This window comes from Dendropsophus ebraccatus, chromosome 8 (genome assembly GCF_027789765.1).
Source record: "Dendropsophus ebraccatus isolate aDenEbr1 chromosome 8, aDenEbr1.pat, whole genome shotgun sequence".
Lineage (NCBI taxonomy): Eukaryota > Metazoa > Chordata > Amphibia > Anura > Hylidae > Dendropsophus > Dendropsophus ebraccatus.
The window spans coordinates 16,784,983-16,857,071 of record NC_091461.1 but is presented as its reverse complement, the minus strand read 5'-3'; the positions used below and the strand labels follow the sequence as shown (position 1 = coordinate 16,857,071).

At 45.1% G+C, this 72,089-nt stretch overlaps 1 protein-coding gene across 2 annotated transcripts; it reads right to left on the bottom strand.

The window, feature by feature from the left end:
* Positions 1-33,723: 33,723 nt before the first annotated feature.
* LOC138799125 (C-type lectin domain family 2 member B-like) lies at positions 33,724-67,707 on the bottom strand. 2 transcript variants are annotated; one of them, XM_069979936.1, is made up of 8 exons: positions 67,530-67,707; positions 61,168-61,224; positions 55,338-55,394; positions 41,458-41,532; positions 40,272-40,334; positions 36,295-36,476; positions 35,303-35,412; positions 33,724-34,007 (listed from the first exon to the last, which is right to left on the bottom strand). In XM_069979936.1, exons 1-8 carry the CDS (start codon positions 67,588-67,590, stop codon positions 33,887-33,889), a joined length of 726 nt encoding a protein of 241 aa, XP_069836037.1. In that variant the 5' UTR covers positions 67,591-67,707; the 3' UTR covers positions 33,724-33,886. The 2 variants fall into 2 exon arrangements, with proteins under 2 accessions (XP_069836037.1, XP_069836038.1); XM_069979937.1 differs by having other exon boundaries at positions 36,295-36,377.
* Positions 67,708-72,089: the final 4,382 nt, after the last annotated feature.

The following is a 72,089-nucleotide window of genomic DNA, read 5'->3' as shown; positions in this document are numbered from 1 at the left end:
GTGCCGCTGCTCATGCCACCCAAGCTGCTAGAGAAGGATGTGGAGGCAGGGCTGCTGGTGTAGCCCTGGTGGGAATGGCGTGAATGAGAGCATCGTGTTCCAAAGGCTGCCACTAACTGTGCACCCAGCTCCTCTCTATAATAATTAATTTTTTTCTCCCGTTGGGAAGGGTGAATGAATTCACACAGCTTGTTGAGATACCTTGGGTCCAGTAGTGTGGCCAGCCAGAACTCATCCCGTTGACAAATCCTTTGATATGCTTTCGGGCCGACCCACGCTTGCAACATGCGCTTAGCCATTTCCACCAGGGAGTGGGAAGGAGTCCCCGCCTCCGTCTCCACAGCATACTGCCAATGGGTACTGCCTCCATCCTCCTCATAGCCCTGCATATCCTCCTCTGGCCCCCCTCTGGTCTGTCAGGAAGGCTCATCTCCTTCTCCTCCACCCGTCTCCCCTAAGAGTTCCTGTGCGTTCAGGTCCTCCTCCTCCTCAACTTCCTCTCCCTCCTCTTCCGCCAAGCCTTCCTCCAGCGACCCAGGCTGTGACAGTGGCAAGACCTCTTCCCCCTCCCCACTGAGTCACATCAGCATCAGCTCCAGTACATGAAGCATGGGTATGATGGCGCTCAGTCATGTGTCTTGCCCACTGACCAGAAAGGTGGCGTGAGCTGCCACTGCCCAAGCTCCAGGTTACACAGGAGAGTTGCCATGTCCGCCTGCATCAAGTTCCACCGCGTGGCTACATCGCAAATGAGACTATGGTTGGGAAGACCATTCCTCCGCTGCAGGTCGAGGAGGATGTGGGGAGAGCGACTTGAATGGCTGAAATGGTTACACAGCTTTCGAGCCATTGACAGCACAGTCTGTAAATGGGATGAAGAGTTTAGAAAGTGTGTAACTATTGGGTTTTAAACATGTGCCATACACGGGGCGTGCCTCATACCTCCTCGACGCAGCGCGGAGAGAATGTTGCTCCCATTGTCACTCACCACAGTCCCAACTTTAAGATGGCGTGTAGTCAGCCACGAGAGGATTTCTGTCTCGAGCAGGTGGTGCAGCTCTTCCCCTGTGTGTCCTTTAACCCAGGCAGGCTAGATGCAGCACAGCATGACACCTCTGTGCTACACCCAAGTGGTACAATGGAGGAACACTGGCAGTTGAGGAGGTTTAGGACCTACTGGAGGAGGTGGAGGAGGGCCGTGACACAGGAACCCTGCTGTGACAATGGGGTGGTGTCATCGCCCTTCCCTGGCCAAGTTGCTGAAGGTCCGCCGGCCATATTACATTTACCCACTGATCAGTAATGGACATATACTGCCCTTGCCTGTAATTACAGCTCCAGATGTCTGTGGTTAAATGTACATGTCTGCTCACTGAATGGCTCAGCGAGTCAGCAACCTTTTCGCGAACATAGCTATACATGGCCGGGATATCTGTGTTGGAAAAGTAGTGTCGACTCGGTACCTTCCACCGTGGTTCCACAAACGACATCAGTTCACGGAAAGGTGCCGAGTCGACAACTTTAAACGGAAGAGCCTGGAGCACCAGCAACTTGGCCAGGTGGGCGTTCAGCTTGACTGCTGCGGGATTGCTGGATGCATATGTCTTCCTACGGTATAGGGACTCCATGATGCCAGGCTGCCTACTGCTAGCAACACAGGGGCCACCAGCCGAAGAAGGGAGTGAAGCCACACTCCCTTCCACAGAGGAGGTCTGACTCTGTGAAAGGCCCCCCTGACTACTGCTTCTTCCTGCTGCTGTTGACCGCAGCTCTGCCTGGGCCTGCTGTGACCCAATATCACCCTTTTTCTCAGGCGGAAAGGTGGTGGTGCTCCATATGGGCAGCCATGGTGCTGGTGCCAAGATGGCAACTCTTGCCTCTTTTAATGCGCCTGTCGCACAGGCGACAGATGACCACATAGGTATCCTCTGGGCACTTTTTAAAAAACTGCCACACAGGCGAGGTGTAGAGTCTTGTACCGACAGGCTGCAAGGATGGGCGGGCGCTGCCGATACTAGGACCTGCAGTGGAGAAGGTTTCCCCAGTGGTCATCTGCTTGTCCCGGCTACGCTTCCGGCTTGTTAGTTGACTACTGCTGCCTGTCTGCTTTTTAGTGGTGGCGGGCCTGCTGGCGGATGGATTCCCTGTTGACGAATCTGTCGAATAAGCCAAATCCTGCCATGGATCCCATGTAACATCCGATGTAGCATAATCCGGTTCCAGAATGATGCTATCATCCTCATCAGGCTCCTGCCCAGCCCTTTCTCGTCTACTGCCTATTGCTCTCCTGCCAGGCCTAACATGGGCCTGCTCTGATATGGCCTCCGAAACAGCTATGCCCTGCACTTGATTGTCCCCTGTCTCTTCCCCCACGTGCTCATTATCATCAAAGAGCAGTTCACTGCTCATAGACGCCAACTGTTCCCTTGCAGGCGGCGGGTCAAAAGTTAGCGGGATGTTGCTGAGGATGTCAGATGGAGGAGGTGGGGGAATTGCTGCGTGCCCGTGCCAAGTCAGGGTCGTGTCCGAGGTACCCACAGATACCTGGCTGTCTGTCTCACTACTCATCCTTGTGGACGTTGAAGTTGGAGCCAGCCACTCCAGGACAAAGGAAGCTCAGGCCTGTCATTGGACCCTCTTCCTGCGCTACTTCCTCTTCTGCCCCTTGAGCAAGACTCTCTGCCCTGCCCTCTGCCTGAAACGCTTTGTGAGGTTTCCTGCTCCCGCTGTACCATGACTTTATATTGAAATTAGGATTTCTACACTTGGTAGATGAGAACAGTATTTTCTGTAATATATAGGATATATATATATATATATATATATATATATATATATATATATATATATATATAGGACTTGTAATATATAGGACAACTATAGAAATTGTGTATATATATATATATATATATATATATATATATATATATATATATATAGCAATTTTGTAAGATATAATGCTATACACCTGAACCAGGTATTTTAGTCTCTCAGGATAAGACGGATGTGATATACACACTATCAATCAGAAGGGTCCAAGTATAGAAATTGGGTATATAGCACTTTTTTTTTAAGATACAATGCTATACACCTGGACCAGGTATTTAAGTCTCTCAGGATAAGACAGATGTGATATACACACTATCAGAAGTATAGGACTTGTATATCTGTACTGCATGTTTTGGTTTCGTGCACCCTTTGCTGTCCTATGCCTAATCAATCTTTCGCCCTCTCTATATTTCTCTCTCAATCTGTCACGTCCGTAGGGGAACAGTGAGCCCTAACTGAACCCAGCCCACTGTCTCTACCTACTTGGACGTACTGCCCTAGGTAGCAGACCCCAACTGGACGGCAGTCCCTACGCTACTAAGTGCAGGGCCAGACAAGGAGAAAAGTCAGCAGTCCGAGTCAAACCAGCCAGGTACATATAAACCACAAATCAGAACCAAAATCACAGTCAGAAAACAAGCCAGAGGTCAAATCCAAGATAGCAAAACAGTACAAAATCACAATACAAAGGGAATACCGTATAAACAGGCCAAGGTCAGAAACACTGTCAGGAGCGAGGTACAAAATCAGATAACAAGCCAAAGTCAGGTAACAAATGCAGAGGTCAGGAATACAGGGAGTCAGAACACAGAGTAATGCTGGTGTAGTAAGCAAGGCAAAACTATCACTGGCAGCTATTGAGCCTCAGCTGCTTGTTTAAATACACCGCCCCTGATTTGCATGAAGCGCCTGGCAGCTCGCGATTGGCTCTGTGCTCCTGCACAGCTTCGCTCCTGCCCCCTACCTCTGATAGGCTGCTTATCTGCAGCATCAGCCGGCTGGGCGTGTATGGGAATGTCAGCCGGCCTCTGCCTCTGCAGCACTGCAGAGCAACCAGGTAAATACATGACACTGGGATGGGAATCATGGAATTCCTTGACTAACAAGTCAGCATGGATGAAACGAGCAGGAACCCATGATCTCTCCTCCGGACCATAACCTTTCCAATGGACCAAATACTGAACAGATCTTTGGACTCTGCGACTATCAACAATCCGGGCCACTTCGTATTCCACTTCACCCTTGACAACTACAGGAGGAGGGGGTTTTACAGAAGATGTGAGGGCTGGTATGTACTTTTTCAGCAAGGACCTATGAAATACATTGTGGACCCGGAGACATCTGGGAAGTTTTAACCGGTAAGCCACAGGATTTATTATTTCAGACACAGCATAAGGACCAATGAACCGTGGTGCCAACTTCCCAGAGGGAACTTTTAGACGAAGGTTTCTGGTGGATAGCCACACCCTATCACCAATAGCAAATCCACCAACACAAAGACGTTTCTTGTCACTTTTACCTTTTTGAATGCTCTGGGCTTTAACCAAGTTCTTCTGAACTTGGGCCCAGACTGTGCACAGGTCTTTTATGACAGCATCCACATCAGGCAGCCCAGACTGCATACCAGAAAACGACGCATGACGCGGGTGAAAACCATAATTGCAAAAAAAAGGCGAAGTACCTGAAGAGCTACTATCATGGTTGTTGAGTGCAAATTCTATGAGGGACAGATAGTTCACCCAGTTGGTTTGTTGATCAGAAACATAACATCGTAACCTTTGAATTACGGCCTGGTTCATTCTCTCAGTCTGTCCATTAGTCTCTGGATGGAAGGCAGAAGAAAATGACAGAGTGATGTCCAAGGCCTTACAGAGAGCCCTCCAGAAACGTGACACAAACTGTACCCCTCTATCGGACACTATATTCTCTGGGATACCATGCAGTCTGACAATATGTCTGATAAACAACTCAGCTAGCAACTTTGACGAAGGCAGCTTTTTCAGAGGTATTAAATGGCACATTTTACTAAAACGATCCACCACCACCCAAAGGACTGTGTTGCCATGCGAGACAGGAAGATCAGTCATGAAGTCCATTGAAATGTGGGTCCAAGGATGTTTAGGTATTGGTAACGGACAAAGTTCTCCTACAGGACGAGTTCTGGGAGCTTTGGCACGTGCACAAGTCGCACAGGCTGCAACATAGGAACCCACATCTCTGGACAGGGCTGGCCACCAATAGTTTCGAGCCACCAATCTCTTTGTGCCAGTGACTCCAGGATGCCCAGACAATACTGAATCATGCAGTTCTTTCAATAAAAGTAACCGTAACTGGGGAGGCACAAACAGCTTGGATACAGGGGTCTTTACTGGGGCCAGATCTTGATGTGCTTTAATTTGGGTAGCAAGATCAGGAGTAATTACTGAGACAACCGTCTCCTTGGGTAAGATGGGCTCTGGATTATCCTGTTGGGGGTGACTGGCACAAAAACTCCTGGACAAGGCATCAGCTTTAACATTTTTTGATCCTGGTCTATATGTGACAATGAAGTTAAACCGTGTAAAGAACAATGCCCAACGTGCCTGCCGTGGGTTTAACCTTTTAGCATTTTCAAGGAAGGTAAGGTTTTTATGATCCGTAAGGACCGTGACACAATCCCGTGCACCCTCGAGAAAGTGGCGCCATTCCTCGAAAGCCCACTTGATTGCCAATAGTTCACGGTTCCCCACGTCATAGTTCCTTTCAGCAGAGGAGAATTTTCTAGAAAAATAGGCACAAGGGCGAAGATTGGTCAAAGTGGCAGAACCTTGTGATAGTACAGCTCCTGCCCCGTATTCGGAAGCATCAACCTCCACTACAAAAGGCTTAGAATGGTCGGGTTGCACCAGCACAGGTGCGCTAACAAAACACTTCTTTAGTTTTTCAAAGGCCTCAAGTGCCTCCGGCTGCCAATTGTTGAGGTCCGCTCCTTTCTTAGTCATGTCAGTTAATGGCCGAACAATGACTGAGAAGTTCCTGATAAATTTGCGATAGTAGTTCGCAAATCCTAGAAAGCGTTGCAAGGCTTTCAAGGAGGTGGGGCGGACCCAATCAACAATGGCCTGGACTTTAGCTGGATCCATATGAAATGACTGTGGCGTCAAGATGTACCCCAAGAATTACACCTCTTGCCCCCAAAAAACACACTTCTCCAATTTTACAAACAGATGATTTTCCCGTAACACTTGTAAAATTTGACGGACATGCTGGACATGAACGGACCAATTTTCAGAATAAATCAAGATATCGTCAAGATAAACTACCATGAATCTACCTATATAGTTACGGAAAATATCATTTACCATGTTCTGGAAAACCGCAGGAGCATTACACAACCCGAAAGGCATAACTAGATATTCGAAATGTCCTTCCGGGGTGTTAAATGCAGTTTTCCACTCATCACCTTTACGAATCCGAATGAGATTATATGCCCCCCTGAGATCCAGTTTAGAAAACCATTTTGCTCCCTGAATTTGATTAAACAGATCTGGTATCAAAGGCAATGGATATTGGTTTTTTATAGTAATTTTGTTTAACTCTCTGTAATCAATACAGGGTCGGAGACCACCATCTTTTTTCCCTACAAAGAAAAAGCCTGCTCCGATAGGAGAAACAGAGGGTTGGATATGTCCTTTCTGAAGACTTTCTGCTATATACTCTTTCATAGCTGTCCTCTCAGGACCAGACAAATTATAAATCCTCCCCTTAGGGTATCTGACCCCAGGCAACAGGTCAATGGCACAGTCATATGACCTATGGGGGGGCAAGACCTCTGACTGAGATTTAGAAAAAACATCAGAGAAGTCACGAATGAAGGCAGGGATTTGTTCCACCTCCTGACAACCTAGAGTTACTGGAATACATTTACCAAAACATTTCTGACTCCATTTTGTTAATTCCCCTGAGTCCCAATCAAGCATAGGATTATGACATTGTAGCCATGGTAACCCCAACAACACATCAGAAGATAAGCCCTCCATAACCAACAGGGTACATCTTTCTGAATGCACACAGCCCACCAACATCTCAATCTCAGGGGTGCAGTACTGGATTGCTCCTTTAACCAATGGCGTGGAGTCTACAGCAACTACACGTAATGGATCAGGGAGAAGCAAACAAGGAAGACCCACACGCCTGGCAAAGGATGCATCCACAAAATTGCATGCTGACCCTGAATCAACAAATGCTGTCCCTGATACAGACTTAGATAAATAAGAAATCTTTACAGGGAGCAAAAACTTTTTTGACACAACAGAAAATACCTGACGGCCTAGGTGACCTTCCTGCAAGTCACCTAGACCCTGGAGTCCCTCTGGCTTGACCTTTTTCTTTGTGCATTCAGCAATGAGATGGTCAGCCCCTCCGCAGTAGTAACAGCGACCTTGGATACGACGGGAGGTTCTGCGTTCACTTGAAGGATCTGTAGCAGAAGCCCCCAGTTGCACGACCTGCTCAGCTGTAAAACCAGGAGTAACAGGAACTGGAGTAGCAGTGGTGCATGGGAGTGGAGTCTCAGACCTCTCACAATGTCTCTCCCTAAAACGTCGGTCCAATCTAACAGCCAAAGTCATAGCTTCATCAAGGGTGTCAGGGGTAGGGTAAGCAACCAGCAAGTCTTTCAGGTGATCAGCTAAACCCAACCTAAACTGGCATCTAAGTGCCGGGTCATTCCACCCAGACGGAACACACCACCGGCGAAACTCAGAACAATACTCCTCAACCGGCCTTTTACCCTGTCTCAGAGTAGTCAAGTGTGTCTCCGCTACAGCTGCCCTGTCAGGGTCATCATACAAAAGGCCCAAAGCTGCAAAAAAGGCATCAACCGAGACCAACTCAGGAGCACCTGGAGACAACGAAAAGGCCCACTCTTGAGGTGGCCCGTGCAGGAGTGAAACAACAATACCGACTCTCTGGACCTCATCACCAGATGACTGGGGACGGAGACGGAAATACAATCTACAGCCCTCCTGAAAGGTCAAAAAACTTTTTCTATCCCCACTAAACCTACCGGGCAGCTGAACTGGGGGTTCTTCGGGGATAGCGTGAGTTACAGCAACATAATGTGTCTGGGAAACCTCTTGCTGCTGCACTCTTTGTGCAAGATCCTGCACTGTATAAGTGAGACGTTGCATTTGCTCAGCTACTGCAGTCATTGCATCCATTGGGAAGGTAGTGAGCAACTCAGTAAATGTTGGCCAGTGATAATGTCACGTCCGTAGGGGAACAGTGAGCCCTAACTGAACCCAGCCCACTGTCTCTACCTACTTGGACGTACTGCCCTAGGTAGCAGACCCCAACTGGACGGCAGTCCCTACGCTACTAAGTGCAGGGCCAGACAAGGAGAAAAGTCAGCAGTCCGAGTCAAACCAGCCAGGTACGTATAAACTACAAATCAGAACCAAAATCACAGTCAGAAAACAAGCCAGAGGTCAAATCCAAGATAGCAAAACAGTACAAAATCACAATACAAAGGGAATACCGTATAAACAGGCCAAGGTCAGAAACACTGTCAGGAGCGAGGTACAAAATCAGATAACAAGCCAAAGTCAGGTAACAAATGCAGAGGTCAGGAATACAGGGAGTCAGAACACAGAGTAATGCTGGTGTAGTAAGCAAGGCAAAACTATCACTGGCAGCTATTGAGCCTCAGCTGCTTGTTTAAATACACCGCCCCTGATTTGCATGAAGCGCCTGGCAGCTCGCGATTGGCTCTGTGCTCCTGCACAGCTTCGCTCCTGCCCCCTACCTCTGATAGGCTGCTTATCTGCAGCATCAGCCGGCTGGGCGTGTATGGGAATGTCAGCCGGCCTCTGCCTCTGCAGCACTGCAGAGCAACCAGGTAAATACATGACACAATCACTAGATGTTTCTCCTCTCCGCTTTCCTAATCTTTCCTTTCCTTTCCCACAATATCTTCTCACTAGTCTGTAGTACACAACAGCAGCAGCTAGCTTCCTCTCTCTCTGTCTCCCTCTACACACTGTGTGGTGCGGTCATGTGACATCTCCTTTTAAAGCAATACCAACGTCATACAGGGGGTGGGCTAGTACAAGATCCCTGCTGATTGCATGTGTTCCGGGCATCATGGGAAAGCGCTTTTTCCGCCCGGAACACTTCCTGCTTTCTAGAATGGTGGCTGCCATTTTAGAAAGCAAGAAGAAAAAAAATCGGAGCGGATTTCCAAAAATCTGAATCCGATCGGACTCGGATTTTTGGGAAAATCCTAACCGGATCCCATACCAGGCGAACCGGTTCGCTCATCTCTATTCTCTACCTGTAACACCACGCAGCACTGTATTCTCTACCTGTAACACCTCACACCACACTGTATTCTCTACCTGTAACACCACACAGCACACTGTATTCTCTACCTGTAACACCACACAGCACCCTGTATTCTCTACCTGTAACACCACACAGCACACTGTATTCTCTACCTGTAACACCACACAGCACGCTGTATTCTCTACCTGTAACCCCACACAGCACACTGTATTCTCTACCTGTAACACCACACAGCACGCTGTATTCTCTACCTGTAACACCACACAGCACTCTGTATTCTCTACCTGTAACACCACACTGTATTCTCTACCTGTAACATTACATAGCACACTGTATTCTCTACCTGTAACACCACACAGCATGCTGTATTCTCTACCTGTAACACCACACAGCACGCTGTATTCTCTACCTGTAACACCACACAGCACGCTGTATTCTCTACCTGTAACACCACACAGCACGCTGTATTCTCTACCTGTAACACCACACAGCACTCTGTATTCTCTACCTGTAACACCACACAGCACTCTGTATTCTCTACCTGTAACACCACACTGTATTCTCTACCTGTAACATTACATAGCACGCTGTATTCTCTACCTGTAACCCCACACAGCACGCTGTATTCTCTACTTGTAACACCACACAGCACTCTGTATTCTCTACCTGTAACACCACACAGCACACTGTATGCACTACCTCTAACACCACACAACACACTGTATTCTCTACCTGTAACACCACACAGCACACTGTATTCTCTACCTGTAACACCACACAGCACACTGTATTCTCTACCTGTAAGACCACGCAGCACTGTATTCTCTACCTGTAACACCACACACCACACTTTATTCTCTACCTGTAACACCACACAGCACGCTGTATTCTCTACCTGTAACACCACACAGCACTCTGTATTCTCTACCTGTAACACCACACAGCACGCTGGATTCTCTACCTGTAACACCACACAGCACGCTGTATTCTCTACCTGTAACACCACACAGCACGCTGTATTCTCTACCTGTAACACCACACAGCACATTGTATTCTCTACCTGTAACACCACACAGCACTCTGTATTCTCTACCTGTAACACCACACTGTATTCTCTACCTGTAACATTACATAGCACGCTGTATTCTCTACCTGTAACCTCACACAGCACGCTGTATTCTCTACCTGTAACACCACACAGCACACTGTATTCTCTACCTGTAACACCACAGCACACGCTGTATTCTCTACCTGTAACACCATACAGCACACTGTATTCTCTACCTGTAACACCACACAGAACACTGTATTCTCTACCTGTAACACCACACAGCACGCTGTATTCTCTACCTGTACCACCACACAGCACTCTGTATTCTCTACCTGTAACACCACACAGCACGCTGTATTCTCTACCTGTAACACCACACAGCACACTGTATTCTCTACCTGTAACACCACACAGCACGCTGTATTCTCTACCTGTAACACCACACAGCACACTGTATTCTCTCCCTGTAACACCACACAGCACGCTGTATTCTCTACCTGTAACACCACACAGCACACTGTATTCTCTACCTGTAAAACCACACAGCACACTGTATTCTCTACCTGTAACACCACACAGCACGCTGTATTCTCTACCTGTAACACCACACAGCATGCTGTATTCTCTACCTGTAACAGGGGAGATAAAAGAAAGAGAGAGCGGGGGCGCCTCCTGGTGCGATAAAAGGTGACAAGGATATGTGCGGGAGGGGGGGGGATGAGTAGCACTCACCTATTAGAGTTGTGCTAGGTAATAGGCACAACTCTATGTAGAACATAAACAGTAGAAAAACACTGCAGCTCCTGCCGGGGTACGTCAAGGGAGTCGTACAATGGACAAAGTAGTATGTCAGCCTCAGCCGGCTGATGGACCGTGGGGATCCCGGCTTGTAGAGGGCGCTGGTGTAGAGTGAACCACAGATTGACGTGGTTAATCCATAAAATAGGTTTATTTTATAAAACACAACGCGTTTCGGCCGCCATGTGCAAGGGGGCTTTTCTCAAGTTTCTCTACCTGTAACACCACAGAGCACACTGTATTCTCTACCTGTAACGCTGATATTGAAATAAAGTAAATAACTTTTTCTACGCACATATTATGATCAAGCATCTTTTATCTTTGAAGTTGAGCCCCACAATAAGGACTTTATCTGATATTATCTTACATGGGACATACTGTTTATGCCTGTTTTTTCTGCAGGTGGGATTGGCAGTACCGGCTCTTATCCTTTCTGCTGTTTAGCATCATTTACTTGTGTTACTGCATCATTTTTGTTAACACGCTGTAGTACTGCAATGACACTCCAACATGTGTGAACACAGCCCTAATTTCACTGCACACTTCTGCACAATCAGAGAAATCAATGCAGCAACTGCTTCTGGACGGTCAGAGATGGTGAATCACTCAGGGGATTGGATGATCCAGCCAAGCCTCCTGTGACATCACGCCCTGCCCCCTGTCTGCATCATCAGCCTGTGCTCAGCAAACACACACAATGTGAGACAGAGGCATGGAATATTTGTCTCCTAAGGTGGGAGAGCAGAAGGAGCAGGAGACAATGTTAATTGGCACAAAGGACAATTTTCTTCACTTCCTGGATTTCTATCAGCTACCAGTGTGGCAGAACCGCACAGATACGGTAATACATTGTATAGACACATCTATAAAACTTTTAACCCATAGCTGCACCAGGACGTTACTGAACGTCCTGGTGCCGCTATGGGAGTTCAGAGGGGGGTCGCGCAGCGCCCCCCCTCTGAACTGCCGCGATCCCGGGTGTCTCATGTAGCCCGGGATCACGGCTATTAGCGGGCACGGTCCGATTGCCGTGCCCGCTAATTAAGTACTTAGAAGCAGCTGTCAAAGTTGACAGCTGCTTCTAAATACTAGCTAATCGCCATACCTGGTGGTCTAGTGGGGGGATCGCTCCGCCGCGGCGCGATTGCGGGGGGTGATCCCCGCATCCATCCCGGGCCGGGGTCTGCGCCGTAATGGCGCTGATCCTGACTCGTCATTCTATTGCTTTCTGGCTGCAGCAGCCGAAAGCAATAGAACACGGATCTCATGGATTCATGCAGTATAACTATACTGCATGGATCTCTATGAGAGATCAGAGTGCATATACTAGAAGTCCCCCAGGGGGAATAACCCTAACCCCAGGGGGAATAACCCTAACCTCAGGGGGAATAACCCTAACCCCAGGGGGAATAATCCTAACTCCAGGGGGAATAATCCTAACCCCAGGGGGAATAACCCTAACCCCAGGGGGGCTTCTAGTATATGTGTAAAGTAAAAGAAAAATGTATTTTTAATAACACAAAACCCCCTCCCCAAATAAAAGTCTGAATCACCCCCCTTTCCCCATTTTATTAATAAAAGTAAATAAATAAATAAATAAACATATTTGCTATCGCCGCGTGCGTAATCGCCAGAACTATTAATCATATTCCAGATCTCGTATGGTAAACAGCGTAAGCGTAAAAAAAATTCCAGAGTGCAAAATTGCGCATTTTTGGTCGCATTAAATTCAGAATAATTGTAATAAAAAGCGATCAAAAAGTCGTATATGCGCAATCAAGGTACCAATAGAAAGATCACATCATGACGCAAAAAATTAATAAAGGAAATGAATAAAGGAATGAAAAAGGATAAAAGCGCTATAAGCCTGTGAATGGAGCGTTTTTAAGGAACATATATTTTCTTTAAAAGGTTTAAATTTTTTACAGGCCATCAAATCAGATAAAAGTTATACATGTTACATATCGTTGTAATCGTAACAACTTGAGGAACATATATAACAAGTCAGTTTTACCCTAGGGCGAACAGAGTAAACCCCCCCCCCCCCAAACAGAAAAAAATCATTTATTTTTTTCAATTTCACCACACATAATTTTTTTCTGGTTTCCTAGCACATTTTAGGCAAAAATGACATCTGCCATAGAAAAGTACAATTAGTTGTGCAAAAAATAAGGGCTCATTTGGGTCTCTAGGTGGAAAAATGCAGGCGCTATGGCCTTATATACACGAGGAGGAAAAAAGGAAAGCGCACAAATGAAAACTGTCTGTGTCCCCTGAGGGTTAATGTACTTTTAATAAAAACCAAGTTTTCCTTATCCGGAGTCCCCCCCAGTGATGTCTCTGGTAGGTCTAGTTAACCCCCCCCCCCCCCCAAACATGTCCCTGGTAGCCTAGTTGCCACCCCCAGACCCCCCCCCCCCCCCCCCCCCCCCCCCCCCCCCCCCCCCCCCCCCCCCCCCCCCCCCCCCCCCCCCCCCCCCCCCCCCCCCCCCCCCCCGGTAATTTCCCTGTTAACCTTGTTAACCCCCACAGTCATGTCACTGGTAGCCTAGTTAACCCCCCCCCCCCCCCCAAGTCATATCCCCAGTAGCCTAGTTGCCTCCCCACCCCAGTGATTTCCTTGGTAGCTTAGTTAACCCCCCACCCCCAGTCATGTCACTGGTAGCCTAGTTAACCCCCCCCCCCCACCAGTCATGTCCCTGGTAGCCTAGTTAGCCCCCCCAGTCATGTAACTAGTAGCCAAGTTAACCGCCCCCCCAGTCATGTCACTGGTGGCTAAGTTACCCCCCCAATCATGTCACTGGTAGCCTAGTTAACCCCCCCAGTCATGTCCCTGCTAGCCTAGTTAACCCCCCCCCCCCCCAGTCATGTCCTTGGTAGCCTAGTTAACCCCCAGGTCCTGTCCCAAATAAAAAAATAAACATCCCACTCAGCTTTCCTCCTCTACAAAGCTGCCCAGGTCCTCTTCTCTCCTCCTCTAGCCTGTGTCGGTCTCCTCCTGCAGGCGGTGCGCAATGAAATTACGTAATTGCGCACGGCCCGCAGGAGAAGGAAGACGTGTGCCGCTCTGGTGGGGAAGGAGCCGGCACAGACAGCATCCTCCTGTGTATGCCGGATCCTGCCCCACCAGAGCGGCGCACATCACAGGGGAGCCGCTGGCCGCATCGGGAGGTCTCAAGGATGGATGCGGCCCACCATTCTCTCATGAGTCTTCAGTTACCAGAATCCTTCGCCATGATCCTTGCTCCAGCCACCCAAGTTCTGGAAGGCACAAGCAGATTCCTTAAAGTGTCACTGTCGTTTAAGGTTTCCAGGAAGTGACATCACCATGTTATCCAGGAAGTGACATCACCATGTTATCCAGGAAGTGACATCACCATGTTATCCAGGAAGTGAAGCCTTGATGCAGTAGTAAGTTCAGGGAAAAAAACACTTTATGTGCATTTCCCGTAATAAGTGTATATTGGGAATTTTTATAACTTTTGAGGGGCAATACAATACTTTCATAAAGATTTTCACTGGACTTCTCCTATAATTTTCCTCAAACTCTCCTGTATGTTGTTCCCAGGCAAGGATTTGTAAATTAAAATGCACCTGTCATTAAGTGTGTTAAAAAAAAATACATGCAGGCTTGCTTTGGCAGTGTCTGTGATTCCTCCTAGACCCTTTATTATTTTTTACTCTTTTGCTTTGTCAGCAATTATCCCCATTCCTCTGCTTACTTTATCTGCAGTGCTCCTAAATGATCCAGGCATGTGTAGTAGTGATGAGCGAATAATGAAATATTCAATATTCATTCGAATATCTCCCTTATATTTGAGTATTTGATCGAATATTTGATCCCATTAAAGTCTATGGGAACAAGTATTCGACTATTGATAAACATCTATTCAACCACTTGGAGGTTCACCAAGTCCACAATGACACCTCAGGAAATCATGCCAACACCACTGGAATGCAACTGGGACAGCAGGGGAAGAATCTAACACCCGAAAATCACAGTATAAACCGGTTCTTTACATTGGCTTACGCATGCGTATAAATGTACGTTATGTGTTCGAGTTATGTACGTCTAAAATGTAGCGTACGAAGTTCGTGCAACGCTTTCATGACATCATTCATGTGACCATGGCAGTGTGCGCAGCACAAGATTGAGAAAAAATAGCATGTATCAGCAGCGCAAAGCACTTGGTGAGTAGAGTGCCTTATAGTAGCACAGCAGGCTGCTTTTGTATTTATGGATGACGTAGCAGCACGTAGCACTGGATGAACACACGTACTACTCTTTTTTTTTAGATCTAGCAGTCTAGCACGTATCAGCATCACAAAGCACTTGGTGAGCAGAATGCCTTACAGTAGCACAGCAGCCTGCTTGCACTACCCTTTGTATTTATGTATGACGTAGCAGCACGTAACACTGGATGAACACACATACTACTCTCTTTTTTTTAGCTCTAGCAAATATCAGCAGCACAAAGCACTTGGTGTACAGAGTGCCTTACAGTAGCACAGCCGCCTGCATACATTACTCTTCGACAAAGAGTCTTTGTATTAAATCTAATATTAATCATTTAGCCCTCAGCAGCCTGCTGAACTGACCTGTTTGATGAGCCCTGAAAAGGAATGTTGTGGGTTAATTAACTCCTGCCTAACCAAAAGCTAAATCGCTATCTCTCCAAGTTCTCTTCCTCACTACCAAATCGCATCTGGGTGCAGAACAGCAGGGGCTGTGTATATATGTTAGTGGGTCATGTGACTATGCCATCCAATCATTTTTATTCTCGATTCTCGCGATGCTACGTACACCAAGGGGCTGTGGCAGCCTCCCTGCATGTTGATTGGCTAAAAAAACTGGAATTTGAACACTCATCGAATATTTATTGAATATTCGGCGTACCTTACTATTCGATCAAACAGTATTCGCTCATCACTAGTGTTTTGGAAGTAATGTCGTCTGCCTTTACAGCATGCCTAGTATAGGCAGATTGCAGTAAGGAAAGCTCCATAGTGACTGCAGCACACATGGTACAGGTTATGTATCACTCCCATATCATTTTATAAGCATATAACTGTATATATTAGGAGCCTAACACAATAAAAATCATCCTTCATGATGTCATTCTGCCTCAGTAAAGCAAATTACCATATAAAATAATAAGCCAGCAGCCGTATCCTATTATCTCCCATAATGACAAACATATCAGAGCATTATAGGAGTTGTAGTTGAAATAAGTGAGTAGTACTTGATCAAGTAGGTATTCGATTGAATACTACACTATTCAAAATACTCTTTTCAATCGAGCATATGACTGAAATACGCAGTAAAAATTTGTTTCTCCTTCCATCCTCCCTGGCGCCTTTTTCTAGCCAATAACTATCTGGGGGGCTGAGAGGCCCTCGGAGCACGCTGACATCGCAAGAGCAGCATCTACATTCATTGGTTTGCTTATTCATGTGACATCCAAAGTATAAGAACTTGGCTTTACCTGCTCGTCATCAGATACCATCTTGAAGGTGTTAAGAGTGAAGGTGTTAAGGGTGATCGCTAGATCATCCGAGCAGCCCATAGCATATAGCAGCGTCTGATGCCGACGCTCCTATTCCATGGAGCGACGGCAGCAGATCGCTGCTATATGAGTCGTTTGTTTTTAAACATGTTAAAAAACAAACGACTGCAACGATCAGTCGACATGAACGGTATCGGCTGATTGTTGCCTCCTATTCCACAGGACGATTATTAGCCATAATGGATGATATCTGCCGAATACAGCTGGTAATTGTTCCGTGGAATAGGGCCTTAATTGCCACAGTAGTTGATTGCCCTCTGCACCACATTGAAAGCAGTACAACACCTGTCTCCTGTCGGCAAACGTAAAAGTTGAGATATAGTATATAACCTGTGTAGGCACAATTGATTTTTTTTTTTAAAATATAGACCCCTGGGTTGAGCCTTCTAAAAATTCAATGAGTCCCCCTAGGTGAACTCTCCAAAAATTGCAATTGAGACCCGGTGGTTGACGAGGAGGAGGAGGAAATAAGCTAACTTTGTTGGGTTAATAGGGGCGCATAGGAACTGTCTGTCAGAGCATGAGAAGACACATGGCACTTTATGTTTTGCTGCTTTCCACCATTGCAGATGCAAAGTGGCAGGGCAGGCCAGCATCTCCTAGGCATAGAGGGACAGTTCAAGCCACGTGTCCAGCTTGAATAACTGTAGGGAGCAGAGGGCTCTGAGAGGACAGGGTTACGGTTGGCCAGGTACTCCCTCGACATCCGCCGATACTTGTCCCTCCTGCTCACAATAGGCCCCACAGTGGTGGAAGTTTCCATAGGGGGTGCCATGGAAGGGTCCCATACCTTGGAGAATGTTCCCCTGATGGCTTTGGATGTTCCCAAACTATGTCCTGAACTCTCCTCTCTGCCACGAGCGGTGTCAGGTGTTAGGTGGGAAGATTTTCACCATGTTCTGAAGCTGTTTCTTTTGGTATTGCATCAACCAATTGCTCCTCTCCTCTACCGAAATAAGAGAGGATACGTTATCCTTATACCAAGGGTCGAGGATTGCGAACATCCAGTATTTTTTTATCTCCATAATGTTGAAAACACGTTTGTCACAGGAAAAGTTTGTCTTTGCATTCCATTTAATAAGGTTTTATAGTATATCATGAGTTATTGTTGAGGTTCTGTTAATTGTTTTTCAGCTTTTTTGTTGTTTCTGTTGATGTCATTTTCAGGTTATTAGAGCTTGCACTCCCTTAGAAATTTTGCATGTTGCCAGCCCAGGTATTTCACAAGATCACAATGGCGTCATCACAGCTCATCCTCTGTATTAATTTTGTATTGCGCAACAACTCATATATCTCAGACATCCATTGCCACTCATGGGTAGCGAACTGCGGAAGCTGAGTGGGATGCCTTGTCCTAGCTGCAGCTCCGAGAGCCACAGTTCGGTCTACTGCATTATGGTGTGCAACAGCTCTGAGGCTCTGTGCTTCTTCTTGCTCAAGCTGATGAGATTCAGCTAAGCCTCGACACCTCCCCATGCCAGTGCTTCAGCACTTCCAGTTAGTGGCTGAGGGCCACGTTATGGCACATAGAGAGGAGGAGGGGTTCTCCGAACTGTTTAAATGGGTTGCGTAAACTCTGACAGAATCAGGGCCCGCAAACTTAGATGGGGGGTAGCAGGTAGGCCGTCCAGGGGTGCAACCTGGTCCCCGTCTCCACAAAGTTCACCCAGTGTAGAGATGTAGTATTCCTTGGCCACAAGCGCTTGTCAACGTGTCGGGGGTCAAGTGGACCTTTGCATTAATTGCCTCACTCAGGGCCTGTCTGATGTTACTGGACACTTGCTGGTACAAGGCGGGATGGCACAGCAGGAAAAGAAGTAAGGGCTAGGGACAGAATAGCGAGGTACGGCGGCCGCCATCAGATAGCAGTAGGCTTCAGTTTTAACAAGCCTAAGGCTACGTTCCCACATGTTCATTCTTCAGTGCGGACAGAGCTGGAGCGCGCGCCTCCAATAGACGCCCATTATGAGAGGGAGGCTAACGGCATTCTGCGGCGGACAATTCTGCCGCGGAATTCCGCTAGTTTTGCTCAGTGGGAACGAAGCCTAAATGGCAACATCTTCAGGGCCAGCTGTTTGGAAGTGTGGTCATTTAATGCATGTGCATGCAGTTGAGTGAACGCGTACTTCCAACTCTAATCAAATGATTTGGATATGGACAACAGAAGGGACGTGGCAAGTGATGGTGCAGGAAAAAGGAGAAGCAGAAGGCGATGGAGCAGATAAAAACAAAGGAGCAGATGCAGCATGTTTGCATGTGTCTCGGCTGGTGGACTGGACTGCAGTGCCAACTCCCAAAACAGGGAAAGAGGCAGTGGGGGCACCCACTCTGGCGACCGTTGTCTGTTAGATCTACTATTTTCAAAGCTATTTTCAAAGCCTCTACTCAACTTGGAAAGGCACAGTGCGCAAACCGGGCTAAATTTGCCGTCTGCGTCCACTTTAAAATATCTCCACAGCAAGGAAGAACAAGACTTTGATGGGGGAGAGTTTTGCACGGGGGCCTGCTATGGGGAAGAACTGCAGCCCTGCTGGCTCTAGTCCTTCTCTGTATGGACTGTGCTCTGCCTCTGGCCACCCCACTGCCTCTTCCTGCTTTGTGTGGTGCTACGCATGCCTCCACATCCCCACTGCTTTCCATGCTAGGCATGACATCGGGCTAGATTAGGTCCCTCACTTCTTCCTACACTTCCTCACTCAAGTTTCTGTTCTACCATCAGCCGGAGATGGAGGATGCTCTAATTTTTTGACATCAGTACAAGCAAAATCCCCAGGTAGCTCCTGCGATTCTTGCAGTACTTGCGAGTACTCAAATTCAGAAAAGGAACCTGAAAAGAGCTCTAAGGAGTGGGCAAGGGTGAGATCAATCAGTTGGTAACATTGGGCAGGGGGAAGGAAGGAGGGTTAGAGTGAGGCTCCTACAGTCCAGACTGTTGGCTATCAACAAGACTGGAATGTGTGGATTACTGGTTGGTGGACAAATAAAACAAAAATCGAGGAGGAGGAGGGGTTCTCAGAGCTGTCAAAAAGGGTAATGGAAACCATCATAGAAAAAAGGCCAGCAGTTTGCCCGTCCCTGGGTACAATCCGGTCCCCGCCTCCACAACATTGACCCAGTGTGCCGTCAGGGAGATTTAGCATCTCTGGCCACAAGAGCTTGTCCACGTGTCGGTGGTCAAGTGGACCTTTGTGGTAACTGCATTACTCAGGGTGTGTCTGATGTTATGGGACACATGCCAGTGCAAGGTGATGATGGTATAGCGGGAAAAATAGTGACGGCTAGGGATCGAATACCGAGGGACGGTGGCCACCATTAGGTTGCAGAAAGCTTGCGTTTCCACAAGCCTAAACGGCAACCTCCTGGGCCAGCTGTTTAGAGATGTGGCAGTTTAAGACTGGCCCATGTGGGTGCAGTTAGCGGTGGGTGCAGTTTGATTTCCCCCTTGCCTATGCCATCTGTGATTGTCACAGACAACGTGATTTAAAGGGGTGAAGGAAATTTTTTATTTGGCTTTGGCTTTATTTGGCTTTCTGTCCATGCCAATGTAGAGGAAAGATTTTCTTCTATTTTTTTCACTTAAGAGTATATGCACACGGAGTAATTCTGTCGGAAAACTCAGTGCGGAATCCGGCGCTCGTCTTCGCACGCTCCCGCTTCCCTCTCCGCTGGCTCCATAGAGTCCATTATATGCTCAGGCAGATTCCGCTGTCTGCCCAAAGAATTGACATGACTATTTTTTGGGAGAACAGCTGAATCCCCTGGAACTTATAATGGACTCTATGGAGACAGCGGAAATGGAAGTGTGAGCGTGCGGGGGTGAGCGCCGGATTCCGCACTGAGTTTTTGGCGGCATTTACTCTGTTTGCATATACCCATACATATTGTGTTTGGAGTGTATTGTTCATAGGCTGTGATAGTGGCGTAATACTGGGACTTTGGCATGTTAGATGCACCCAGGCATGCTTCCCCTGCTGTCCCAATTGCTTTCCAGAGGTGTTTGCATCAATTTCTGAGATGCCATGGTGGACTTAGAAACCTAAATTTAACAACTTGGAGATCACCAAGAAACAAACATTTTCTCCCATTGATTTGATGGGGTTCGATATTCGATCGAATAGTCGAACATCGCTGTCAGTTCCAATTGAATTTAGAGTTTCCAATATTTCACTACTCGCTCATTTCTATTCAATAGCTTTAGCTTGCCATACACTAATTTATATATAAATATTTCTCAGTTGTGCATTATGTTGCTTTTCCTAACTACTACACTACAGTTGTTGGCATCATAGGAATTATACAGTATATCTACTGCATAAAAATAAAATGCCCACTCATCACTTAAGAAAATACAAACTTTGCCAAATTGTCTCTGTCAAAACTGGAAAACCTAGGAGGTAAACCTAGGACAAAGCACTGCAAGGCAACAGTGCTAACCACTGAGCCACCATGCAGTTGATAGGAGCATGTATGCCACACAGATACTCTTCCCATTTTTATGCACTGGACTTTTTAAAGAAGAAAAATGGGAACATTGACATCAGATTGAGAAAAAAGGAGGCACCTGGCGGTCACATGTTTGAAGTTGGTTTTAATATTGAAAACGGAAAAAAAAATAAACATGTGTATTACAAAGTTATTTGCAATTACAACAACTATAAAAAAAATAGCCCTAAACATAAATGACATTAAACAATAAATATTATTTAAGAAACTAAAATTAAATTGACTTTAAATTTGAGAGAGTAAAAATTAAGCCAGAAAGCCTAAGCATTTAAAAAAAAAAAAAAACTTTATATAACATTTGCAATTTTTCAAAATTAAAATAAGACTTCTCACAGACCTAAGCATTTTTATTTATTTATTTATTATTTATTTATTATTATTTTTTTGTTGTTGTTATTATAACATATCATAAGAGATTCCCAGTGCGATCAGTCACCAGCAATACACCACATATCACTTGCCATCACCTGCTTGGTTTTGACTGCATGCATTCATTGCTACGTGGGAATTTGGCGTAAAAGCATCACTGCTTGAGAAAAGCTTATTCAGCTGAAACGTTGTGCACTGGTGTGTACTTAAACACTATTCATCTTCATCCTTAGGACGTGCTATCTCTTCCTTCATTGCTGGATCTTTTACTGCCCTGAGCCAGGGTGGAGAGACGGGCACCCACCTCTTGGGTTTGTGCTGCTGTAAAACTTTTTTTTTTTTCAATGTGGCGTAAAAAGTATAAGAAAAAAAAAGTCTCCTCCAGGTAAAAGCATAACTACTGCTAATCTGCAACATTTTTTTTAACCCTATAAACTCACTAAACAAATCACTGGTAAATGTTGGTTGTTTTATTTTTTTTCTGATTACTTTTTCATTAAATTGATACATAATGAAATACATAGTAAGTAAGCGTGAAATGGCCAATTGATGAGAGATTTCATTTTTTTTTAATTCTTAATTATTAATTAAGAATTTTATTTCTTAATTAAATTCTTTAAAGGGGTTGGCCACTTTATAGTAAAATAGGTCAGTACAAAGTATTAGTAAGTGTACTCACTGTATATACTGACAGCAGCTCCCTGTGTACCTCATAGAGCTAATATCAGACTCCCCTTCACCAGGCTGGGCTGTCCTGCTTTGTGGTGAGTCTGTCTATAAGATGGCCGACATGGAGGAGCATGTGACCAAGCCCTGTCCACTGTGTCCTCCATAGACATATACAGGCTCAGTGGTGGACACTGGGGGGTGGGGCATGGTCACATGCTCCTCCATGTCAGCAATCTTATGGACCAAAACACCACAGAGCAGGGCAGCACAGCCTGGAGGAGGAGAGTCTGATATCCGCTCTATGAGGTACCCAGGGAGCTGCTGTCGGTATATACAGTGAGTACACTTACTAATACTGTACACTGAGCAATTTTACTATAAAGTGGCCAACCCCTTTAATTTAATTCTTAATTTTTTTTCTTTTACATATAAAATATGCATACACAAATACACAATACGCATACAGCGAATCGTCCAGTCTTCATAATAAAACAAATTTATGCATAAGCTAAACAGAATAAACAATATTCCCTCCCCAACCACCCCAATCCCCTCCCCAACCACCCCAATCCCCTACCCGTACCCCTCCCACCCTCAACCCATAGCGAGCAGAGGAGAAGGGGAGAAAAGGAAAAGAAAAAAAAGAAGGGACTGCAACATTTTTAAACAGTCCTTCCCGACAATGATGTCACAGTCTAGCTCAGGTTTCCACAACCCAGCTTCTGTTATCACAAACCAGGATAACACAGTTTGAGGACTTGTCCACCAGTCACATGCTCACAGTTGCTCACATTTCATATTACATTTTATTATTGTGAAAGCAATTATACTTTTCCCATGTGATGTTAAAGTGTACCTGTCTTTATATCTTTCAAAATCTAAATTAGCAGTAGATGTGATATAAAGCAAGTTTGTAATTTACATTCATTATTTTTGTTGTTGTTATCCTGCTGTAAAACAAAGCTGAACTTACCAGAAATCCAGGTCCAGTCTCCTGACAGCAGATTTTCTGACTTGTGCTGGTTGAAGAAAAACACGGGAATTCCGGCCAGTACAGAGAGTCACGGCTTAATGTGTCCATCAGTCACATGACTGCCTTCTCTCTGTGAGCGCTTAGATGGCCTGGGATACACAGCACTTCCTGTTTTTTGACTCTTTGAGCAAAAAGAGTCAGAAAAGGAAAAGGAAGTGCCGTGTTCTCCATGATAACAAAAAAAAAAAAAAAAAAAATGAATGTAAATTGCAAACTTGCTTCATATCACATCTAATTTTGGTCTAGATTTTGAAAGTTATAAGACTGTGACACTTTAACCCCTTAAGGAGAGAGCCAATTTCGATTTTAGCGTTTTAGTTTTTTCCTCCTTGTGCTTAAAAGGTCATAGCACTTGCATTTTTCCACCTAGAGACCCACATGAGCCCTTATTTTTTGCGTCACTAATTGTACTTTGCAATGACAGGCTGAATTTTTGCATAAAGTACACAGCAAAACCAGAAAAAAAATCAAAGTGTGGTGAAATTGAAAAAAAAAGCATTTTGTTTATTTGGGGGAAATGTGTTTTTACGCCATTCGCCCTGGGGTAAAACTGACTTGTTATATATGTTCCTCAAGTCGTTACGATTAAAACGATATGTAACATGTATAACTTATATTGTATCTGATGGCCTGTAAAAAATTTAAACCATTGTCAACAAATATACGTCACTTAAAATTGCTCCATTCCCAGGCGGGTAGCGCTTTTATCCTTTGGTCTATGGGGCTGTGTGAGGTGTCATTCTTTGCGCCATGATGTGTTCTTTCTATCGGTACCTTGATTGCGCATATACGAATTTTTGATCGCTTTTTATTACAATTTTTCTAGATTTGATGTGACCAAAAATGCGCAATTTTGCACTTTGGGATTTTTTTGCGCTGACGCCGTTTACCGTGCGAGATCAGGAATGTGATTAATTAATAGTTCGGGCGATTACGCACGCGGCGATAGCAAACATGTTTGTTTATTTATTTATTTATTTACTTTTATTTATAACCTGGGAAAAGGGGGGTGATTCAGACTTTTATTAGGGGAGGGGGCTTTTTACTATTAACAACATTTTTTTTTTTACTTAAACGCCGCGCGGCCTCGCTCTGAACGTCCTTACCGGCATCAGGGCGTAAATATACGCCCAATGTCGTTAAGGGGTTAAAGCGTAACTGTCATGTTTTTTTTTATTGCAGAAATCAGTATTATAAGCGGTTTTAGGAAACTCTGTAATAGGTTTCATCAGCCAAAAAAGCCTCCTTCTGTACTCAAGAAGCAATCTCCCAGCCTCCCCCCCTGACTTCTTATCTGTGCATTATCAGGCAAAGCCGTCTTCATTACAGAGAAGCCAGTGAAGACCGGTTCTGCTCTCTCCATTGTAAGCCTATGGAGGGGGGAGGGGCTGAGGGAGATGAGGGAGCAGGAAGAGGTGACATGAAGGTCAGCTGTTTGTAGACTCTCTGGGCACCTAAAATGCTGGATTCAGGGGTCAGAAAGGTCAGTGCTTATCTATGAACTCACTGAGAGAAGATTGCCGGGTGTTGTGCTGTGCAGGACTGCTCCGTGCTCACTCACTCCTAACAGCCCCTCCCCTCTCCATAGCCACATAATGGACACAGAAATCCTGCTTCTTCTGCAGTGAGGGTGGGGGCTGGGAGATTGCTTTTTTAGTCCAGAAGTTAACTCTTTTAGTACATAAAACCTATTACAGAGTTTCTTAAAATCGCTTGAACTGTTGATATTTAATGTTTTCAAAAAAATTACCCTGAAATGACGGTTACGCTTTAAGGCAATATAGACTCCACTACAGTGAGGCCTAAGGGCCCTATTACACGGGACAATTATTGTGCAGAAAACCGTTATATTGTTTGAATTTAAACGATAATCGTTCAATGTATTTGCAGGCAATGATGGAAAATTCTTTAACTGTTGATTTAACTCTGACCCTAAAATCATCGATAATTGTTTGCTTATCATTCACTGTAATTCCACAATCGTTTGCTAAGGGTCCTGTTAGAGCGATTTCTAACAATGATAAACTATGACAAATGACATTCTTTAACGTTAAATTGAAATAATTCACTTTATTACACAGAACGATGGTCGTTAGTTATGATCGAACGATTGTTTACTCCATCAGTTCCCAGCAAAAGAAGGAACCATGTGCAATTAGGGTACAAACCCACTTGACGTATTTGCTGCGTGAATCAGTCTTAAAAATAAGCAGGCAAAACGCAGGTTGGCTTTATACGATTGTTCTGCGTTAAAATACGCAATTGCGTATTTTTGAAGCGTGAAGCTACATGCGTTTTTCGCACAGGTTGTTAACAACTGATGCTTTGCTAACAACAAGCTTCACGCTTCAAAAATACGCAATTGCGTATTTTAATGCAGAACATTTGTATAAAGCCAACCTGCGTTTTGCCTGCTTATTTTTAATACTGATTCACACAGCAAATACGTCAAGTGGGTTTGTACCCTTACACTGAATGGTTAGTAAACGAATGTGGAATTACAGCAAACGATTAACGATGATTTTTTTGGCTCAGATCTAAATCATTGATCAACGACATACAAACGATTTTTTGATCATTGCCTGCAATTACACAGCACGATTCTTGTTAAAATTTGAACGATATAACGATTTTCCGCATGATAATCGTCCCATGTAATGGGGCCCTAATTGATTCTCTGAAGCTAGGTTTGAAGTGGACTCTGTATTGGCATTGTATAGGCAAACTAGTGTACTATTGCATAAACACTGTACAGTATATCTGTGTCAATAATCCTAGGTAAAGGAGATCATAGAAGAAGTACTTTACATATATGATAGTAACCTTAGTGTCAATAGGTGTGCACATCTTTGCTGAAAGGTAATGAACCTATAATTTTTATGATATATATAAATATATACATAGTTAATATGGTTGAAAAAAGACACATGTCCATCACGTTCAACCAAGGAGGGGATGGGTGCAGGGAAGGGGATATACAAGGAGGGGATGGATGCGGGGAAGGGGGATATACAAGGAGGGGATGGATACAGGGAAGAAAGGGGGATATACAAGGAGGGGATGTATACAGGGAAGGGAATATACAAGGAGGGGATGGATGCAGGGAAGGGGGATATACAAGGAGGGGATGGATACAGGGAAGAGGGATATACAAGGAGGGGATGGATGCAGGGAAGGAAGGGGGATATACAAGGAGGGGATGTATACAGGGAAGAAAGGGGGATATACAAGGAGGGGATGTATACAGGGAAGGAAGGGGGATATACAAGGAGGGGATGTATACAGGGAAGGAAGGGGGATATACAAGGAGGGGATGGATTCCAGGAAGGGGGGTATACAAGGAGGGGATGTATACAGGGAAGAAAGGGGGATATACAAGGAGGGGATGGATACAGGGAGGGAAGGGGGATATACAAGGAGGGGATGGATATAGGGAAGGGGGTATAGAAGGAGGGGATGGATACAAGGAGGGGATGGATACAGGGAAGGTAGGGGGGTATACAAGGGGGGATGGATACAGGGAAGGAAGGGGATATACAAGGAGGGGATGTATACAGGGAAGGAAGGGGGATATACAAGGAGGGGATGGATTCCGGGAAGGGGGGTATACAAGGAGGGGATGTATACAGGGAAGGAAGGGGGATATACAAGGAGGGGATGGATTCAGGGAGGGAAGGGGGATATACAAGGAGGGGATGGATACAAGGAGGGGATGGATACAGGGAAGGTAGGGGGGTATACAAGGGGGGATGGATACAGGGAAGGAAGGGGATATACAAGGAGGGGATGGATACAGGGAAGGTAGGGGGGTATACAAGGGGGGATGGATACAGGGAAGGAAGGGGATATACAAGGAGGGGATGGATACAGGGAAGGGGGATATACAAGGAGGGGATGGATACAGGGAAGGTAGGGGGGTATACAAGGGGGGATGGATACAGGGAAGGAAGGGGGATATACAAGGAGGGGATGGATACAGGGAAGGGAAGGGGGATATACAAGGAGGGGATGGATACAGGGAAGGGGGGTATAGAAGGAGGGGATGGATACAGGGAAGGGGGATATACAAGGAGGGGATGGATACAGGGAAGGGGGATATACAAGGAGGGGATGGATACAGGGAAGGGGGATATACAAGGAGGGGATGGATACAGGGAAGGGGGATATACAAGGAGTGGATGGATACAGGGAAGGGGGTTATACAAGGAGGGGATGGATACAGGGAAGGGGGATATACAAGGAGGGGATGGATACAGGGAAGGGGGATATACAAGGAGTGGATGGATACAGGGAAGGGGGTTATACAAGGAGGGGATGGATACAGGGAAGGGGGTTATACAAGGAGGGGATGGATACAGGGGAGGGGGATATACAAGGAGTGGATGGATACAGGGAAGGGGGTTATACAAGGAGGGGATGGATACAGGGAAGGGGGTTATACAAGGAGGGGATGGATACAGGGAAGGGGGATATACAAGGAGGGGATGGATACAGGGAAGGGGGTTATACAAGGAGGGGATGGATACAGGGAAGGGGGATATACAAGGAGGGGATGGATACAGGGAAGGGGGATATACAAGGAGGGGATGGATACAGGGAAGGGGGTTATACAAGGAGGGGGTGGATACAGGGAAGGGGGATATACAAGGAGGGGATGGATACAGGGAAGGGGGATATACAAAGAGTGGATGGATACAGGGAAGGGGGTTATACAAGGAGGGGATGGATACAGGGAAGGGGGATATACAAGGAGGGGATGGATACAGGGAAGGGGGATATACAAGGAGGGGATGGATACAGGGAAGGAAGGGGGATATACAAGGAGGGGATGGATACAGGGAAGGGGGATATACAAGGAGGGGATGGATACAGGGAAGGAAGGGGGATATACAAGGAGGGGATGGATACAGGGAAGGAAGGGGGATATACAAGGAGGGGATGGATACAGGGAAGGAGGACAGATGATGATGGGTTCTCAGAGAAGAATAGGAAAATAAATCCCCCAGCTGGACATGTTCAGATGAAAATAGAATTTTTCATACGTAAAATGACCTATGAGTACCCACTGACCCTTAACCCTCTTGCAGAAGCTGTCAGATAAAAATAATTATAAGTGTTATTACAAGTCAGCAAAATCACTGGTAGGAACGGGTAGAGCTGAAAACTCTTTAATCAGCAACCTCAGGCTGTGTTAACTCTCATTGTATGTTTACAGTCTACACAAAATCATTATTTCTATTTTTTCTAAGCTATACTAACATTTAATTTAAATGGTTGAATGTGAATTGACACTTAAAGAATATGATTGGTCCCTAAAGTCTGTACTGCAAGGCAATATTTCTAATAAATAAACTAGCTTTTCTCAGTCTGTGCTCAATATAGAGGCTCTATATACGCAACCTGTGTGTATGTGTGTCACTCCCCAGCAGATGGTGGTTTCTAAGTCTGAAAATGGGCTCTAAAAGGGCTTTAAATGTGTCACCTGGTGGTCTAGTGGTGTGCAGTGGGGTCCTGGTGCCCAATCCTCTTCTTATCTGCAGGCCACAAAGCTCATACGTGTGTGAGCTTTGTGGAATGATTGACTAATAGAGGCTTCTCCTGCAGACTCTATCAGTTGATCCCCAAGAACACTGATATTATAAGAAAGCTAAGATCAGTATAAATGATCAAAGTATTCTTTATAATAGTCTTTTATGGAGACTAAAAATATGCATTAAAAAAATGAACAATAAAGTTTTGTATGAAAAAAATTGAAGAGCATTGCTTTGGTTTAAGAGCTCCCTGTGCTGGGTGGGAGGGCAAGTGGAGGAGGGGCATGGTCTGCATAGCGGGGTCTACAGCCCTGTACTCTGATCCAGGAAGTCTCCCTCACCTTCCAAATCATATCAGATCCACTTCAGGCTGGGGCTTGCATCAGGGGACAGGACTGTGGAGGTAATCTCTTCATAGCTGTAACCCCTCTCTTTCCGGACAGAGAGCGCTGCATGTATGTGCCCACATCTGCCCTGCTCATTCCTTCCTGCTCCCCGCAGTCTCTGTCAGCCCTTGTGTTTCCCATCCTCTCCATTCCTGCTATTCTGTGCCTGCACTTACACTCAGCTATACACACTGCTGCTATAATGTGCCTGCACTCACACTCAGCTATACGCACTGCTGCTATAATGTACCTGCACTTACACTCAGCTATACACACTCCTGCTATAATGTGCCTGCACTTACACTTAGCTATACACACTCCTGCTATAATGTGCCTGGACTTACACTCAGCACACTGCTGTATAGAAAGGCTTCTGTCACTGTCCTCCTGCAGAGCTCTGTGATTCTCACTTCCTGATTGGTCCATGCTGAGCACACACCCCTTCCCCATTTCTGTCATTTGACCACACAGACCTCTGACAGCAGCCCTGCTTCTCTATTCTAGCCTGTTGTACTACGCTACTGCATTATGGGGATCTGCATCTCCATCCTGTATCTTCAAACTCCTGCTGTGTTATCAGGTTTATGCAGTTACTATACATTATACTCCACATGCTGATTGCTATACTGTACAGTAACTTATATATCACATATCCAGCTGCTGTGTTATCAGGGTTATACAGTTACTATACATTATACACCACATGCTGCTATACTGTACAGTAACTTATATATCACATATCCAGCTGCTGTGTTATCAGGGTTATACAGTTACTATACATTATACACCACATGCTGATTGCTATACTGTACAGTAACTTATATATCACATATTCAGCTGTTTCTAAATGTTTGTTTCATTTGTCTTTCAGAATAAAAAATCATTATTTTGGGGTGTGGAACCAATTGTCTGCATTTCACTGATTTCTTATGGGAAAATTTGGTTTGGTTTAAGAGTGGATTTGGATTACAAGCACGATCCTGGAACGAATTATACTCTTAATCCAAGGCACCACTGTATGTGCGTAATTGCCCGAACTATTAAAATATAACATTAAAGATCTCATATGGTGAATGGCAAAACTGTGAGTTTTTGCTTAAAAAAATAGAAAAAAAATTATAAAAAGTGATCAAAAAGTCCAATCCAAACCAAAGTGGTGCTGTTGTAAAGTACAGACCATGGGGCAAAAAAACAAGCCCTCATATAGCTTCATAGGTGGAAAAATAAAAGAGACAAAAAGATCTGAATAGGACACTTTTAGGGCCTATTAACTTTTTGGAAAATGTTTTTACATTTCTTAAGGTTGAAAAAAAAATAGTAAGAAAATTATTTAATAATATAATATAATAATTAGTGACTTTTCGCCAGGTAATCCTGAGCCTGACTCTTTGCGTTGCGTAAAGAAAAGCTTAGATATAGCTTTATCCATTAATATCCATTTTAACCCCTTAGTGACCGCCGATACGGCTTTTTACAGCGGTCACTAATGGACCTTATTCTGCTGCCATCAGCTTTTTATGGCAATGGCAGAGAATAAGATAGTGGGGCCGGGAAGGCCCCCACCCCATCCCCCCCCCCCAGCTACCGGAGGTAGCTGAGGGGTTGGGGCAGTGTGTGGGGTCCGTCCCGGCCTCCCCCCATGCCGGCGATTGCCGCTATTAACGTTAGGTAACGGGTATTGCCGGCGCCGTATCCACCCCAGATTACCCGTAACCACCCCAGGTTGCCCGTAACCACCTCCAGATTACCCGTAACCACCCCACATTGCCAGATTACCCGTAACCACCCCACAGCAGGTTGCCTGTACCCACCCCAGGTTGCCGTAACCACAGCAGGTTGCCCATGACCACCCCAGATTGCCCGTAACCACCTCCAGACTGTCCATATCCACCCCAGATTACCTGTAACCACCAGAGGTTGTTCGTATCCACCCCAGATTACCCGTAACCACCCCAGGTTGCCTATAACCACCTCCAGATTACCCGAAACCACCCCAGGTTGCCCGTAACCACCCCAGGTTACCTGTGATCTCATTTTTTTTATTTTATTTTAGTGACTGCGCTATTCTAATAACTATTACTAGCTGCGGTTTTGCTCCAGTAATTTGACACTCCCTTCCTTCTGAGGCCTGCTGTGTGCCTATACAGTGGTTTATGCCCACATATGAGGCACCGTTTTACTCAGAAGAACCTGCGTTACAGATTTTAGGGTACGTTTTCTCTCCTGTTCCTCGTGAAATTTTGAAATTTCAAACTATACTAAAATTAGAGTTTTTCATTTTTACTGGCCAATTTTGAATACTTTCCTCTAATACCTTTGGGGTCAAAATGGTCACCACACCCCAAGATTAATTCTTTGATGGGTGTACTTTCCAAAAGGGGGTGTCTTTTAGGGGGAATCTATTCTGCTGACACTACAGGGGCACTGCAAACGCACCTGGTGCTCAGAAACTTCTTCAGAAAGATCTGCACTAAAAATGCTAATTGGCGCTCCTTCCCTTCTGAGCCCGGCTGTGTGCCCATACAGCAGTTTATGCCCACATATGGGGTACCGTTCTACTCAGGAGAACCTGCGTTACAGATTTTGGGGTGAATTTTCTCTCCTGTTCCTCGTGAAATTGAGAGATTTCAAACTAAAGGAACATATTATTGGAAAAATTCGAGTTTTTCATTTTTACTGTCTACTTTTGAATACTTTCCTCTAATACCTGTGGGGTCAAAATGCTCACCACACCCCAAAATGAATTTTCTGAGGGGTGTACTTTCCAAAATGGAGTGACTTATGTGGAGATTTTACTCCGCTGACACTACAGGGGCACTGAAAATGCACCTGGCGCTCAGAAACTTTGTTAGCAAAATCTGCATTGAAAAAGCTAATTGGCGCTCCTTCCCTTCTGAGCCCTCCTGTGTGCCCATATAGTGGTTTATACCGACATATGAGGTACCTTTTTACTCAGGAGAACCTGTGTTACAAATTTTGGGGCACTTTTTTTCTCTTGTTCCTCGTGAAATTGAGAAATTTCAAACTCAAAGAACATAATATTGGAAAAATTTTTGTTTTTCAATTTTACTGTCTAATTTTGAATACTTTCCTCTAATACCTGTGGGGTCAAAATGCTCACCACACACCAAGATGACTTCTTTGAGGGGTGCACTTTCCAAAATGGAGTGACTTATGGCGAGATTTTACTCCGCTGACACTACAGGGGCGCTGCAAACGCACCTGGCGCTCAGAAACGTCTTCAGCAAAAGCTGCATTGAAAAAGCTAATTGGCACTCCTTCCCTTCTGAGCCCTGCTGTGTGCCCATACAGTGGTTTATGCTCACATATGAGGTACCATTGTACTCAGGAGAACCTGCATTACAAATTTTGTGGTACTATTTTTCTCTTTTTCCTCGTGAAATTGAGAAATTTCAAACTAAACGAACATATTATTGGAAAAATTTTAAATTTTCATTTTTACTGTCTAATTTTGAATACTTTCCTGTAATACCTGTGGGGTCAAAATGGTCACCACACACCAAGATGAATTCTTTGAGGGGTGCACTTTCCAAAATGGGGTGACTTATGGGGGGTTTTCTCTCTGCTGACACTACAGGGGCGCTGCAAACGCACCTGGTGCTCAGAAACTTCTTCAGCAAAATCTGCAATGGAAAAGCTAATTGGCGCTCCCTTCCTTCTGAGCCCCGCTGTGTGCCCATACAGTGGTTTACGCCCACATATGGGGTATCGTTTTACTCAAGAGAACCTGCGTTACAAATTGTGGGGTGCTTTTTCTCTCATGTTCCTTTTGAAAATGAGAAAATTTAATCTAAACGTATATATTATTGGAAAATTTAAATTTTCCTTTTTTTTTTTACGGCCTAATTGTGAATACTTTCCTCCAGCCCCTGTAGGGTTAAAATGCTCATTGTACCCCTAGAATAATTCTTTAAGGTGTGTAGTTTCCAAAATGGGGCCACTTATGGGGGTTTTCAGGATAAAAGCCTCCTAAATCCACTTAAAAAAAGAACTGGTCCCTAAAAAAATCAGTTTTGGAAACTTTCACGAAAATTTGATAATTTGCTGTTACTTTTTAAGGGTGTTACGGGGCTTAGAAATGTAACATATGTATACCAAATTATGCCAGAATAAAGAGGACATATTGGTAATGTGACTTAGTAACTAATTTATGTGCTACGATTCTCTTTTTTTAGAAGTAGAGAATTTCAAAGTTCATAAAATGCAATTTTTTTTTTAATTTTTCATGATATTTTGATATTTTTCACAAAAAACACACAAAGTAGTGACCAAATTTTGCCACTAACATAAAGTGCCATATGTGACGAAAAAACAGTGTTAAAGCATCACTGAGCTATAAGAGCATAAAAAGAGACAGGTCAGATTTTGAAAAATTAGCCTGGTCATTAAGGCCAAAACTAGCTGCAGCACGAAGGGGTTAAGTAGTCCTTCCCGACAATGATGTTACGGCTTATCAGTTAATTTGCTCAGGGGATCAGGTAGCATTTCCAACAACAGATGTAGAATTTTGGGCCACAGGCTTAGTAATTGTATTGTAAATGGCACATTGCAGGTGGGGTTGCTGGAAAAGAAGTATTACCATCTCTGATAATTATGGCATAACCATGGGATATCTTGAGAATAAGAGCAAAGCAATGACAACTTAATGTCAAAGTGCAGCTTTATTCAGACAAACACTGGGAATCAGTATACAGGCATGACAAACATAGCAAGTGAATCCCACTAAGACCTCAGAGGGATGCACTTGCTATGTTTGTCATGCCTGTAGACCAATTCCTGGTGCTTGTCTGCGGTGTTGTATAGAGTCATCTATTTGTTTTATGACATATCCAATTCAATTCAGTAGATCCACCCTGACTTCTTACTTCTTTAGAATTTAGATAAACATATTCAATGATATCTTGCAATGATCTTTGGATTGGGAATCTGGAAAAGAAGACATTGGGGGATATTTACCAATAAATCTAAAAACACAATTTTTTCAAAGATGTTTTGGCATAATTTCATATCTAATGTGTTTAGTCAAATTTATGTAAATTGTCTCATAGCATAGTAAATGTGTCTTAAAAATAATGGTCTTTTAATTAGTCTAATAAATTCACCTGGTTCGGAGCAGACGTAGCGATGCGCCAATATATGCGACTTTTTAAAAAATTGCGCGGTTAATAAATTTAGCTAAAAAAGAATTCTGGGCACTTTCGATCTAATTAACAACAAAAAATCTAATTCAAAAATTTGCATCTAATTTGGATAGTCTTGTCTAAAAAAGCTTAATACATTCATATTAGATTTATTTTGAGCACAAACTAGATATATTAGACTAAAAACAGGCGCAATTAGTTTGATAAATGTCCCCCATTGTGTTTAGAGATGCAGCACATCAGCCCATGTAACCCAAATGCCAACCACTTGGCGACGTCATAAACTGTTGCTCACTGTGTAATACAGTTGTATCAAGGTTGAACACTTTAAGGCTACGTTCACACAAAATTTTGGATCAATCATGGCCAATGTTACCAATTTGCAACACCAGACGTGATTAGTAGAAAATTTATGTTGCACTGCAGTCAGAGGGAATCCTGGGCCGTAGTGTATACACATAGTATACACCTAGCGGCCGCACGAAAACTGGCATGTTTATTCATTGAATAGCATAACACTGACAGCTCACACAATGGAGATGCACCCGCATCCCAATTTAGCACAAATGAATTTCATCCAGTCAATACTGCAGTACCGGCCAGAATGATCTTCACTGACACCGGTCGTTTTGTGACTTTGCCGGGTAACAGAACAGCCGGTGTCATACAGTGTGTGAACCCGCCTCAGGCTGTCTAGTCTTAGTTTATACCACGTATTAGTTGGCTTACATCGCACCAGATCACAGTTCAGTGTTCATGCCTCAAATTTCTCTGGCAAAATCAATGCTGAGCTGTGATTGGTTACTATGAAAAAAACAGCCAGGTTTTGTCCTTGGACAGACCAATTGATATATTATGCAATTATCATTATGGTCCCCAGTAAATTCCTTCTTTAAAAAGACCTGTAATTGCCCTTGGAGCCTCATGTTTGGAAGTAGATACCAATAATCTACAGTAACTTGTATGTCCATACATATTTCCATTGTACATATGGATAAGAAAACAATCGTATGTGCTGACAACTTGTGACAATTAAGGAAATAGTGTAGCCGTATATACTGTTATTATAAAGTGACTTACAGGCTTCCATCATACAATGTTCCATCAGTCCATATCCAGGCCGTATTATTATCAGTGCGTCTGAGGCCGATCCAGTGACTTTCTGATCCCTTAAACCGGAACATGAAATCCTGCCGATAATAAACACAGATCTCCGTTATTATATATATTATTGAGTGGACAGATACTGGTTATACAATTTATAACTCTAGAAAGGGAGGATTTACTGGCCTATTTGACCCACACCAGATTTATTGAGAGATGCCGCCTCCACACCTTATTGCACCACCTTTCCGCCTGTCAGTTGCACAGGCCGTACACTGGAAAAAAAGTTGCAAATATTTGCGCAAACCATCTGTTTTGTGATATTTTTCTGGTGTACGCCAGGGGCAAAGATGATAAAGAAGAAGATAAATTCCCCTTTAAAAGGACAACTCCGGCGATTAGCATTTATAGCTTAATAAAACACAAATTAATATAGCTTTGTAATGTGTGTCATCCTCTTCTCCTGGGCGCCATCTTTTGTCGATGTCGCCATAGCTGGGGGGCTGGCCAGGTCTTCTTCCTCCTACATAGTAATGGGAATAAAAGAGGAAAAGGCTGCTGTGCACTTGCGCACCAGCAGCCTTTTTATTGGCTGGAGCACATCACATGGCTTCCAGCTTACTTAGCCCTGAGCAGCCTTTTTTCTCCCATTCACTTCACTGGAACCCAGAGGTAAGCAAGTTCTGAAGACGCCAGCCGGAGGTGATGGGGACATGGCGGCTGGGAGATTCAATCGGCGATCATCGCCGGAGGGATGGTGAGTATGAAGTGTGTGTGTGTCTTTTTTTTTTTTTTTTAATTCCGCGGGAGTTGTCCTAAGTCATAGGCCCAGATTTATCAAGCTGTAAAACAGAATTTGGTGAAGCTTCCTATAGCAAGCTGAGCTCCCATTGGTTGCTGTGGGAAGTTTACCCTTATGTCTATTTTACAGTTTGATAAATCTGGGCTTATATCTATGAGTTACTTACATATTCCACCTTGTTATCTATAATAGCCAGTGACGCATCATGGGACCTACAGAATCTCTCGCTGTCGCTCCAGTTTTTATGTTCTGTAGAAAAGTAATAACATTTTCCTCTGTACCAAATCCAGTCATCCTCACATGGAGCAGATCTCTGGTTTATGGTATCAGTTACATTTGTCACTTTACCTAAATAAGAATGGAATCAGAATAAAGAATTTACTGCTTTGTTACAGTCATATGAAAAAGTTTGGGCACCCCTATTAATCTTAATCATTTTTAGTTATCAAAATTTGGGTTTTTGCAAAAGCTTTTTCAGTTTGATATATCTAATAACTGATGGACACAGTAATATTTCAGGATTGAAATGAGGTTTATTGTACTAACAGAAAATGTACAATATGCATTCAAACTAAATTTGACAGGTGCAAAAGTATGGGCACCCTTATCATTTTCTTGATTTGAATACTTCTAACTACTTTTACTGACTAAAGGTGCGTTTACACGTAACGATTATCGTGCGAATTTGCGCGATAACGGTCAAATTCGAAGGATAATGGTACGTGTAAACGCAGCGAACGATCGAACGATGCACGATAAATCGTACATTTTGATCTTTCAACAGGTCATCAAATCGTCGTTCATCGTACGCAAAAAATTTGCAAATCGTTCCGTGTGAACAGTCGTTCGCCGATTTAACCAATGTGTGAGATAGGCTTAAACGATCGCAAAACAGTCGCAGAGCGAATTTTTGTACGATATATCGTCCCGTCTAAACGCTGATCGTTATGAGAAAAAAATCGTAAATCCGACATCGCTAATCGTACGATTGGGCCAATAATCGTTTCGTGTAAACGCACCATTACTGAAGCACTAAATTGGTTTGGTAACCTCATTGAGCTTTGACCTTCATAGTCAGGTGTATCCAATCATGAGAACAGGTATATAAGGTGGCCACTTGCAAGTTGTTCTATTTGAATCTCCTCTGAAGAGTCACATCATGGGCTCCTCAAAACAACTCTCAAATGATCTGAAAACAAAGATTGTTCAACATAGTTGTTCAGGGGAAGAATACAAAAAGATTTAACAGATTTAACCTGTGAGGAACATAGTAAGGGAACGGAAGACCACAGGGACAGTTCTTGTTAAGCCCAGAAGTGGCAGGCCAAGAAAAATATCAGAAAGGCAGAGAAGAGGAATGGTGAGAACAGTCACGGACAATCCACAGACCACCTCCAAAGGACTAACCACAGACCACCTCCAAAGGACTAACCACAGACCACCTCCAAAGGACAATCCACAGACCACCTCCAAAGGACTAACCACAGACCACCTCCAAAGGACAATCCACAGACCACCTCCAAAGGACAATCCACAGACCACCTCCAAAGGACAATCCACAGACCACCTCCAAAGGACTAACCACAGACCACCTCCAAAGGACTAACCACAGACCACCTCCAAAGGACAATCCACAGACCACCTCCAAAGGACTAACCACAGACCACCTCCAAAGGACAATCCACAGACCACCTCCAAAGGACAATCCACAGACCACCTCCAAAGGACTAACCACAGACCACCTCCAAAGACCTGCAGCATCATCTTGCTGCAGATGGTGTCACTGTGCATCAGTCAACAATACAGCGCATTTTGCACAAGGAGAAGCTGTATGGGAGAGTGATGGGAAAGAAGCCGTTTCTGCGAGCACGCCACACACAGAGTCACCTGAGGGATGCAAAAGCACATTTGGACAAGCCAGTTTCATTTTGGAGGTCCTGTGGACTGGCGAAACAAAGATTGAGTTGTTTGGTCATACAAAAAGGCATTATGCATGGAGGCAAAAAAAAACACCATTCCAAGAAAAACACTTGCTACCCACTGTAAAATTTGGTGGAGATTCCATCATGCTTTGGGGCTGTGTAGTCAATGCCAGCACCGGGAATCTTCTTTAAGTTGAGGGTCGCATGGATTCCACTCAGTATCAGCAGATTCTTGAGAATAATGAAGTCAATGATCCAAAACACTGAATATCATTGAACTTCTGTGGGATGAAGTGAGCTGTCCATGCTCAGCAACCATCAAACTTAACTGAACTGGAATTGTTTTGTAAAGAGGAATAGTCAAAAATGCCTTCATCCAGGATCCAGGAACTCATTCACACCTACAGCAAGCGACTAGATGCTGGTATTTTTGCAAAATTAGGATCTACTAAATATTAATGTCACTTTTCTGTTGAGGTGCCCATACTTTTGCACCTGTCAAATTTAGTTTGAATGCATATTGCACATTTTCTGTTAGTACAATAAACCTCATTTCAATCCTGAAATATTACTGTGTCCATCAGTTATTAGATATATCAAACTGAAATGGCTGTTGCAAAAACCCAAATTTTGATAACTAAAAATGATTGAGATAAATAGTTGTGCCCAAACTTTTTCATATGTAGAATAAATGGACATGCTGTATTTGGATTGTAACATTATACACTATATACACAGATTAAGGCTATGTTCACACAATGTTTAACAGCGTCAGTTGCAGGGCAACAGACGCTGTAAAAAACAGCCGGCCGCCGGGCTGCACTCAGCCCGTTCCTGCAGCTGATTCCTCCGTATCGGCTGCAGGCACGTTCTTTTTTCACAATTCGTTTGCGGCACCAGTTGCTGTGCCCGCAAATCAATTAGCCATTCACTCCAATGCAATGTGCGGCCGCGCTGCACATTGCGTTGTGTGAACAGCTGATGTTTCTGGACACTATTCAGTGAACAGCGTCCGGAAATAATGTACAGGCACATTATTCTAACGCCTGTTCTAAAGATTGGGCGTTAGAATAACGATGTCTGAACACAGTGGGCAGCATTGCATTGACTTCAATGCAATGTCGCCCCTGTAGTAAAGAACGGACACTGAGGCAATTGCAATCAGTGTCCGTTCTTTACTTAAAAATGAGGTTGTGTGAACATAGCCAAACACAGGTCCACTGGTAACTCGGGCAGGACACTGAACTCCATCATTTCCTGAAGACTGTACAGTGGTACCTTGGTTTAAGAGTAACTTGGTTTAAGAGCGTTTTGGTTTAAGAGCTCACAGTTTTTCAAAATTGTGACTTGGTTTAAGAGCATTGTTTTGGTTTAAGAGCTCCCTGTGCTGGGTGGGAGTGCGAGTGGGGGAGGGGCATGGTCTGCATAGCGGGGTCTACAGTCCTGTACTCTGACCGAGGAAGTCTCCCTCACCTTCCAAATCATAGCAGATCCACTTCAGGCTGGGGCTTACATCAGGGGACAGGACTGTGGAGGTAATCTCTCCATAGCTGTAACCCCTCTCTCCCCGGACAGAGAGTTCTGCATGTATGTGCCCACATCTGTCTGATCATTCCTTCATGCTCCCTGCAGTCTCTGTCCGCCCTTGTGTTTTCCATCTTCTCCATTACTGTACAGTAACTTATAATATCACATATTCTGCTGTTTCTGAATGTTTGTTTCATTAGTTTTACATGTTATTCAGAATAATAAATCATTATTTTTGGGGTGTGAAACCAATTGTCTGCATTTCTATTATTTCTTATGGGAAAATGTGCTTTGGTTTAAGAGTGGATTTGGATTACAAGCATGGTCCCGGAACGTATTATGCTCCTAATCCAAGGCACCACTGTATTTGTCTATTGACACGTTTTCCCCCTTCAAGTCAGGGGGTTATTCAGGATTAGAAAAACACTTCTTTAAAAAAAAAAAAAAACAGCAACACCCCTGTCCTCAGGTTGTGTGCAGTATTACAACTTAGCTCTATTTACATAAGTGGACTGATCTGAAAAACCAACTTCCAAACTGAGGAATTTTTTTTTTCCAAGAAGTAGAAGACAGCCATGTTTTTCTCATTTCGAATAACCACTTTAACTTTCATTTAATGCAGCAGTCATAAAGCCATCTCCAGGGACGTTTTTAACAGTAAAATATAAATAAAACCACAGGTATATTTTCTCACCTTGTTGGCTGCCACTGGTGCTTTTTTCAGTCTCCATATTTATCTCATTGCATGACATTAAACCTAAAAAGAAAAATATTGGATCTTCCTTAGTATTGATTAGTGTGTGATCTGTCACAGATTGGGTTTGTGAGACTCTCCTTTTCCTGTGCCAACTCTGGCTATGTTCACACAACATTCAAAAAAGGAAAAAAACGTCCATTTTTTGTGTTTAAAAAGACGTCCGTTATTGCATCATTTTAAGTGTGTTGACCAAAATGCATTGAATGTGTGAAAAAGACGTCCGTTATTCTATAGACTTCAATGCATTTTGGTCAACCCACTTAAAATGATGCAATAACGGACGTCTTTTTAAACACAAAAAATTGACGTTTTTTTCCTTTTTTGGACGTTGTGTGAACATAGCCTCTGGATACTGCAGGTCTTCTTTTTCGAAAACCCAAAGGGCCTTACCCTCTAAAAAGAGGTTCTGCAGGAGCAGATAATATTTATGTATATTATAAAGAATATTTTCACCTTATAGTTTCATGACTGGTATAAATTTGGGTGTAGAGATAAGCAAATTTATGCTTTGTTAGCTCACCAGTCGGCTTATACGCCAGCTGCCTTTGAACTCTGTGCCGCTCCACTCCAGGTGCCGGGAACAGCTGGATCCAGTCCTGGGAGAGCAGGAGAAGCTTTCCAGGACTGGATCCAGCTTTTCCTGGCACCTTGAGTGGAGCGGCACAGAGTTCAAAGGCAGCTGGCGTATAAGCCGACTGGTGAGCTAACAAAGTTTTGCTTAGTTTATACTGTAAATTTTTACTTGGGTTTTGATATGGTTATAGAATCATAAACCATAAATATATATAGATAAAGGGATTTCTCATGCTTTATATGTGTTAAATCTGTTGTACACAAGTAGAAACTTTCACAATAAATTGCAACATTTTTTTGTGGAATGGGTGGCTTAGTGTACTATACTTTATGTAACAAAAATTGGCATAAATTCTATGTGAAATTTACATCACCCAATTACCAGGCTTAGATATGAATGTGTGCCTCACTGACAGCCACATCTAAAATGAGGCACACGCTTCTTTTCATCAAAATAAGAGTATGAAACCTTAGCCTCAATTCTTCCCAACATGTTTCTCCATGACAGAAAGGTTATTTAATTTCAAGATTATGGGTTATTGGTACTTACGAGCAGTACTGACAATGATGAGCACCGCTATCAATCCGATGATCACCAGTATCAACACACCAATCACCAAACGCACTGCATAAAAGAAAAGAGGAAGAGTGATACTTGTGGAAGAGAAGACAATATACATTCAAACATTTAAGTCGTTTCCTCTTAAATGATCATGAACATTGCTTATCCTACTCTGGAGACAATAAGAGAGTGCAAAAAAGAGCCAGATGTACATATCAGCCCCTAAATGTTTTATTACGTGTTTATAAAATTTTTTATAGTATTACGTGTTTCAAACACTTTTTGCACACTTTTTCAGTTCAGAAAAGTGTGTCAGAGTTATGCACTGTGTGGGTCACTGTTTGGTTGCAAAAAATATATGTTAAGGATACAAACACACACACGGTATACGCAGCAGATACGCAGCAGATTTGATGGTGCTGATTTGATGGTGTGTTCAGTTATTTAGATCTAATCTGCTGCGTATCTGCTATGTATCGCAACAGTAAATACGCTGCGTATACGGTGTGTGTGTTTATACCCTAAAGTGTCACTGTCGTTATAACTTTCAAAATCTAAATCAACTTTGCAATTTACATTCATTATTTTATCTGAACTTACCAGAAATCCAGGTCCAGTCTCCTGAAGGCTGCTATATAACAGCTATACTTACTGTATCCAGGTCCAGTTTTCTGAAGGCAGCTATATAACAGCTATACTTACTGTATCCAGGTCCAGTTTTCTGAAGGCAGCCATATAACAGCTATACTTACTGTATCCAGGTCTAGTCTCCTGAAGGCTGCTATATAACAGCTATACTTACTGTATCCAGGTCCAGTCTCCTGAAGGCTGCTATATAACAGCTATACTTACTGTATCCAGATCCAGTCTCCTGAAGGCAGCTATATAACAGCTATACTTACTGTATCCAGGTCCAGTCTCCTGAAGGCTGCTATATAACAGCTATACTTACTGTATCCAGGTCCAGTCTCCTGAAGGCTGCTATATAACAGCTATACTTACTGTATCCAGGTCCAGTCTCCTGAAGGCAGATTTTCTGACTTGAGCTGGTTGAAGAAAAACAGACTATACACAGGAATTCCGCCCAGTACAGAGAGTCACGGCTTAATGTGTCCATCAGTCACATGACTGCCTTCCCTCTGTGAGCGCTCAGATGGCCTGGGATACACAGGACTTCCTGTTTTCTAACTGTTTCATGTTCTTTGAGAAAAAAAAAAAGTCAGAAAACAGGAAGTGCCGTGTTCTTCATGCTAACTAAAAAATAAATAATGAATGTAAATTACAAACTTTCTTTATATAACATCTACTGTTGATTTAGACTTTGAAAGTTATAACAACAGGGACACTTTAAGTACACAAGAGGTAGTGTAAAATGTTCAAACATCTCTATAAATTTATGCCACTTGATTTTTCCAGTGGAAGGTGTTAGAGAGAAGTTTCCAAGCTCCTGATCTTCTGCCAGCTGGAAAACCTCCTCACTCCCCCTCCTATCCCTGACCTTGCTTAGAGCTCAGCTTGCAGTTGACTGTTAATCAGTCAGGGTCAGGGATGGGAGGGGAAACAAGGAGGTATATCAGCTTGTAGTAGATAGGAGCTTAGGAATGGCTCTGACTTTTTGCAGTAGAGAATAAAAGCTTTTTTACTACCTTAGCACAGACAGATATATAGAAGGTACCATGTATCTCCTAGTCACTGACACACCTTAACCTGCAGATGTCAGATTCCTAATTAATTACATTTTTCACTTATTTATAGTATTATAATTGTGTTTCAGGTCAGAGAACAATGATCTGTATAACATTAATCTATTATCTTATTATAAAAGGAGAAGTCTGGTAATTAAAAAAAAAATAAAAAATCTGGCAGTAGGTAGGGGCCGGGGGAACAATAACCAAGTGTTACTTACCTCTCCCCGTGCCCCTGGTGTGCTGCGTCACAGGCTTCAGGATCTCAGACCGAACTCATTTTCCCCCATGCGATGTTGTCCATCAAGGCCTGACCTGGCTGATGGATAGCCTCATTAGTCAGTCAGTGACTGCAGCGGTGTCCCGCTGAGCAGGCAAACCATGAACAGAGTCAGTGGCGTAGCTACTATAGAGGCAGGGTACGCAGTTGCTATGGGGCCCGTTCAGGAGGGGGGCCCGGGGGAGAAGGTAAGAGCGTGTGTCCTTCTGCTTAACCCCCTATGTACTGCAGTGTCTAAGTGACCCAATGTTTACCTACATGCTGCAAAACAAAGAAAGGGTTAACAAGCAGAAGACATAGATCTCTTTTTCACTGCACTGATAACCTCTGACTTCTGTTCTCCAGCTGGCAATCAAGTAGGAAAGGAAAATGTGCAGAGGTCAGGAGTTATCAGTGCACCAGCTGTAAAGTATAAACACACACACATATATATATATATATATATATATATATATTTATATGTAATATATGCACAGTGCTTTGCGTAGGGGAGGGGGCCCCTTTATAATTTTTGCTATGGGGCCCTGTGATTCCTAGCTACGCCCCTGAACAGACATGACATCACTGGAGCCAAGGATCCAAGAGCCCAGGGGGGGGGGGGCCCGAAGCCATGAGGCAGCAATTCAAAGGCACAGGAAAAAGGTAAGTTAAGCTTCTTTATTATGTTTCTTCCTGCCTCATGGAAATTTTTAAATATCACCGGACTTAAAATAAGTCTAAAATTATAACAACCAAGGCAACATTTTCCAGATTCTCTACAATTACATGAATGGATATTTTTCTTGTCTACTGGTCTTGTTTTTATATCTCCATCTTGTGGCTGTTCTCTGTAGTGCAGTAGTATATTACTCGTAATACACAGTGTACATAGTCTGATTAATTTTCTTACATATTGTTAGATGTCCTGCACAGACAGGGTTTAAGATCATGTTTTCACATAAAGTAGAACAGGCTCTTTTATCATCATTTTAACATCAACATTTCGTAGTGGGGATTTATCAAGTCTGGCATCTCTAACGCCATTTTCAAAAGATCTCCCGCTAGCACACGGGATTTATGTAGGGGCGCACACTAAAACCTTACTACAGCACTGCACCCACTGTCCAAGAGCACCGGAGATGGCAAAAATATGCACAAACTGTGTGAATTTTTGCCAACACCAGCGCAGCTTCAGGAATCCCCCCAACACCAAACCCCTTTCATATTGATCATTGTGGTTCTTTCAATAATGGATCACCAAAGGTCTGCACTAAGCGTGCAGTTGATTTCACTCTGTGATTTTCTCGCACTGTAATCCGCTGTGATACTGAGTTCTATTAAAGTCTATGGCACTCTATTCTTGCAGCAGATTTTCGTTTTGCTTCAAGAATGTATTGTACCAATGAATTGTAAAAAATTAATTACTTAGATACCAACACCATGCTTACTTCCGAGTCCCTGCTCTCTGACTGCCTGCTCAGCCAATCCCTGTGCAGTGACAGCCCATTGATTGGCTAAGTGGGTTGTCAGTGTGTGGTGACCTGGAGAAGAATGCAGGAGCGCACCAGTGGAATGCAGAGAGGTAAGCATGGTGTCAGGAGCTAAGTAATTAATTTTTACAAGTCTATAGCAAAATATATTTTTGCAGCAAAATTTAAATCCGTTGCAAAAATGGAGTGCCATAGGCTTTAATAGAAATCAGTATTGTAGCGGATTGTAGTGCGAGAAACTTGCAGTGTGATTTACACTGCAATGTGGTATCTGTAAACACACGCTCATAGATTTTTTTGATAGACCCCTAGGGATTAGTTCTTCTGACAGTGACTGTGAAGCCAGGACAAACCCCTTTAATTCACTAGTTGTGCCATTACATAGTAACATAGTTAATAAGGTTTTAAAAAAGACAAGAGTCCATCAAGTGTCAACCTTTAACCATAATGTGTTGATCCAAAGGAAGACAAAAACCCTCATGAGGGGGATGCAAATGGCCCCATGACAGGAAGAAAGTTCCTTATCGACTTCAATATGATGATTTAGAATAATCTAATGCCCATAACTTGTAATATTATATTTATAGGGGGAAGCATCCAGGCCTCCCTTGAACGTATATAATGAATCAGCCATGACAACATCATGTGGCAAAGAGTTCCATAGTCTCACTGCTCTTACAGTAAAGAATCCGCGTCTATGATTGGTACACCACTGGGAATGATTTGATGCCGTTTCCCCGGGGTTATTAATGTATCCATCAAGTGAATGGGTGACCATGTAATGAATGGCTATGCTAGGCCTATTAGTACGTTTATATTTTAGTGAAATGTAGAAGCAAACAAGCATATGTTTCTGGTTGTAGTAAAAAATGTTTTGTTACCCATATTAACAATACAAAACTCGCCCTTTTCCCAAATTAAAAAACAAACAAACACAATCTAAACTACAAAAAATAAACATATTTGGTATCCACATAAAATGTGCAAGAATTGCCATTTTTGGTCACCTTTCCCTACAATATTTCAGTTTCCTTCCTCCCTGCCTGATTGAAACCTGGAAGCTTTTAATGACGTTTGAGACAACTGTATTGTTTCCCGCTGTGCCCCCATGTAGTAGACAAGCCCATTGTGTGCCCCATATAAGTAGTTTTCCCAAATATGTGCCCTATGTACTCTTTGTCCCCATACAGTATAGGAGATCTTCTTTGTGTCTCCATCTAGGTAGAGAGTAGTAGTGGATGCATAGTGGATAAGGGGTGTAGTAGTACAGGTATAGGATGAGGGGTGTAGTAGTAGTACAGGTATAGAATGAGGGGTGTGGTAGTAGTACAGGTATAGCATGAGGGGTGTAGTAGTAGTACAGGTATAGGATGGGGGGTGTAGTAGTAGTAGTAGTACAGATATAGGATGAGGGGTGTGGTAGTACAGGTATAGGATGAGGGGTGTAGTAGTAGTACAGGTATAGATGAGGGGTGTAGTAGTAGTACAGGTATAGATGAGGGGTGTAGTAGTAGTACAGGTATAGAATGGGGGATGTAGTAGTAGTACAGGTATAGGATGAGGGGTGTGGTAGTCGTACAGGTATAGGATGAGGGGTGTAGTAGTAGTAGAAGTAGTACAGGTATAGGATGAGGGGTGTAGTAGTAGTAGTAGTAGTGCAGGTATAGGATGAAGGGGGGTAGTAGTGGCAGTGGCGTAACTACCAGGGTCGCTGCGTCCGAGGCCCCCCCCCCCCCGCCATCAACCACTCTTGTGACCGCAAGCCTTGCGGTCACAAGAGGCCGACTCCATCTGGCCCCGGCTGATGTGCGGCTGCCGGGGTGTCCTATCCTATCCCCGGCAGCGCGTGCATCATAGAGATCCCTGTGTGCCTGTGACTTCCGGCACAGGGATCTCTATGATGCACGCACTGCTGGGTATAGAACGGGACACCCCAGCAGCCGCACATTAGCCGGGGCCAGACGGATACTGAAGAAGGAGAGAGGATCGGCGGGGGAACGCATTGTTACATGAGTTGTGTGTTGTTTAGAGATGAGCGAACCTGGAGCATGCTCGAGTCCATCCGAACCCGAACTTTCGGCATTTGATTAGCGGTGGCTGCTGAAGTTGGATAAAGCCCTAAGGCTATGTGGAAATCATGGATATAGTCATTGGCTGTATCCATGTTTTCCAGACAATCTTAGAGCTTTATCCAACTTCAGCAGCCCCCGCTACTCAAATGCCAAACGTTCGGGTTCAGGGTCCATCTATAGGGGGGGCATCTAAAAGGAGGGAGAGAGGGGGCCATCTATAAAATGAAGGAAAAGAGGGGGCCATCTATAAGGGGGAGAGAGGGGGCCATCTATAAAAGGGGGGAGAAGAGGGGGCCATCTATAAGGGGGGAGAGGAGGCTATCTATAGGGGGTCATCAATAAGGGGGGGGAGAGGAGGCCATCTATAAGGGTGGGCATCTGTAAGGGGGGCAACATAGGGGAAGAGGGGGCCATCTATAAGAGGACAACATAGGGGGGGTATCTATAACAGGGACAACACAGGGGGCCATCTATAAGAGGGGATACAAAGAGGGGGCATCTATAAGGAGGCTACATAGTGGGGGGCATATACTATAATGGGGAACATATACAGTCAGCCTACCCACTAAATGAGGGAACAAAGGGGCAAATACAGATGTGCAGTTTGTAGAGAGATGAGGATGGTGTCAGTGTGAGGAGCCTAATATATTTCTCTGGCAGATTCTGTGGATTCGTGGCTCAGAGAAGTTCTCATAATAGCCCAGGGCAGATGGAGAAGAAGATGAAAAGGAAACAACTCTGATCAGAGAAGACGTCCCCTGTGAATCACCTGATGTAACTGCACTGTGATGTATATGGTGTACAGAACCTGTGTGGAGCTACGTCCACCTCTATATGATGTATTTGTTACTTGTTATCCGGTACTGTGTTTTATTGGTCTTAGTATACAGGATTTGGTCAGTAACTATATGGTGGTGATGGTAGTGGTTGTGGTGTGGCGGTAATATTTCCTTCCTATATTCTGGTCATATTGGTCTCAGTATACAGGATTCGGTCAGCAACAGTATGGCAGTAATATGTATGGTGATAATATTTCCTCCTCCTATATGCTGGTGGTATTGGTAATATCTGTCTTAGTGTGTATGTATATATATATATATATATATATATATATATATATATTTACACACCAACAGCATCACTTGGTCGTGAAAGGAGGGGGGGGGGGCAAATTGACCTCTCGCATCAAGCTGAAAGATTCCCTTATTCTAAATAAGAATTTTTTCTATTTTTTTAAGGCCTCTATAAAAAATAAAAAAAGACATACTAATATACTTGGGTCTGTAACGTCTTCTTGTTTAATCTTTGTCATTCTACGTCTAACTTAAAGCATACCTGTCACTACAGACAGGGCTGGTCTGGAACTGAAGTTCAGCCTAGGCATTGGAGGACACAGAGGCCTGTTTGCTGTCGGCACCTAAAAACTATTGACATATTGCTGCCCTTATATAAAACATAGTAAACATTTTGGGGGGATTTAAGAAGTAGGAGTAAGCCGGTCTTAAATTAGGCCCTGCCCCCTTTTCCCCAGCTGGATTCACTAAGAGGTGCACACTTCTTAGTAAATCCGGCAGCCGGGCACCTGACCTTGTGCACCAAACCTACACTTGCTTCCAGCAGGTGTAGATTTGGATCATGGCTTACGGTGCGTTTACACAGAGAGATTTATCTGACAGATTTTGGAAGCCAAAGCCAGGAATGGATTGCAAAAGAGGAGAAATCTCAGTATTTCCTTTATGAGCTGTTCACTGGTTATAGTCTGTTCCTGGTTTTGGCTTCACAAATGTGTCAGATAAATCTGTCTGTGTAAACGCACCATTACGCCTGCGAGCAGACATAAATAATGATAAATGAGGCGCGGGAGGAGGCCACGCCCTACTCCCCACCTTGCCGTGCCCCCCACCCGTCCATTGGGCGAGCAGGCGATGCGGCAGGAGTACACCAGGGAGAGGGAGCGAATCTGTGCCTCCTCCTTGCTGTACTTTTCACAATTGTCCCCCTTTACTCTCACCTTTCCATGTTCCTTCAGTGTCCTCCTGTAGAGTCTCCCATTCACTGCCAATTCCAAGACAAGCTTATCTCCGCAGTGACACTGACTGAGATTGAACAGCAGCCTGGCCAGTGATAAGACATGTAATTGGTTTTGATTGTAGTTTTTTTACCAAGTTTCGCTGCGAGTTGCACTGTCCATTCGCTTCATTGTGTGAAGCGAATTCCATGCAATTTGTTACAAAATTTGCTAAACATGGCGGCCAATGTCATGCTCAAACAACTGCAAGCCCCACTGTGATGTCAGCAACCCCCCCACCCCCGCCCCCTATATAAGGTGATTACCTTCTGAAGGTGGCCAGTCGGCTGTATGCAGGCTCGGACTGGGCCACCGGGGGGCCGGGGAAACCCCCGGTGGGCCCCGAGCTGGAGTGGGCCTTCTGCTCCTAGGGGGGCCGGGGGCCGCACCTCCCTTTTTAACTGGAAGCGATCGCAACAATCGCTTCCAGTTAAATGTAAGCAGTGTTGTGATTGAAAGGGCGGGAAGCCGTAGGCTTCCCGCCCTGTCAATCACTCTTGTGACCGCAAGCAGAGATTTGCTTGCGATCACAAGAGTTACGCAAGCTCCGTTGCGAAGTCCCGCCGGCGCCATCACTGACCTCAGTGTGCGCCGCGGCGGCTAGGACTTCCGGTTCATGCAGCGCATACCGGAAGTCCCAGCCACCGCGGCGCACACTGAGGTCAGTGATGGCGCCGGCGGGACTTCACATCGGAGCTGCTGTCAGAGAAGAGGACACCGGCGACCGACGGGGGAGCGTGTGGTTAGGTGAGTTGTCTTGTGTTTTTTTTTATTTTTTATCAGAGGGGGCAAGATAAGGGGGGCTGTATACAGGGGAGGACAACATAGGGGGGCTATATACAGGGGGAGGACAGCATAAGGGGGGCTGTATACAGGGGGAGGACAGCATAAGGGGGGCTGTATACAGGGGGAGGACAGCATAAGGGGGCTGTATACAGGGGGAGGACAACATAAGGGGGGCTATATACTGGGGGAGGACAACATAAGGGGGGCTGTATACAGGTGGAGGACAACATAAGGGGGGCTATATACAGGGGGAGGACAACATAAAGGGGGCTGTATAAAGGGGAGGACAACATAAGGGGGGCTATATACAGGGGGAGGACAACATAAGGGGGGGGGCTGTATACAGGGGAGGACAACATAAGGGGGGCTATATACAGGGGAAGGACAACATAAGGGGGGCTATATACAGGGGAAGGACAACATAAGGGGGGGCTATATACAGGGGGAGGACAACATAAGGGGGCTGTATACAGGGGGAGGACAACATAAGGGGGGCTGTATACAGGGGAGGACAACATAAAGGGGGCTGTATAAAGGGGAGGACAACATAAGGGGGGGCTATATACAGGGGGAGGACAACATAAGGGGGGCTATATACAGGGGAAGGACAACATAAGGGGGGCTGTATACAGGGGGGAGGACAACATAAGGGGGGGGCTGTATACAGGGGAAGGACAACATAAGGGGGGCTATATACAGGGGAAGGACAACATAAGGGGGGGCTGTATACAGGGGGAGGACAACATAAGGGGGGCTGTATACAGGGGGAGGACAACATAAGGGGGGCTGTATACAGGGGGAGGACAACATAAGGGGGGCTGTATACAGGGAAGGACAACATAAGGGGGGCTGTATACAGGGGAAGGACAACATAAGGGGGGCTGTATACAGGGAAGGACAACATAAGGGGGGTATATACAGGGAAGGACAACATAAGGGGCTGTATACAGGGGGAGGACAACATAAGGGGCTATAAACAGGGGGAGGACAACATAAGGGGCTGTATACAGGGGAAGGAAAACTTAAGGGGGCTATATGGGGCAAGGACAACATAAGGGGGGCTATATACAGGGGAAGGACAACATAAGGGGCTATATACAGGGGGAGGACAACATAAGGGGCTGTATACAGGGGGAGAACAACATAAGGGGGGCTGTATACAGGGAAGGACAACATAAGGGGGGCTGTATACAGGGGAAGGACAACATAAGGGGGGCTGTATACAGGGAAGGACAACATAAGGGGGGTATATACAGGGAAGGACAACATAAGGGGCTGTATACAGGGGGAGGACAACATAAGGGGCTATAAACAGGGGGAGGACAACATAAGGGGCTGTATACAGGGGAAGGAAAACTTAAGGGGGCTATATGGGGCAAGGACAACATAAGGGGGGCTATATACAGGGGAAGGACAACATAAGGGGCTATATACAGGGGGAGGACAACATAAGGGGCTATATGGGGCAAGGACAACCTAAGGGGGCTATACGGGGGAATAGACAACATAAGGGGCTATATGGGGGGTAGGGATGGACAACATAAGGGGGCTATCTATATGGGGGGATGGATAACACAAGCGGGCCAGTTATAAGGGGGACAACACAGGGAGACATCTATAAGGGACACTGGATGGGGGCAATTTATAAGGAGGACAACACTGAGGAGGCATCTATAAAGGGCACTACACAGAGGGGGACAACAATGGGGGGCATCTATAAGGTTAACTATACTGGGTGTGGTGTGTATACAATAGGCTATAGGGGGCATCTACTTTAGTGGACTACACAGAGGGGTCATCTATAAGGGGACTACACAGAGGGGGCCATATACTATAGGGCAGGAATAGGGAACCTTGGATCTCCAGCTGTTGCAGTTGTTGCAGGCATGAAGGGAGTTGTAGTTTTGCAACAGCTGGAGAGCCGAGGTTCCCTACCCCTGATAATAGGGAATGCACAGAGGTTGTCATCTACTATAAAGGGATTACACAGAGGGGGATCTCTACTATAGTAGAGGCACACAGGGACACAGGGACATCTATATGGAGGACTGAACAAGGGGCCATCTACAAGGTGTGTGCACAATATATATATATATGTATATATATATATATATATATATATATATATATATATATATATATGAACACACACACACACAATAGTCAGGGCTAACCACTGAGAGAAGGTGTAAAGAGGCCAATACAGATGTGCAGTGTGTAGAGAGATGAGGATGGTGACAGAGTGTGGAGTCTAATATGTTTCTCTGGCAGATTCTGTGGATTCGTGGCTCGGAGAAGTTCTCATAAGGGCCCAGGGCAGATGGAGAAGAAGATGAAAAGGGAAGAACTCCGATCAGAGAAGACGTCCCCCTGTGAGTCACTAAATCTATGTGCACCGTAATGTATATGGTATAGAGCTGGGGCTACCTCTATATGACTGTATGAGGGGATATTGATCTTTGTTCAGAGGATTTTATTCAGTAGCAGCTGTGGTGTTAGTCAGTAAATGGCGGTGTTAGTCAGTATGTGGGGGTATTATTTGTTACTTGTAATCTGGTGCGGTGTTCATTGGTCTTAGTATACCAGATTTGGTCAGTAACAATATGGTGGTGATGGTTGTGGTGTGGCGGTAATATTTCCCCCTTGTATACTGGTAATATTGGTCTCAGTATACAGGATTTGGTCAGTAACAGTATAGCGGTAATATGTATGGTGATACTATTTCCCTCCTGTATACTGGTTTATTGGTAATATCGGTCTTGATATACAGGATTTGGTCAGTTACTGTATAGCGGTAATATGTGTGGGGATATTTGCTCTTTGTATACTGGTGTTATTGGTAGCTGTATGACTTGTATCTAAGTATACAGCGTTATCATACAAAATAAATTGTCTTATAGCCCAATTACACCGGCCAATAATCGGTAACAAGCGCTCCTAGGAAGTCTATTCAGCCGATGATCGGCCCATGTAAAAGTGCCAGAGATCTGCTGACATGCCAGCAAATGCCCCATAGTCGACTGATTTGATCTTTTGTGCGGCTAAGATCATTGCTGTCGGCTGCACATCTCTATATATTCCTGCCCTGCTGATTAGCAATCATTTGCAGCCCTACACTGCCCCATATCACGCCGTGTTAATGTACCTTTATTAATGTTACCATAGATAAGTGCGGTGGCAGAAGGGTGGGCCCCAAGAATGATTTCCCCTGGTGGGCCAAGGCACTCCAGTCCGACACTGGCTGTATGTGTAGTGGAGAGTAGGCTGCAGCAGGCAGAGCAGGGAGAGGAATACAGAGAGATAGGGACAGAGGGGAGAAGAGAGAAATACAGAGAGATAGGGACAGAGGGGAGAAGAGAGAAATACAGAGAGATAGGGACAGAGGGGAGAAGAGAGAAATACAGAGAGATAGGGACAGAGGGGAGAAGAGAGAAATACAGAGAGATAGGGACAGAGGGGAGAAGAGAGAAATACAGAGAGATAGGGACAGAGGGGAGAAGAGAGAAATACAGAGAGATAGGGACAGAGGGGAGAAGAGAGAAATACAGAGAGATAGGGACAGAGAGGAGAGTGAATTGTGAGTAGATTTTGTGTGGTTGTCTGTGGCAGCTGGGAAGCCAGTGTCCAATATAACAACTCACTGGGTGATGGGTGTCTGCATTATACAAAGTCACTGGGTGCAGTGAAGACAGTGTCCATTCTAACAAGTCACTGGGGCTGTGAAAACAGTTCCTATTATCAGTCAGTGGGTGTTGTGAAAACAGTTGCTAGTCACTGGTTGCTCTGAAATCAATGGCACTATCCACCATCCCAAAAAAAATATTTTACTCCCTCTAAAATTAAGAAAACAAGAGCAGTATGTTCAAGCGTGCAAAGTTCAAGTTCCAGCTCTTTGGCAAGAAGTAGCCAATCCAGGAGACAGCAGTCAACTAAAGGGTTGTCCCAGAGTGGTGCCACCACCATTGTATGGCAAGGTCAGGATGTTTCCTCAGCCCAGTGTCCTGTGGTGTCTCAGACCCAATTTTGCTTGCCAGAACCATCAGTAAGAGAGCTCCTGGTGAGCCTAGCACTGGGGAAAAGCATCCTTTTACACTGCTCATTTACCAATGTCCACTGCTGTCCTGGGCGAAAATTGAATGAATGACAGGCTGATTGACATTTTTTTTAAATTGTAAATTTCCAATTTAAAGCAACTCTGTACCCACAATCTGTCCCCCTCAAACCACTTGTACCTTCGGATAGCTGCTTTTAATCCAAGATCTGTCCTGGGGTCCGTTCGGCAGGGGATGCAGTTATTGTCATGAAAACAACTTTTAATCTGGCAGTGCTGTGTCTAACGGCCGGGGCTTACATTTGTATATGCATTAGGCTGGCACCACCTCTCCGTGCTTTCTCCCCACGCTCCTCATCTTTAGGAATGATCCAGGAACATTTACCGCTGTTTGAGCTTTGCACAGGTGTATTAACGATCCAGCCCATGTTCATTATACACACAGGTGGGGAATAGGAAGCAATCTGCCTGGATCATTCCTAATAATGAGGAGGGTGGGGAGGAAGGACAGAGAGGGTGTGCCGGCCTAATGCATATACTAATGTAAGCCCCGGCCATTAGACACAGCGCTGCAAGATTAAAAGTTGTTTTTATGACAATAACTAGATCACCTGCCGAACAGACCCCAGGACAGATGTTGGAGTAAAAGCAGCTATCTGAAGGTACAAGTGGTTTGGGGGGTCAGATTGTGGCTACAGAGTCACTTTAAGACACTGTAACAACAACATCTGTTGAACAAATCATTACTCTGTTATAGTCCCAGTATTGTAGCTACTATATTTTGGCTGTTTTAATGAGTTTTAATGAGATTCGTTTCCATGCAGTTCACGAATATTCTTAAATCTAACCCAAAATTTGCGAACCTCCCTAACCAAATTTTTAGCTGCTTCGCTCATCTCTACTTAGGATAGACATAGGGTTATCCCAGGCAGGTTTACATTTAGTTAGATCACTATAGAGTTCTGTGGTGATGCAGGTTTGTTTCAAAGGATCGGGGGGGGGGGGGGGGATAAGGGAGTCGAGGTCATAATGAGGATGTAAAAATGTACCCACATTCTGGGCAACTAGAAGCTGCTTATATTAAAAAAAAAACAAAAAAACAAGCGTGTTAAGAGTTTACCAACTAGGACTGAATGTCCCTGGAAGAACAGGCTGTGACTTGTTTTGCAGGATGTAAATAATAGCCTTTCAGAGAAACATGTACGCCACCACACCCCTTACAGGAACAGAAACTTGGAAGAGGATTGTAAAAGTGCAGCATTACTATAAAGAAGCTAATAGTCATATATATATATATATATATATATATATATATATATATATATATATATTAGTAAACGTATATGGAAGCTCTCAGCACAGACGGGTTATGTATAGCAGTCAGTCTTTATTATTTAACCCACACAGCCAAGGAAAATGCTTTAAAGAGGTGGATACATACATTATATATGGATTACCTGCTTTATAGTTCCTAAGAGGATGGAATAATCCCTTCTGTTTGTCCTTGGCATTACCTGCAAAAGTTTCAGGAGAGAAAGAAAGAAAATGTAAAGGACAACAATAAATCCTAGTGGTGTCAAAGTGTAGTTTTGAGTCCACAGCAATTCCAAAGGTTTATGGAGTGAGGAAAGGTGAGAGGTTTTATATATACACTGTGTTTCACAAGTACATAGTCTTTGAAAAAGATGATGTTCTGTGATGTCCGTGTTTTTAGCGCCCAGACAAGGTCTGAGTGGCACATCCCTTTAACCTATGCAGAATGATAACACTCTATGACATAAGTAATATGTAATAAGTCACTGGGACTGTGAAACAGTTCCTATTATCAGTAAGTGGGTGTTGTGAAAACAGTTGCTATATCAGTCAGTGGGTGTTCTAAAATCAATGCCACTATCCACCATCCCAAAAACTGATTTTAATCCCTCTAAAATTAAAGGACAACTCCCACGAAATTTTTTCTTTACTTATTTAACACACATTACAAAGTTATATAACTTTGTAATGTGTTTAAATAACCAGTCGTGCCCCCTTTCCCACTTTCGGACCCCCCCCCCCCCAGAAGTTAAAGAAAGAATACATTACCAATTACTGTCGTCACCATCCTCTTCTCCCGGGCGCCATCTTGTGACGACGACGTCAGAGTCGGGGGGGGGGGGGGTAGCGGGCCAGGTCTTCTTCCTCCTCAGCGTGTTCATAGAAAGTGAATGGGAGAGAGAAGGCTGCTGGTGCACTTGCGCACCAGCAGCCTTTTCATTGGCTGGAGTGCATCACATGGCCTCCAGCTAGCTCAGCCATGATTGGCTGAGCTTGCTGGAAGCCATGTTATGCGCTCCAGCCAATGAAAAGGCTGCTGGTGCGTGCGCAAGTGCACCAGCAGCCTTTTCTCTCCCATGCACCCGGAAGTGAGGGAGATTGCAGGACGGCGTCCGGAGGTAACAGAGACACGGGTGGATCGAGTGGCGATTGTCACCGGAGGGATGGAGAGTATGTTGTGTGTGTGTGTTTTTGTTTGTTTTTTTTCAGGTCACGTGGGAGTTGTCCTTTAAGAAAACAAGCAGTAGCAAAAAAAAACAAGCCTGCAAAAAAATCTGGCCCTTCTCAGCCAGCCAGGCTGGAACTGTAGATGGGATTTTTCAAATTTCCAGCTCTTTGGCTGGCAGTAGGCAATCCCGGAGACAGCAGTCAACTGAAGGGTCGTCCCCATTGCATGGTAAGGTTAGGATGGTTTTTCTGCTCCGTCTCCTGTGATGTCTCAGACCCAATTTTGCTTGCCAGAGCCATCAGTAAGAGAGCTCCTGAGCCTAGCACTGGGGAAAAGCATCATTTTACACTGCTCATTTACAAACGTTCACTGCTGTCCTGGGCGAAAATTGAATGAATGACAGGCTGATTGACATTTTTTTTTTTTTAATTGTAGATTTTCAATTTAAGGCACTGTAACAACAACAACAACAACATCTGTTGAACAAAACATTACTCTATTATAGTACCACTATTGTTGCTACTATATTTTGGCTGTTTAAGGGTATATTCACACGGGCGGGCTCGCAGCGAGATTCTCGCTGCGAGCCCGGCAGGTCCTGGCAGTTCCTATACACTACATACTTGCTGCGGTCTAAACGACCGCAGCGAATATGTAATTATACCGCCCTTAACCCCTTCTGCTCCCGCCCGGCTCCCCCGCTGTCTATATACTTTACCTGTCCTTGCTGCACGGGTCCGGCGTCCTGCTCTCCCGCCCGGCCAATCAGTGGCTGCGGCTGGGCAACACACTAATTGGCCGGACAGTAGAGCAGGACGCCGGACCCGTGCAGCAAGGATAGGTAAAGTATATAGACAGCGGGGGAGCAGAAGGGGTTAAGGGCGGTATAATTACATACTCGCTGCGGTCGTTTAGACCGCAGCAAGTATGTAGTGTATAGGAACTGCCAGGACCTGCCGGGCTTGCAGCGAGAATCTCGCTGCGAGCCCGCCCGTGTGAATATAGCCTTAATGAGATTCGTTTCCATGCAATTCACAAATATTCTCAAATCCGACCCAAACTTTGCGAACCTTCCTAACCAAATTTTCAGCTGCTTCGCTCATCTCTACTTAGGATAGACATAGGGTTATCCCAGGCAGGTTTACATTTAGTTATTGTAGATTTTAGTGTTCTAAGCATCTACTACTCTTTCAAGAATGTAATATTTTCTCACGTTGTTTCAGATGGAAGTTACATACTTTTATTAAAGAAATGTAAAAAAATATATAATTTTATTCACAGGAATACTCCTTTAATAAAGACAAGGGACTGCCTCATGAGCCTCGCATTTACAGCCAAGTTATTTAGCCTGAATAGTAATGTGTCCCCCAGTAATAAGAGATTTAGTGGGAGGGGTACCCAAGACAGAGATTCATTTTGGCTCCCCCCTCCCTACACCCCTTAGATATGCAATAGGTGGGAAGCAGACCTGTCAGCAGCTAAACGGGGTAGAAATAATCCAATAGCTAGATAAGGACTCTCTTCAGGATTTGGTGAATACCATTTGTACTATAAGCCTTTATTCTTAGTATGTAAATGAGGCACAAGTGCCCAGGGGTCATTCCCCAGCACTGGTAAGTCCAGCCGCTGCCCTCTTATTCACCACCTCTGTTACTCTCTATCAGCTGTAGTGGGATAGGTGTATGTAATCAGGCATAGAAGAAAAAAATCAGATAAAGCAAAAGGAAAAAAACAAAACAAAGTTGCTGTGGTTGGGAGGAGCTAAGAATGTCATATTATAACAAATGAGCTATAGTCATGCAATATGTACACAATAAAGAGATGTTATGCAAAACAAGGAAGTGGTTTTCCATTGTGTAACTTGTGTAACTGGAATCCACTAAACAGGGAAGGAGATTGTTATGGAAGCCATCTTTACATCTTTTCTTTTCCCTTATTTTTAGCAACATGTAGAAACTCCAGGAAACCAGTTTGCTTTGTTTTATACTTGTTTTGCAGGATGTAAATAATAGCCTTTCAGAGAAACATGTACGCCACCAGGGGCGGTCATGGCATTTCTGGGGCCCCAAGCGAAGTTATGTCTGGGGCAGGGCCGTCTTAGCAGCATTATGGGCCCCTGGGCAGAGGTGCGAATTGGGCCCCCCCAACTGCCGACATCAAATCCCCCACATCTTTGCATATAGTGCCCCCCATAGTAGCCAATCACCCCATATAGTGCCCCCCATAGTAGCCAATCCCACCATAGTAGCCAGTGCCCCCCCATAGTAGACAGTGCCCCCCATAGTAGACAAAGCCCCCATAGTAGCCAGTGCCCCCCCATAGTAGACAGTGCCCCCCATAGTAGACAAAGCCCCCATAGTAGCCAGTGCCCCCCATAGTAGCCAGTGCCCCCATAGTAGCCAGTGCCCCCCATAGTAGCCAGTGCCCCCCATAGTAGCCAGTACCCCCATAGTAGCCAGTGCCCCCACATAGTAGCCAGTGCCCCCCATAGTAGCCAATGCCCCCCATAGTAGCCAGTACCCCCATAGTAGCCAGTGCCCCCCATAGTAGCCAATGCCCCCCATAGTAGCCAGTGCCCCCATAGTAGCCAGTGCCCCCCAAAACAACAAACCAGTTACTCACCTGTCCGGCGGCCCCAGCAGCTCCTCTCCCGTCAGTGCACCACTCCCGACATCCTCTGGCACAGGCAGCGGGGTACAGAGAGACTGCCTGTGCCGGAAGTGTCCGGCTGCACGACACATCCAGGAAACAGGCAGCGTCTCTGTACCCCGCTGCCTGTTCCCGGAGGATGTCGGGAGCTCGCTGCCGGGAGACATCAGCTGCTGGGGTCGGCGGACGGGTGAGTTCCGGGACCGCCCAGCCCGTCCCTTCTATCGCCGCTTAGCTGAGCCGATTTGAAGCCCAGAAAAGTGCTGCTCATTGCACTTTCCTGGGCTTCTGATTGGCTCAGCTGAAAAGCGATAGAAGGGGTGGGCGGAGGGGGTCGCTCAGGGCCGCTCACTATGCATATGCATAGTGAGCGCCAATAGAGGGGGCGGACAAGCGGCTTCCTTGCGGTGCTTAGCACTGCTTGGGAGCCGTCTTCGCTTTATAGGACCCACTTAGTTTTATAAGTGCGTCTTATAAAGCAAAAAATACAGGTATGCCACAGAGGGCAGGGGTCCCCTAAGACGCAAGGGCCCCCGGGCAGCTGCCTACCCTGCCCAATGGGTAAGACGGCCCTGGTCTGGGCCCCCCCCCTCGACACGCGTTCCAAAACAATAGACCGCTGTGTGTTGCTCCCAGTAGTATATACCCCTTGTGCGCTACCGCCAGTAATATATACTCCTTGTGTACTGCCCCCAATAGTATATACCCCTTGTGTCCTGCCCCCAGTAGTATATACCCCTTGTTTGCTTCCCCCAGTAGTATATAGACCCCTGTGTGTTCCCCCAGTTATATATAGCCCCCCGTGTGCTCCCCCAGAAGTATATATACCTCCTGTGTGCTGCCCCAGTTGTATATAGACCCCCTGTGTGCTGACCCCAGTTGTATATACCCCCTGTGTGCTCCCCCACTAGTATATAGGCCCCCTGTGTGCTCCCTCAGGGGTATTTAGCCCCCATGTGTGCTCCCCCACCTGGATATAGACCTCCTGTGTGCTCCCCCACTTGGATATAGACCCCTGTGTGCTCCTCCAGTAGTATATAAACCCCCTGTGTGGTTCCCCCAGTAGTATATAGACCCCCTGTGTGCCCCACCAGTATTATATAGACCCTTTGTGTGCTGCCCCAGTAGTATACAGACCCCTGTGTGCTCCCCCAGTTATATATAGACCACCTGTGTGCCTCACAAGTACTATATAGACCCCCTGTATGTTCCCCCAGTAGTATATAGACCCCCTGTGTGCCACACCAGTAGTACATAGACCCCTGTGTGCTCCCCCACTTGGATATAGACCTCCTGTGTGCTCTCCAAGTTGTATATAGACCCCATTCTGCTGCCCCAAGTAGTATATAGACCCCTCTGTGAAGCCTCAGTAGTCTATAGCCCCCCTGGGTGCTCCCCCTGTTATATAGCCCCCCTGTGTGCTCCCACCATTTATATAGACCCCCGATGTGCGCTCCCCCAGTTAAACAGACCCCTGTGTGCTCCCTCTCCCATATAGTATATAACACAATAAAACAAACACTTATACTCACCTGGGTCCGGGCGTCTCCTCTTCTCTTCACTCTTGTGGCCGCAGGAAGGGTTTTCCCTGCGATCACAAGAGGCTGCACTCCCCTTGTCCTGGTGCCGATGCTCCAGTGATGTCACTAGAGCGCCGCCACCACAAGGACAAAGCTGCCACTTGTGACCGTAGGGAAAACCCTTCCTGCAGCCACAAGAGTGACTGACAGGAAGGGGGCCAATGTCTCCCACCCTGTCAGTGCTGCTGCATGTAACTATGAGCACTCATTACAAGTGCTCATAGTTACAGTTCAGATGGCAGCAGCGAGCGGGGCAACGGCCCTGTCCAGCGGTCTTGAGCACAAGAGCGGGGCGTGGGGGCCCCCCTGGATGTTGGGGGCCCCAATCGATCGCTTGGGGTGCTTGGTGCCAAAGACCGCCACTGTACGCCACCACACCCCTTACAGGAACAGAAACTTGGAAGAGGATTGAGGATTACTATAAATAAGCTAATAGTCATATATATATATTAGTAAATGTATATGGAACCTCTCAGCACAGACGGGTTATGTATAGCAGTCAGTCTTTATTATTTAACCCACACAGCCAAACAAAATGCTTTAAAGAGATGGATACATCCATTATATATGGATTACCTGCTTTATAGTTCCTAAGAGGATGGAATAATCCCTTCTGTTTGTCCTTGGCATTACCTGCAAAAGTTTCCGAAGAGAAAGAAATAAAATGTAAAATGACACCACAATAAATAATAGTGGTGTCAAAGTGTAGTTTGGAATCCACAGCAATTCCAAGGGTTTATATAGCGAGGAAAGGTGAGAGGTAATATATATATATATATATATATATATATATATATATATATATATATATATATTTATTTATTTATTTATATATATATACCATATACAGACACACACACACACATACACACAGTGGTACCTTGGTTTAAGAGTAACTTGGTTTAAAAGCATTTTGGCTTAAGAGCTCACAGTTTTTCAAAATTGTGACTTGATTTAAGAGCATTGCTTTGGTTTAAGAGCTCCCTGTACTGGGTGGGAGGGGGAATGGGGGAGGGGCATGGTCTGCATAGCGGGGTCTACAGCCCTGTACTCTGACCCAGGAAGTCTCCCTCACCTTCCAAATCATAGCAGATCCACTTCAGGCTGGGGCTTACATCAGGGGACAGGACTGTGGAGGTAATCTCTCCATAGCTGTAACCCCTCTCTCCCCGGACAGAGAGCGCTGCATGTATGTGCCCACATATTCCCCACTCATTCCTTCATGCTCCCTGCAGTCTCTGTCCACCTTGTGTTTCCCATCCTCTCCATTACTGTACAGTAACTTATAATATCACATATTCTGCTGTTTCTGAATGTTTGTTTCATTTGTTTTACATGTTATTCAGAAATCATTAATTTTGGGGTCTGGAACCAATTATCTGCATTTCTATGATGTCTTATGGGAAAAGAGTGGATTTGGATTACAAGATCAGTCCCGGAAAGAATTATGCTCGTAATCCAAGGCACCACTGTATATTGTTTCATAGTCTTTGAAAAGGTCTTTGAAAAAGATGGTGTTCTGTGATGTCCGTCTTTTTAGTGCCCAGACAAGGTCTTAATGGCACATCTCTTTGACCTATGTAGTAGAATGATAACAATCTATGACATGTAATAATTCCTGATCTTAGCAGGTCACATGTTGTCATCAGTTTGTCTTTCCAGTTCCACTTGTCTTACTGGGATGTAAATTATCCTTTTCAATCTGACGTACAACATACAGTAAACTGACTTCTGGCGCAGTGATTCCTCTATTTTAACTTGATAATAGTGTCCAGACTGTTTTGTTCAGTAAAAATGTGGTAAAATAGGTGCTATCATTTCAACCAACTTGGCATAAATAGTACAAATCAATATAAGAAACTATATAATATATCTTATTAGACAAAAATGCTTCTGTTATCGAAAATCTTCCTTCTCCCTGCTAAACTGACTTCCACTCTGAAAAATCAGCTCATTCGGGCTCTATTTACCAGATCTCAGAGACCTGAAAATTGCTGTTTTAGTTTGCAGAGCAGAGAAATGCAATATAAAGTATAAGAATAGTGATGAGCGAGCATGCTCGTCCGAGCTTGGTACTCGATCGAGTATTAGGTTAGTCGATGGTAATCGTTACTTGGACGAGCATCTCGCGATACTGGAGAAAATCTCATCATCCATTTCCTGTAAGTTTGTGCGCTATTTCGCAGCCAATAAACATGCAGGAGACTCTTTGGTACATCCTGCGATCACGTGGGACCCGTACATGTCGATAGCAGCGATTGGTTGGCCAGATCAGATGACCCTGCCATATAAATCTCGGCGCCGGTAGTGCTAGCTTCAGACGTATGCTGGAAGAGATCAGGGACAGAGCTGCTGCTGGTAAGGGAGAGTGTCAGTGTAGGAGTTAGCGTTCCAGTAGGCAGGGTATATACTAGCAATACAAACACACAGACCTTTTCAGGGCTTAAAAGCTTTTATTAATACTATTACTGCAGACTGCTGGCTGGGAGTTGCAGTGCTGCTACCGCGATTTTACCAGCACACTGTGGTGACCGGCTGCTGGCAGAAAGGGGACATTAGGTGTTGCATACAGACCCCTAAGAAGTGCTCAGTACTCTTTTGATTTTGTGGCTGGTGGTGCTGCTGTACTACATTGTATTGCTGGGAGTTGTAGCACACCTGCATAAAACTTCACTGCTCATTGGACGGGGGTGTCAGAGAGTGTGTATAGGTCCAGTCACTACCGGATTGTATCCCATAGCCCCCCAAACTAGTGGGGACCCCAATAATTTTTCCTGATTTCTGTATTTCATACGCAAGGCCTATCTAAGTTCACCTTTACTCTGTGCAAGCAGTTGTGAACTTAGATAGGCCTTGCGTATGAAATACAGTAATCAGTAAAAATTATTAGGGTCCCCACTAGTTTGGGGGGGTCTGTGGGATACAATCCAGTAGTGACTGCACCTATACACACTCTGTGACTGACACCACCTTTACTCTGTGCAAGCAGTTGTGATGTCACAGTCACAGAGTGTGTATAGGTGCAGTCACTACTGGATTGTATCCCACAGACCCCCCCAAACTAGTAGGGACCCCAATAATTTTTCCTGATTACTGTATTTCATACGCAAGGCCTATCTAAGTTCACAACTGCTTGCAAAGAGTAAAGTTGGTGTCACAGAGTGTGTATAGGTGCAGTCACTACTGGATTGTATCCCACAGACCCCCCAAAACTAGTGGGACCACAAGTATTTTTTCCTGATTTCTGTATTTCATACACAAGGCCTATCTAAGTTCCATACTTTGCAGTTTCCATAAAATGGGGAACCCCAGGGGTAAGGGATGAGGGCATGGGCTTCCAAGCGATGCAGTTGGCAGAGGGTGTGGTTCAGGGCAGGGTGACACAGCAGCACCTGTTGAGGAGGTAGCAGTGGCACACCACAGACGTCCACTCCCTAGCTTCCTTACCCAACTTACGGGGTCTCATGGTAGACCGATATTGAAACTGCAGCAGTGTGAACAGGTGATCACATGGATAGCGGATAATGTGTCCAGTAACTTATCCACCACCCAGTCTTCCACGCCGTCCGCCCACACTACCAAAGGGAGTGGAACCCTTGCTCCAGCAGCTCAGCCCCCTACCCCACAGCCTGGCCCCTCCAGGGAAAGAAGGGATTCAGATCCACCACCATGCTCCCAGGAACTCTTTTCTGGACCCTTCCCTGAGTCAGAGCAACCGGAGCAGTCGATCTGTCCCGATGCCCAAACTATGCAGCTCATGCAGTCAGTGGGTGATGAGAGTGGGGACTTGCAAGCGGGGATGGAAGAGGTGTCTGATGATGACGATGAGACCCGGTTGTCAGACAGTGAGGTTGTTGTCATGGATGTAACTCAAATTGAGGAGGAGAGTGAGGAAATGGAGGAAGAGCTGGTGGATGAGGACGAGGTGACTGACCCAAGCTGGGTGGATAAGCCTAGTGTAGACAGTGCTTCTGAGGGGGAGGCAAGTTCACCCGCAGGACCGTTTGGAAGAGGAAGAAGGGTGGGCAGAGGGAGAAGCAGGGGCAGAGCGAGTAGATCAGCAACTTTTTCACTGAGTCAAACTCCCGTGGCCAGGGCTAGATGTTCCAAAGTCTGGAGGTTTTTAAAGAAACCGGCGGATGACTGATGGACTGTAGTGTGCAACTTGTGCCATGCCAGGATCACCAGGGGAGCCACCACTACCAGCCTAACCACTACCAGCATGCGCAGGCATATGAGTGCTAAACACCCCACTCATTGGAACCAAGGCCGTTCAGTGACTGCAAGTCCCACCCCTGCTCCTTCCCCTGTGTCAAGTGCTGGCTCTGTCAGTCCCCCCGCCCAGGCCCCAGGCACAAGGGCCTCACGCCCTACACGCACCCCTTCACCTCCACTCTGCTCCACACCCTCCAGCAAGGTGTCCAAGCGCAGCGTTCAACTGTCCCTGCAGCAACTGTCCCTTGCCTCCATGTTGGCTACTGCTGACTACTGCTGTGCCTGCCCTTGCCTCCATGTTGGCTACTGCTGGGCCTTAACTGGCATCCATGTTGACTACTGCTGGGCCTTAACTGGTATCCATGTTGACTATTGCTGGGCCTTTACTCGCATCCATGTTGACTACTGGTGTGCCTGCCCTTGTCTCCTTTTTGCTGGGCCTTAACTGGCATCCATGTTGACTACTGCTGGGCCTGCCCTTGCCTCCTTGTTGGCTACTGCTGGGCCTTAACTGGCATCCCGGGTTCGTGTGTAATTAGCAGTGAGCTTGGTTGCATGTGACAAGGGGCGGAACCTGGTGGCTAAACGAGCACTCGAGTATTGGGAGATATTTGTTTCGAGTAACGAGCACCCGAGCATTTTAGTACTCGCTCATCACTATATAAGATATATAATGGCCAGATATAGTGCTGCTCCTCATACACACACACAGCACAGCTTATCCTAAGTCACCTAAAATGCAAGGTCAGATTTAAGTTTTTGGTTAGTGGTGTAATAAAACTGACTGTATTGCTGTTTTTAGCTGTTGCTCAGACTCCATCCAGATTATTAAGATATCATCAATGGAGGGCTAATAGGCCGGAGGTCTGGAGGATGCAAAACTTTTCTTGACCAAGCTCAGAAGGACTTTCCATGTGAGCTGCCATTTTGCTTCTCATCTGTATTGTCTGTTGTAAGTATAAGGTGTTACTAAATAAAAGTAATTATGGGAGAGGGGGGGATTTTGTAAGCTCCACCACAGGTCCAGTGCCATTCTTTCCTTTATTGCACATAAGGCCCTATCAAGCTTTTTAGTCCATCCTGGTGTGGGATATTGGAATACAACTATTTCATATACATGGTGGCTAGGATGTTTCCTTCTGGAAGGAGATACATTAGGTGAGTTATTACTTATGGAAAGCTAGACAAATTTCTAATGTACATTAGTTATGAGAAATGCACATATAGGCCTATTTCCCCTAATTTAGTAGATCAGGGAGACTTCAGATTCTCTAAAAAACCGTGACGTCACGAATCGGGGGTGTAATTACAATGGAGTGTCCAGCAGGGGCGCACTATATATGCCCCTGCTGGACACTCCATTGGAATTACAATGGATGTGTATGTAAATGTAATATACAGTGTTTTTGATTGATTACATTTATGGAATACTTTGGGGAGCAAGGAGACTTGCTCCCCAAAGTATTCCATAAATGTATTCAATCAGTACATCACAGTAAGCCCGCCGAACCGCCGCTGCTACTGAACGCCCGCCACTACAGAATGCCCGCCGCCGCTCTGGACTACACTCAACTACTACTTTCATTACCTGGCTTATAGCATGAGCAGGTGATGGGAGAGAAGTAGCTGGGTTATATGGCTAAGATCGCCGCCGATGCTGCCGTGCAGGGCAGCCGCTCATCATGAACCAGGTTCATACGGAGTTCGTACGAACCCGAACCATCTTCAATGATTCTCACTGTCTGGCCTATGGCTATGGCTGTATCCCAGTTTTCCAGGCGTTCCTCCCACTGGATCCGCCCGCTGCACGGAGCGGCCAGATAGCGGGAATCATTGCAGATGGTTCGGGTTCGTACGAACTCCGTACGAACCCGTTTCGGACCATCCCTACTTTCCAGTTTAGAGAGCAGGAGAAGTTTTTTATGGTAACTTTTTTACTGCTCTAAACAGTTCCTGACATGGACAGAGGTGGCAGCAGAGAGCCCTGTGTCAGACTGGAGAGAATACCCCACTTCCTGCAGGGCATACAGCAGCTGATAAATACTGGAAGACTGGAGATAGTGTAACAGAAGTAAATTACAAATCTGACACTTTCTGGAGGTTGAATTGAAAAAAAAAATGGCAAAGTATCCCTTTAATCATGACTTTCAATGTCTGCTGTGAAAAGAAAATGGAGGCAGACACACACCCAGAGACTGAAACAAGCTGATAGCAAAAGGAGAAGAGGAAGTGGTTGTAGGAGGGGAATGCCAGTATACACTGACAGACAGGGACAAAGACAGAATAAGAAATAAACACACTGAGGCACACCTCTCTCTCTTTGAGAGGGGGGGGGAGAGAGAGAGAGAGAGAGAGAGAGAGAGAGAGAAAGAGAGAAAGAGAGAGAGGGAGGGAAGGAGGGAGGGAGAGAGCGAGTGAGAGGGGGGAGAGGGAGAAAGGGAGGGAGGGAGAGAGAGAGAGAGAGAGAGAGAGAGAGAGAGAGAGAGAGGGAGGGAGGAAGGGAGAGAGAGAGAGAGAGAGAGAGAAAGGGGGGGGGGAGGAGAGAGGGGGGGGGGGAAGGGAGAGAGACTGAGAGAGGAAAGCAATAAATAGAGATTAAGGAGTAAAATACTGCTATACACAATTAGTTCTTCATTTGGGGAAGTATAGCAGATAGGATATGATTAGTAATAGCAGCAGTAAGCATAATAATAGAGCAGCCTGTTATAGCCTGTGGTTCTTACCAGTTTTTTCAGTTGTGAATACTGGATCTCTCAGTGATGGGTCTTCCTCAAACACCCCCATTGTGCAGAGAATTCAGGATGTTACATGACATAAGGTAAGGATGGTGTTCCCCAGACTGATCCTTCCTGCTGCAGAGGGAGGGTAAGTCCACTGACTGTTGTGTTTCTTGCTTCACAGCTTATATGAGAGAGGAGAGGAACACGTCATCTGTGAGAAACGAAAGGGAGCTAAGCCAAAGGCGAAAACAAAACTGACATCGGGAACGTTGCAAACTTTTCAACACAATGCACACTCAAATAATTGAGAAAAAACATTGATTACATAAATATCCCAGTACGTCTTTGTCACAACCAACATCTGTATTCTTTTAAATGTACCAATGCTGCTCTGCAAGACATCCTGCCTCCTGACTATGATTCACACATGGGGGGGCATTTATTAAGTCCGGCGTTTTTTACGCCGGGCGTAAAAATGCCCCCGCAGCTCCGGCGCTACGGAGATTTATGTAGAGGCGGACTGCCTCTATATAAATCCCGTGCGCGCCGTTGCGCACCGCCGAAAACCGACGCCAGCTGAGGACTGGAGTAGGTTTTCGGCGTACATTTTGGCGGAACGGATAGTAAATCGCGCGGACTCTGAGTCCGCGCCCTCCGTTCCGCCCACTTTCCGCCCCTTTTCCGCCCACTGGCGTACTCGGCGGAAAGTGCCGATTTGCGAATATTTTATTCGCAAATCGGCCATTTGCGTATAAAAAAATACGCAAATCGGCACTTTCCGCCAAAAATCATCCGTTCGCCGGATGATACATGTGGCCCATGCTGTTTTTTTAGACAATTTTGCCATGAATTGCCCAAATTCCTCCATTATATACTGGACCGCCATATATTAACAAATTATATACTGCACCCCACATACAGATGTATTATGTACTGCACCCCTCATACAGATGTATTATATACTGCACCCCCACATACAGGTGTATTATATACTGCACCCCCACATACAGGTGTATTATATACTGCACCCCCACATACAGGTGAACATACCGAGCCCTTTCTACAGATAAATAACTCTCAGCAACCACAATAATAATAAGCATCCACTACCAGGAATAAAGGAACAGACACCAATGTAACTTTATGCTAGGTGGGGATTAGCCACAGCTATTAATGATAATTTCTTTAATTACCAGAAAAGTAGTGCCAGACTCTTATGCTGCGTTTACACGTAACGATTATTGGCCCGATCGTACGATTAGCGATGTCGAATTTATGATTTTTTTTTTTAATACCGATCAGCGTTTAGTTGGTACTATATACCGTACGAAAATTCGCACTGCGATCGTTTTGCGATCGTTTATACCTATCTCACACATTGGTTAAATCGGCGAACGACTGTTCACACGGAACGATTTGCGAATTTTTTGCGTACGATGAACGACAATTTGATGACCTGATGAAAGATCAAAATGTACGATTTATCGTGCGTCGTTCGATCGTTCGCTGCGTTTACACGTACGATTATCGTTCAAATTCGACCGTTATCGCGCAAATTCGCACGATAATTGTTCCGTGTAAACGCAGCATTAGGATCCTATTATAATTTGCCCGATTCAGTCGACTTTTGCTCGGTGTAATAGAAACAACGATCAGCCAATGAAATGATCATAGGCTGATCATTTCTTTAGGCCCTGACCTTAAATTGTCGCGCATCAATATGTGTAATGGCGATGTGTGGCTGATGGCTGACAATTGAACATATCACCTATTTAATGCAATACCTGTACATGCTCCTGGTCTTCTCCTGCGCTCTGCATGTGTCCCAGCGCCGCGGCTGCAGCTTCAGAGTGAGTGGTCTGTCAGCTCAAATAGGCCACTCTGAAGCTGCAGCCGCAGGACTGGCCCTCTCAGCACTGCCACTTGCCGTTAGAGCTGCAACCACCATGCCCACCGCTGTTCCTGCAGCTCCTACTACAGCGGGGCAGACCACAGCAGCTAACACTGCCTCTTCTACAGCCTTGGCTAAAGCTGCTGTTTCAACCACCACAGTCGCTTACCATGTGGCTCCCATTATTTCCCCCGTTACCACGGTCACCCCTAGCATCGTGGTCACCACCGACTCCAGCGAAGTTCCTGCTCCGGCCTCCTCCCGGTACTACCCCTGGGAAAAGAAGAGAGGGGCCACTTGGGTTCCTCCAGGACATTTCTGCTAAATGTCCTCCCAAGACCAGAGTCCTATAACTGTTTTTTTGTTGTCTAACTGTTTTGTTCTAGTTCCTGCAACGTTTAAGGTTCGTGCCTGGTCAGTAGTGGATTATTATAGGGGCGTTTTGGGCGGTAGCCCGGGGCCCTGAGCTCCTGGGGGGCCCATGACCACCCAAAAAGACTTATACTTTCAGTGGTGTACTGTCTCCTGGCTACACTTCTGCCATGATTTGCAAAAAATCACTGTTTTTTTAATGGCAATTTTGCACAAATCAGGACATCATGACATTATCTATCCTGTACTATGAACACCACGCTAGTGCTGCCATAGTTACAGTGGGGTGGGGGGGCCCAGGCTTGGTGAACAGCCCGGGGCCTATGGTAAAGTTAATCCGCCCCTGTGCCTGGTCCTCCTGACCAAGTTCCCTGTACTAACCAGCCATGAGCTGATGGACACTCACCAAAACTGTTCTCTAGTGCCTGTCCCAGAGCCTTTCACATGGACGATAGTTTTTATTGCCTCAAAAAGACTCTACCTAACAGAGACACTTAACCCATTCCTTCCTAATGCACTTTCCTGTGATTGTGTGTTCCACACAGGGTATTATTGCACTTATTTCTAGTGTTACACTTATTCTGCTATTATTGTATTCCAGTGTTATCAGAGTCATTTGTATTTCCTCCTCTGAGTAAGCACAAGGTTACATAGATTGCCATAGAGCGCCTCTTTTGTAAAACAGTATAATTTTCTAGCGTCAGAGTCAGATAGCTCCTCCTCTGAGTAAGGGAAGTTAGTTTATATATACCTCAGAGAAAGCCCAGTTTATATAGGAGTGTATTTTCTCATCCAGTCTCATTGTTGTGTATTATTATCATATCTATAGCTGGAAAGATTTAGTTGAGCCAGTTTGTATTTAGATTTCTCTCAGGTTTCCTTCAGATTTATTTGAGCCAGTTCTCATCAAGGACCTTGCAGTTTATGTTGTCTTTTGTCCTTCCCTTCCTTGTGTTTTCAGTGTTTTTTCACCCCTGTTTTGTCCAGAACACATTAGTAACCACACATAGTTGTCTCCATACACATCGCACCTTGGATACCTTTTCGTGTGTTTGGCCTATGGAGTGCTTGTGTGTGTGATTGAGTGATATGAAAGGGGTACCCCAAATGTATGCTTGCTTTTATTATTTTCTCCTTTCTCTTCCAGGTATCCAAGACATTTCACTTAGACACGCCAAGGTAGTACACAGGTCTTCACGTTTCTCCTCCAGTAGGGTAACACATTTAACAGAAAACCTACTGTCTAACTGGCTGGAACATGGAGGGTCACCCGCCAGCAGTTAAGTTGTCCTGGCTTACACGTCAGATGGTTCACGCACTAGCTACCTGGTCGCCAGAGTACGTTAGGCACCCCTAGGTGAAGTCCTGCCACTAGGGTTTCTCATTCTCTCTCTCTTCTCACCTGTGCCTTGGGCGTGGGAAACACACACCTCATCACACTCACTCTCACCATTCATTCCCGTTGTATCACCGTCCTCTCGTTTTATGCTTGATAATCGAGATGCTATCTTCTAGATTCGCCGAGGTCGGCTCAAATTTGCTAGGGAGGTATGCAGTGTCCCAGAACATGCAGACTACTACTCCTATTATGGCCATTTCTATTGCTATGGCAATGCCTGTTCTGGTAATTGTTTGCACTGGAATTGCTGCTAGTATTCCCCTGGTATTCTCTGGCTATGTGTATTCTCATGTATTCCTGTGTATTATTACATTGTACAGTCATATGCAAGGCTGTTGATCATGTGACCGTGCCAGTGCCCTGTAACCATGGTTCCACCAATGGCCGACTAGCTCTGGCCAGGAGCAACCATGTGACCTCCCACTTCCTCCTAACAAGTTAGTCTTCCCCCTGCTTCCAAGCAAGGAGGGTGTGTGTCGTCTCTCTCCTACCTCAGAGGAGTTGGACTTGTCGCAGGTCCCACTTCACCACTAGAAGTGTGGATCAGGTGCTCTGCTGTATTCAAGTCTTCGGCTGTATCTGCCTGCTCAAGTGTCTGGAGTCTTCTCTCTCATCTGGGTGTCATTCCGTTATCTCTCATCGCTACAAGGATTCACAGCAAGTATTATTCTTCTCAAGCTATCCACCCAGTAACGCTATCTCTCTCATACTCCTACTCCCATCATCCGGCACGTATTCTCACAGCCTATGCAGCATCACCCTTGCTTCACCTATCAAAGTCTGCTATATACCCGGTTGCAACCGGACAGAACTGTTGCTACTAGTTACCTCATCTATAATAAAACCGCTGTTACTGAACCCTGGCATTGGTGTCCACTAACTGGTGCCCTGACTAGGTGCA

Bases quoted from the DNA above. Each gene is read 5' to 3' on its own strand.
- LOC138799125 (XM_069979936.1), bottom strand. From the start codon at position 67,590: ATGGGGGTGTTTGAGGAAGACCCATCACTGAGAGATCCAGTATTCACA. The intron at 55,395-61,167 runs GTAATCCATATA...AAACTTTTGCAG, and splicing joins TCTTAGGAACTATAAAGCAG to GTAATGCCAAGGACAAACAG. The intron at 36,477-40,271 runs GTGAGAAAATAT...ATTCTTATTTAG, and splicing joins CACCAGTGGCAGCCAACAAG to GTAAAGTGACAAATGTAACT.